Here is a 72,089-nt window from a genome sequence, read left to right on the forward strand (position 1 = left end):
ACTCGTTCGTCCGCTGTTAGAATATTGCTGCGCGATATGGGATCCTTACCAGGTGCGATTGACGGAGGACATCGAAAGGGTGCAAAAAAGGGCAGCTCGTTTTGTATTATCACGTAATAGAGGAGAGAGTGTGGCAGATATGATACGCGAGCTGGGATGGAAGTCATTAAAGCAATGAGATCTATTTACGAAATTTCAGTCACCAACTTTCTCTTCCGAATGCGAAAATATTTTGTTGAGCCCAACCTACATAGGTAGGAATGATCATCAAAATAAAATAAGAGAAATCAGAGCTCGAACAGAAAGGTCTCGGTGTTCGTTTTTCCCGCTCGCTGTTCGGGAGTTGAATGGTAGAAAGATGGTATGATTGTGGTTCGATGAACCCTCCGCCAAGCACTTAAATGTGAATTGCAGAGTAATCATGTAGATGTAGATGTAGTCTGGTGATTCCACCCAGTTGTGCTGCCATTCATGAGTAGCATTCCAGGAGATGTTTTCCAACAGGTTAACGCTGGCCCGCGTACCGCTTTTGATATCCAACATACTCTACCGTGTGTCGAAATGTTGCTTTGGCCTGCTCCATCACCAGATCTGTCTCCAATCGAGCACACAAGGGACATCATCGGACGACACCTCCAGCCTCATCCACAAACAGCATTATTCTTCCCTGCTTTGACCGACCAAGTGCAACAGACGTGGAACTCCATCCCACAAACTGACATCCGACACCTGTACAACACAATGCTTGCACGTTTGCATGCGTGCATCCGGCAGTTGGCGGTTATTAATGTACCAGCATTTCACATTTACAATGGCTTATGTCGCGCTTACATTAACCTGTGATGTAGCAATGTTAATCACTTAAATATATTACCTAGATAAATGTATTCCTGGAATTTCATTCCTCTGCATTAATTATTTTTTGGTGTTGCGAATTTTTTTTCCATCAGGGTAGTTTCCCAGAAACAACATTATCTGGGGTGGCGAAACGAAATCATATTTTTTTTCAGTTTCAAAGTTTTATTGAAACAGTACCAGTATCTAAGCTTTTTAGTATTTCATTAATGTTTATTAAGAAATCTGTCACTGTTGCAGTACATATATTTGGCGACTAATTTCGAACGAACTGGTTCATTCAGAAGCCTGATCTACAGAATCTACAAAAAAATAGTATAATTTTCTTAGTGATCAATGAATAACAATGTAGAAATACAACATATACAGATCAAATGTAACAGAAATTAATTCTTTGAAGTCTAACATTCCGGAACTGAAAGTGACCGATCGTAATAGCAAACATTAAAATGGCAGTACATATTTTATTAAGTGATCTCAGGTGTCTGTTACAATCAACATGTTCCTACTTAGCAAGCCAGGATCAAGCTGGAAGTCAACACAGCCAACAGTCCCAGAAAAGGATGGCGCTTGTGACATATCTCATGCACAAAAGTACGTCCGCAGCCCACGGACATGCTACTTTTTAAATGCGGATGCGTCGAAGCACGTTTGTTGAGCTTTTCATGAATGCATTAAATGACAGTGACGAATGTTGTGGTGTCACCGCCAGACACCACACTTGCTAGGTGGTAGCCTTTAAATCGGTCGCGGTCCGGTAGTATACGTCGGACCCGCGTGTCGCCACTATCAGTGATTGCAGATCGAGCGCCGCCACACGGCAGGTCTAGAGAGACTCCCTAGCACTCGCCCCAGTTGTACAGCTGACTTTGCTAGCGATGGTTCACTGCCTACATACGCTCTCATTTGCCGAGACGACAGTTTAACATAGCCTTCAGCTACGTCATTTGCTACGACCTAGCAAGGCGCCATATTCAGTTACTATTCTGAACAGATATTATTGTGAATCATGTACCGTCAAGAGCGACGTTCATCATTAATCGATTAAAGTTAAGTATCAAACTAATTATGTCCGCTTTCTGAACTCTCATTCCTTGTCATGTGCCAGACCTCACGTCAGTACAGTTCTTCCCTACAAGCGCAAGCCTGCGTGAGCTAAAACGCGTGCATTTCGGCCTCCCCTGGTAACACGATGCTGGCTCTTCTGCCAACACAACAAATGTACAAGTATTACACAAATGCAAATCATTGTATCATGCGTACTCGTTCCATCGTTTACATATTTGAACATAAGACAAGCGATTCATGTTCAGGTGCGCGTCCACGGCCAATTGGAGCATCGAATTAAATAAGAGAACGAAGAAAGATTGCCTTATTGTGTACCAAGCACTTCGAAAGCCTTTCACATCTACGCTTCCCATCCAAGAACAAGTAATATACTCCCAGCGACATTCTGTATCAGTATACATTAAATACAACAAAAAAACTCAATTGTTGCTCGATTACAAATGTTGCGTCATTTAAAAGTTTACAAACGTAAACGTTTACATAATGAAACATTTAAAAACAATACTTAGAGTGTTTAGCCAAAAGCAGTTACAAAGTCCTAATATAACAGTGTCTCATGGCACAGAACCATTAATACATGACGTTATACGCAACCATATTGAAATCTCCTTATCCCACCATATAGTCATAGCGCGAATCCATTCGTGTGAATCCTATTGCGTTAAACTACGGAGGGCGAGTACTGGAAGCTTTTTACATAATTTTAAACAATAAAATATTAAATTTGTTGTTATTTACATTAGTTGCTGGAAAAACAGTAAACAACTGAAGTAAGCGGCAACAAATGTAATATATGCGTGAACAGCCGTCTGAATATTAGCTTGCAAGTTCGAAACCAGTTACAAGACTATTTTTGTAAATAAATAGAATTACTGACAGCATCTGGGTGCTCTTTTCTTCTTTCCAAGAATCAGGTTGCTAGTACTTTCTTATTGTCACTTAGAACCAGTCAGTTTCCTGGTATGACATTAAGAACGCTCCTTATAAAGTATTTATTTTCCAACTTGTCTTATTTTGTTGAGGTGACGCGATAAGAAGTATAGTTCTGTACTACTGGAATTCCTTCTAGGTTCCTTGAATACAAATCAGTTTCACTGAAATAAGGACTATTTTCTTCATTCTCCTGACAAATGTCAAATCTGGCACTTAGAACGTTCCCCATTTCCAGTCTTCGATTTAGATAGTTGAATTCTAATCTGTGCCTACAATTCACTGACATTGTTTGATGCTGGGGACAGTCGGGCACACCTCAGTCAGTAGCGTCTGTTATGTTTCCATTATGATTGAGGTCAGATTGCATAAGGAGTCAGAGATGATGGCAGATATTTAGGGGCACCATTTGTTCCCACTTTACATTCGCCCAGCCGAGGAAACTTCCACCATGTTCACGTATGGTGCTGGCTACTCCTATGCTTTTCGATGTATGATCAACCTGACATCGATGAGTAACAATGTATAACACAACTCATCAGTTAGAGGATCCACTTTCGATGACTCGAGCCTCAATAGTGGTATTCTCGCTGTCATGTTAATAGTGTGCTCTGTTATATGCTGTAGGCTGAGTTGCATGTATGAGAAAGAGACTGCGGTATTGCACAAAGAGCAAATGTTTCTGGATGCTACCACTGCTCATGAATTGTTGTCCATCATTAAAAGAAATGTAAATGTCGTCTGACTAGAGCCTCCCGTCGGGTAGACCGTTCGCCGGGTGCAAGTCTTTCGATTTGACGCCACTTCGGCGACTTGCGCGTCGATGGGAATGAAATGATGATGATTAGGACAACACAACACCCAGTCCCTGAGCGGAGAAAATCTCCGACGCAGCGGAATCGAACCCAGGCCCTGAGGATTGACATTATCTCGCGCTCACCACTTTCCTTTTATCTAATTTTGTTCTTTATTGTTCGTTAAATTTGTTCTGGGAGGAAGTCTGATGACAACCATTTAGGTTCTCTGTTGACCCATTCACTCAGTTTTTTGTTACAGAGGGTAGCTAACCCTCTGACCGAACACTCTGAGCTACCGTGCCGGTGACCGCTGAGCTACCGGGGACGGACTGTCCATCATTGAGTTTGCGAGTGATTAGCTGAGTTCAGATCCGTCTACTCGTTGTTGAAATACATGATACTGACTGACAAGAAAAGTGAAGCACACAGACATTTTCAGATGTCAAAGTAATTTCGTGCACATGCACAGTACGTAAATTATTAGAGGTGTAGCTCTCTGCGACCAGTAGGACGGTTTCAGAGAGCGTTAGAGTCGTTTGTGTTTAGTGTTGTTGACAGGCCTGGCAAGGCATATAAGGGGCGTGAACAGTGTCAGAAGTTGGGAAGGACACAGAGATGCCACGTACGTCTGTGAGACAGCGTTATTAGTATCTGACACATTTGGAAGGGGCCTCATAGCGGCTGCCCATTTGTCCACTTGGTCGATTCAGATTTTTGGCGGCGTTCGGCCATAAGAGTGACCCGATGTTGGACTACATGAGATCACGGGGACAGGCATACTCGTTGTCATGGTGCACCGCGTCTGACAACCACAAAGAAAGATTGCCTTATTGTGTACCAAGCACATCGAAAACCCTTCACGTCTACGCTTGCCATCCAAGAACAAGTAATGGACTGCCAGCGACATTCTGTATCATCCGCACTTCCGATAGGAGAAAGGCAGTAGTGGGGCTAGGGATTTACCACCCTTGCGTACTATCGTTAACAACACAATACAAACAGCTACGTTTAGAGTGACGCCGTGACCAGGAGATATGGGCTGCTGATGAATGACGCCTCATGTGCTCAACGACGAATCGCTTTTCTGCACTGCCCGAAGTGACCATCGTCGGTGAGTATAGCGACATCCCGGGTTTTGTATCCCGCCTGGGAGGCGGCGCGTGGGTAGGAAGGGGAAAAGGTAATACAAGTCGATACTGCAAGAAAATGGTTTACTGGTCCAAAAACAAGGCGATAAGCCATTACATAACTTTGTACGTAGGTGCGATGCTGAAGCGAAGTGTCCTGGCTGGCTGCACCTGATCAAATGGGCTGAAGCGGTCGCGGAGCTGGTAGACCTCGACAGCACCGGCTAGAGGGCGCTGTCGTTGGTGTCTCTCGTACATCTACATGTACACTCTGCAAGCCACCCAACGATGTATGGCGGAGGGCACTTTACCTGCCACTGTCATTACCTCCCTTTCCTGTTCCAGTTGGGTATGGTTCGCGGGAAGAAAGACTGCCGGAAAGCCTCCGTGCCCGCTCCGATCTCTCTAATTTTACATTCGTGATCTCCTCTGGAGGTATAAGTAGGGGGAAGCAATATATTCGATACCTCATCCAGAAACGCACCCTCCGAAACCTGGACAGCAAGCTACACCGCGATGCAGGGCGCCTCTCTTGCAAAGTCTGCCACTTGAGTTTGCTTAACATCTCCGTAACGCTATCACGGTTACCAAATAACCCTGTGGCGAAACGCGCCGGCCTTTTTTGGATCTTTTCTTCTCCTCTGTCAACCTGACCTGGTACGGATCCCACACTGATGAGTAATATTCAAGTATAGGTCGAAAGAGTGCTTTGTAAGCCACCTCCTTTGTTGATGGGCTACATTTTTTAAGGACTCTCCCAATGAATCTCAACCTGGCACCCGCCTTACCAACAATTAATTTTATATGATCATTCCACTTCAAATCGCATGCTCCCAGATATTTTACAGAAGTAACTGCTACCAGTGTTTGTTCCGCTATCATATAATCATATAATAACGGATCCTTCTTTCTATGTATTCGCATTACATTACATTTGTCTATGTTAAGGGTCAGTTGCCACTCCCTGCACCAAGTGCCTATCCGCTGCAGATCTTCCTGCATTTCGCCTCAATTTTCTAATGCTGCAACTTCTCTGTATACTACAGCATCATCCGCGAAAAGCCGCATGGAACTTCCGACACTATCTACTAGGTCAGGTCTCGTAGTGCCAACCTAGCAGAGCGGACCTATGTTGTGGCATCGTTGCTATCGATACCACACTGGAAAAAGGTCAGATTCTTCCAATGTTTTGGAGGGGGACAGAGATGTTGCTCCTGGCTTCATGGTTTGGAGAGACATCGGGTATGACTTCAGGTCACGGTTGGTAGTGACTAACGGAATTATGAAGGTACAATGGTACGTCACAGACATCCTGCGTTCTCGTAAATTAGCTCTCGCGTGACACTGTCATGGTACCACTTTTCAGCAGGAGAATGACGGGCCACACATGGCATCTGACTCAGTGAATTATCTTTGTATGCTCCTGTGCCCAGTAACGTCCCTAGGTCGGTTCCCAATAGAACACGTGTGGGACCAGCTCGAACGTCAACTACGTTCCCGAGCCGGTATCCGGAATATCAGGGACATGTTGCAACAGTTGTGGACCAGCTTGACTAATGACGGGATACAACGGTTTTATGATATCTTTCGTAACCCAGTCAGTGCATGCATCCGGACTAGACAGGGTGCAACGTTATACTGACAAGTAAGTTCCTACTACCAAGTTCTTTGTAAATTTGTTTCGACTTTGTACCCACTGAAATAACATCAGATAAGCTCTCAATACGTGGAGTGCCCTTTCGTTTCCTCCTCCCCTTAGGGGTGCTTCACTTTTTTTGATTAGGCAATGTATTCGACGGCAACCCTTGCACAAAGTTGACTCTAGTGGCTGCTGTTATCTGCGATTCGAGATATTCACGGAACACCTTCATGCGATGGCATGTGAAGAGCCCTATGCACACATAACCATGGAGATGGGGTGTCCCATGTGTAGGGCAACGATCTAGTCGCCATAAAATTTGCTGACAGTAAGCGTCCCGCATTTAACTGTTACGCCGACGGCCTCTGCACAGACTGATTATATTTTTTTTTTAAATTTGTGGTAAGGTCTTATGGGACCAAACTGCTGAGGTCTTCGGGCCCTAAGCTTACACATTACTTAATCTGACTTAAACTAACTTCCGCTAAGGACCACACACACACCCATGGCTGAGGGAGGGCTCGAACCTCCGACGGTGGGAGCCGCGAGACAGTCTGATTACATACGAGGGTAAGTCAATAATTAACCGTAAAGTACTTATAAAATTTTATTGTAAACAAATAGGAAACTTACAAAAATGATTTTTCGACATAGTACCCTTGCGTTTCAACGCACTTGGTCCATCGTTGTACAAGCTTCCTGGTGCCCTCATAAAAGAAGGTTCTCGGTTGAGATGCGAGCTAGGAATGCACCGCTTATTTCACTGCTTCGTTCGAGGCAAATCGACGGCCACTTGGTGCGTGTTTGAATGGACCAAACAAGTGATAGTCAGAAGGGGCAAGATCGGGACTATATGGAGGATGATCCACTACTTCAGATTTGAGTTTCTGGAGCGTTTCAGTTGTGTGGGCAGCAGTATGCGGACGGGCATTGTCGTGCAACAACACAACACCTTTTGACAGCAATCCTCGGCGTTTGCTTCGAATTGCAGGCTTTAGCGTGGCAGTAAGCATCTCACTGTAACGTACACTGTTTATTGTTGTGCCTCTTTCCCCATAATGTTCCAGTACTGGACCTTGTGCGTCCCAAAAACCCGTAAGCATCAGTTTTCCTGGGGACGGTTGGGTCGTGAACTTTTTCTTGCACAGCGAATTTGGATGTTTCCATTCCATACTCTGCCGTTTACTCTCCGGCTTGTAACGATGGCTCCATGTTTCGTCACCAGTAATGATCCTGTCTAAGAAGTTGTCCCCTTCGTTATCATAGCGATCCTAATTTTTTTTTTTCGGATGTCCAAGCGCGTTTGTTTATGCAGCTGTGTGTTTTGGGACCCATCTTACACAAACTTTATGAACCCAAGTCTATCGTGGATTATTTTTTAGGCAGAACCTTGACTAATTTGCAGACGATGTGCCACTTCGTCTGTCTAAGAGAATCATTTCACGTGAACGCTCAATGGTTTCTTCATTTTGACAGTAAACGGTCGTTGGCTCCTTCATCGTTCGTAATACTTGTGCGACCATTTCGGAATTTTTCAATCCATTCGTAGACACTCCGCTGTGGCAAAACACTGTTCCCGTACTGTACCGAAAGTCTTCGATGAATTTCGGCCCCTGATACGCCTTCCGACCACAAAAAACGGATAACTGAACGTTGCTCTTCTTTGGTGCAAATAGACAGCGAAGCAGCCATGATTAACAGTACAGCAGTATATAAAAACACTACACTGTGTCTATGTATTATTCTCACTGCTGTCATAAGTAAGGGGAACAATTTAACAAATTTTCAGATAAATCTGATCATCGGTTTTCAGCACCAAGGGAGGCAATTTTTACGAAATGGTATGCTTATGTAACGTCCCGGTGCCTGTGAAGTGGAACTGTATCGTGAGTAACGTAAGTCAACCATTCTGAATAAACGTCAAACAAAGTACCATTGAAAACAGAGTTTACCGACATTGTGGATTGTGCACGCAGAACAACACACATGCAATAAAAAAAAGTTCAAGTGGATAGAAGCCATTAAAGCAGAAATAGGCACATGATATCTTTCGTCGAACCCAAACAGTGTATGGGGAAGAGTACTGGGAACATAGCACTGTGTTGCAAGTTGTGAGTTGTAGAGTTTTCAGGGGTATGAAGGTTCATTTCGTAGGGTGTCGATCAGTTCACTTACTTTCTGAACGACGTGAAGTACACTCATTTTGGGATTTTCAAGTCGTATGCTTTCAGTTCGTTCATTTGTATTTTCTAGAAGCAAGGTTTATGTGACCTATTAATGTGTGTCTTTCTGTAGCATCTAAGACATTTTTCGGTAATATCCATTATATATTTCCGTGATATTGTAAACTTTCTAAGACAAAAAGAAATATTTTAAATATTTAATAAAATAATTAATAATAACATTAACAATCTTTATATCAAAATCCAAAATGCTTTTATAAGTCTATTATGTGAAAGATGATACGTAATTATTTATTATATCTATGGTTTTCACACCATGTTTGGTGGTCACACGTCTTTTGTGCAGTGTAAGTAGTGTAGTAAATTTGGACACGGCCGGTGGGAAGATGGAGGTGTGACTGGAGAAATTTTGTTGTGAAGCACAGAAATAAATGTTGTATTTGCTGAGACTTTAATCATAAACTGTGATTACTATTTAAATCTGAAATATTTACTAAGGTTAACGTGTATGAAACTGGGAAAGAACCCAGAATACCTGCGGAAGGTGTTCAACGGCTGGCTAGAATCAACTGTCATTATCAAGGTAAACCAGAAAATTTAAAATTTATTTGAACTGCTCTTTCTCAACCATTCTTTATAATATAAATAATATTCTTCATACAGGAATTAAATGCACTAAGAATTGATAAATTTTGTATGGTTAGGTGAGAACGGGTAAAGTTACAGTGCCCAATTTAGGGAAAAGCCAGCGAAATAGGGCGCGCAACCCTGGCTCTAACTCCTGAACCCATAATCGATACCCAGCCATTGTGGTCGAGCGGTTCTAGGCACTTCAGTCTGGAACCGCGCGACTGCTACGGTTGCACATTCGAATCCAGTCTCGGGCATGGATGTATGTGATATCCTTAGGTTAGTTAGATTTAAGTAGTTCTAAGTTCTAGGGGACTGATGACCTCAGAAGTTAAGTCCCATAGTACTCAGAGCCATTTGAACCATAATCGATAACGAGTCAATTTCACCTGAAGACATCTTGGTGACGGAAACTGTCTGCTTACCTGAAAGTGCACTGTCATTTCCAGTGAACATAATTATGATATCCATGTAGTAGGTGCCATGCAAATACCTGAGACGACAGCTGTTGCCACTGTTTATAGAATCTTCGAAACGGCCAGTCGCGTTGTCACAAGGTGTGATTTTGCTTCAAAAAATGCAAGGTCGGACATTGATAATGCAACACAGGACACTCTACGTTATTTTTAGCGGCAGGTGTTGGATAACCTTATACGAATTCTGCTGTCTAAGGAGCTCTAAAGACGACGTAACGCGTCCAAGTCTTAATTCTAACAAGGATGCGTCACCAAATGACTAAAACTGAACTGCAGTGAAGCGTGGATGGACATGCACATATCGGGTGAAAAAGTTGGACAATGAACATTTTACAATCGTCTCTGTAAGGCCAACGTTATAGGAGCAGCTAAAGTCTGAGGAATATTTCCTGACATGATCTAGGACCATTCACAAAGGTTCTCTTGGTGAAGATGTTCTTGGCAGATGTGATCAGGCGTTCATCTTCGCAGATGTGGTCATTTGTACATAATTCTCCTGAATAGAAAAGAATCATACGGGAAGGGAACCCAAGTATGCGAATCTGTTTTATATAACATTTTCGAAGAACAGCGATCTTATTTTGATACAATTATTTAAAAGCAGTCTTGATCGCAGCCGACGTTAATTTCCTAAATGATATATATGGAAACAGAATCAAACAGAATAAATAGACTCTTTAGAAAATCTAGTTTAACCATTGTTTTTTCAACCCCTGAACATGCTTTTCTATAAACTCAGACACATTATTGCCAAATATGATAAACTATACTGTGGATCAGCAGTGTATAAGTTAACTTCTAACGATTGTGACAAAATATATACTGGCCAGACTGGTCGTAATTTTAAAACTCGCTTCAAAAGACACATATCAGGTACGTCACGTCACAAATCAGTCTTTGGGCTACACTTTACTAACAGCAAACATTCAGAAGGCCACATCATGAATAATCTTCAGGTTATGCACACCAGCCCCAAAGGTTTACTTTTAAATATGTCGGAGGAATTGGAAAATTTTGTTCACTATAGGAAAAGCTCGCTAGCCCTGTTAAGTGAACAGTTAGAGTTTCGTATAAAAGCCTTTTTTGAATTATTTGAAGACCGCTTTTGAAATGGAGGAAACTTGCTCCTCCAACTATCTATGGTGCTATTTGATTTTTAAGTCTGTACGTTACAGCCACTTTTACGATTTTTAGCATCAAATAGACAACAAATCTTAAAATTATACCTCATTATTCTAACAGTTGTGACTCTCTCTTGATATAAACTTGGAACAGTCGCAGAAGTATTAATACCAGTAACGTCAACGATTTTACAAATGACATGTATACGTAATTTCCACATATTTACTGCCCTTGTTAAAATACACTCCTGGAAATTGAAAAAAGAACACATTGACACCGGCGTGTCAGACCCACCATACTTGCTCCGGACACTGCGAGAGGGCTGTACAAGCAACGATCACACGCACGGCACAGCGGACACACCAGGAATCGCGGTGTTGGCCGTCGAATGGCGCTAGCTGCGCAGCATTTGTGCACCGCCGCCGTCAGTGTCAGCCAGTTTGCCATGGCATACGGAGCTCCATCGCAGTCTTTAACACTGGTAGCATGCCGCGACAGCGTGGACGTGAACCGTATGCGCAGTTGACGGACTTTGAGCGAGGGCGTATAGTGGGCATGCGGAAGGCCATGTGGACGTACCGCCGAATTGCTCAACACCTGGGGCGTCAGGTCTCCACAGTACATCGATGTTGTCGCCAGTGGTCGGCGGAAGGTGCACGTGCCCGTCGACCTGGGACCGGACCGCAGTGACGCACGGATGCACGCCAAGACCGTAGGATCCTACGCAGTGCCGTAGGGGACCACACCGCCACTTCCCAGCAAATTAGGGACACTGTTGCTCCTGGGGTATCGGCGAGGACCATTCGCAACCGTCTCCATGAAGCTGGGCTACGGTCCCGCACACCGTTAGGCCGTCTTCCGCTCACGCCCCAACATCGTGCAGCCCGCCTCCAGTGGTGTCGCGACAGGCGTGAATGGAGGGACGAATGGAGACGTGTCGTCTTCAGCGATGAGAGTCGCTTCTGACTTGGTGCCAATGATGGTCGTATGCGTGTTTGGCGCCGTGCAGGTGAGCGCCACAATCAGGACTGCATACGCCCGAGGCACACAGGGCCAACACCCGGCATCATGGTGTGGGGAGCGATCTCCTACACTGGCCATACACCTCTGGTGATCGTCGAGGGGACACTGAATAGTGCACGGTACATCCAAACCGTCATCGAACCCATCGTTCTACCATTCCTAGACCGGCAAGGGGACTTGCTGTTCCAACAGGACAATGCACGTCCGCATGTATCCCGTGCCACCCAACGTGCTCTAGTAGGTGTAAGTCAACTACCCTGGCCAGCAAGATCTCCGGATCTGTCCCCCATTGAGCATGTTTGGGACTGGATGAAGCGTCATCTCACGCGGTCTGCACGTCCAGCACGAACGCTGGTCCAACTGAGGCGCCAGGTGGAAATGGCATGGCAAGCCGTTCCACAGGGCTACATCCAGCATCTCTACGATCGTCTCCATGGGAGAATAGCAGCCTGCATTGCTGCGAAAGGTGCATATACACTGTACTAGTGCCGACATTGTGCATGCTCTGTTGCCTGTGTCTATGTGCCTGTGGTTCTGTCAGTGTGATCATGTGATGTATCTGACCCCAGGAATGTGTCAATAAAGTTTCCCCTTCCTGGGACAATGAATGAGCGGAAGACGGCCTAACGGTGTGTGGGACTGTAGCCCAACTTCATGGAGACGGTTGCGAATGGTCTTCGCCGATACCCCAGGAGCAACAGTGTCCCTAATTTGCTGGGAAGTGGCGGTGCGGTCCCTTACGGCACTGCGTAGGATCCTACGGTCTTGGCGTGCATCTGTGCGTCGCTGCGGTCCGGTCCCAGGTCGACGGGCACGTGCACCTTCCGCCGACCACTGGCGACAACATCGATGTACTGTGGAGACCTCACGCCCCACGTGTTGAGCAATTCGGCGGTACGTCCACCCGGCCTCCCGCATGCCCACTATACGCCCTCGCTCAAAGTCCGTCAACTGCACATACGGTTCACGTCCACGCTGTCGCGGCATGCTACCAGTGTTAAAGACTGCGATGGAGCTCCGTATGCCACGGCAAACTGGCTGACACTGACGGCGGCGGTGCACAAATGCTGCGCAGCTAGCGCCATTCGACGGCCAACACTGCGGTTCCTGGTGTGTCCGCTGTGCCGTGCGTGTGATCATTGCTTGTACAGCCCTCTCGCAGTGTCCGGAGCAAATATGGTGGGTCTGACACGCCGGTGTCAATGTGTTCTTTTTTCCATTTCCAGTAGTGTATCTTCATGGAAACGGCGTTCAGATACGTTATTACAAGCACCAAGAGGTGGCACACATATTCAACGATGCATTTATTTTTTTCTAGTGCTTTTTAAGACGTTAATTAACTGATTATTAATACAAATAAGTCAATATGTGTAATTTTCGTACTAATATGCCATAGTTTGGTTTCATACGAATAAATAGCCGTAACTATAGAAGTAACGATATTATAGTGCTAATTATTGCATCCAGACGACGCTCTGTAACTCAGTTAACGAATTAGACTAGGTTGTCATGCATTTTATGAGGCTGGCTGTAACATAAATTATGAACCATAAATGAATATAAACACGTTTCTTTATTAGCTAAATTTAAAAGATAAATATTTAAGAATGAAGACTCAAATGATGTATAAATAGTTCCCCATTGGCTGACGGCAATGCTTTAAGCTCTAGAGCGCCCTCTCTCTACCCTACATAACTCGTGGCTGCTTAATCATCAGCATCAGTTACAGTGACTGAGAGATCCATAGCGGGTCAGGCGCCATCGCCGTCGTCCAGATGGGTAATGATACATCGTTTTAGAGTATATTTTTACAACAATGGCTTCATTATGTAATACAGCACAGTTACATTTGTTGTTACAGTGCAAACTCTGATTATGGCCGGTAATTAAAAGGCCGAAACCGGTCAGAAGTTAACGTCGGCTGCGATCAAGACTGCTTTGAAGTAATTTTATGCGAATCTGGTCTGCAGCGCACGATAAATACTTAAAAGTACATCCCTGACACCTACACTCCCAGTTCTCCAGCTGTGGGAAGCACTACAAATAGCACACCGATCGATATCTGTGTCGAGGCAAAATCCATAGAGAACACCAGCACCTGAGTCACAACCAACGCATTTACATGCTGCGTGTGCGCCAGATGACGTTTCAAGTACGCCCGGTGGTTTAACGTCAGTATTTTTGAAAACATCGTATACGTTGACTTTTATGAAGTAGACGCCCATTACAATACTGACAATACTGGAACCTTGGTGCTACGGATCTATCGGTATAACAAACTCTAAGACAACGGTAAGAGTAACTCACAACGCCAACTACATGCACATTTTATTTTCGTACTAACCGAGTACCCAGCGCTGCCTGGGTATGTATGCTGAGGGAAAAAAATTGCAAAGCCAAAAAATAATTAATGTAGAGGAATGAAGTTTCTCGACTACGTTTGTCCACGTAAGATATTTAACTGATTAAAATTCCAAGATCACAGGTAAATGTAAGGGCGAGATAAACCACTGTAAATGTGTAACGCTGGCACATCAATAACCTATGTATCCACCCAATTGTTGAACGTAAGCGTACAAAAGTGCACGCATTGTGTTGTACGGATGACGGATGTACGTTTGTGGGGTGCGTTCCACGTCTGTTGCACTTGGTCGGTCAAAACAGGAACGGTTAATGCTGTTTGTGAGTGAGGCTGGAGTTATCGTCCGATGATGTCTCTTATGTGCTCGATTGGAGACAGATCTGGTGATTGAGCAGGCCAAAAAAACATGTTGATACTCTGTAGAGCACGTTCGATTACAATAGCGGTATGTGACAGAGCATTATCCTGTTTGAAAATAACCCATGGAGTGCTGTCCGTGAATGGCAGCACAACAGGTCGAATCACCAGACTGACGTACAAATTTGCAGTCACGGTGTGTGGGATAACCACGAGAAATCACACCCCAGACCATAACTTCAGGGGTAGGTTCATTGTGTCTAGCATTCAAGATGAGTTCCAAGCCCTCAACTTTCCCCCTACTAACCAACACAACACACGGTCATCACTGGTATCGAGGCAGAACCAGTCTTCAACAGAAAATATAATAGATCTCCACCCTGCTCTCCAATGAGCTCTCACTTGAGACCACTGAAGTCGCAAATGGGGGTGGTTTGGAGTCAGTGGAACTCACGCTACAGGGAGTCTGACTACGATGCTACTCAAATTGCTACTGCTGATGCAGTGCGATGATCCAGAACCAGCCGCCGAACATGATAGTCTTCCTTCACTGAACTTGGCCGTACGGAGCCCAGTCTTCTCACATCGTCGTCGCCACCGCACTGTGCTACTTCTCTTTCACCCTTACCACATTGTTTCCAACGCTAACTTCGCATAGAAGTTCCACATGAAGGGTAAAGTTTTCTATCATGTCTATAACGAGTCTCGCAACTGGGAATCCGGCGTTGCCACTCAGACGTCTGGCAGTGCTCGTTATACCATTCACGACTCATCGGGCACCCATCGATGACACCAAAACAGCTTTGTTTCTATGATTGTAGTAATTCTGCTGTAGATTCTCATTTTTCAGACACGCTGCCTGCATCGCGGCCTGCTGTCAGGGAGCAGCCCTGTTTATGTCTGATATCCGCTGCACGGATTTCTGACGACTCCATGGCGATCGACCCCTGCCCACCTACACAGCCGCCGCCGTTGCCGTACACACCGCACCCCTTGCCATTCGCAGCCATGGCAGTCACGAATACCTAGCCTGCGTCAGCTTTACAGCCTTCAGCGTTCTCAGCGACGCCAATGCTGCACCCTCTGTGTCCTTGGGTGGACGTCCTACCTTCTCTTTCTCAGCAGATTTTTCCGGTGGCTTTCAAGCCGAATATTGGGACGTGGGTTAGTTAGCGCCATTTGCAATCGTGCCACAGCCTACACCATCAGCAGCACCACGACACGGAGCTCGCCCTCGTCTCGGTCCGCCACTATGCGACGACAATGCGAAGGTTTCGGTGTGGGGGGATGGAATGCACAGCTCACAGCTACGCGAGAGACTGTAGATTTAAACTTCCTGCCAGTGCGCTACCAGGCGAGCTGTCTCTTCCATTGCTCGCTGTCTCTAGAAGGGGACGCCACGCATGCACACTACCAGAGTACGTGGAATTCACATGACTGCCTGCGATTGAGATTGGGGCGTATTTCAAGCAGCCACTCTCAGCACTTCACTTCAGATTCACTGTATCTACAGACTTATCAACATTAGTACTGAAAATGTGGCAAAGTAATTACTTTAACGTAGCACGAGGCTACTTAGCTTTACTAGTTACCAGTGACTTACCTGACTGTATCAGTATTCAACACTATTTGGTTCTATCAATAACATTCTTTTCATTGTATATACACTCCTGGAAATGGAAAAAAGAACACATTGACACCGGTGTGTCAGACCCACCATACTTGCTCCGTACACTGCGAGGGGGCTGTAAAAGCAATGATCACACGCACGGCACAGCGGACACACCAGGAACCGCGGTGTTGGCCGTCGAATGGCGCTAGCTGCGCAGCATTTGTGCACCGCCGCCGTCAGTGTCAGCCAGTTTGCCGCGACAGCGTGGACGTGAACCGTATGTGCAGTTGACGGACTTTGAGCGAAGGCGTATAGTGGGCATGCGGGAGGCCGAGTGGACGTACCGCCGAATTGCTCAACACGTGGGGCGTGAGGTCTCCACAGTACATCGATGTTGTCGCCAGGTCCACGTGCCCGTCGACCTGGGACCGGACCGCAGCGACGCACGGATGCACGCCAAGACCGTAGGATCCTACGCAGTGCCGTAGGGGACCGCACCGCCACTTCCCAGCAAATTATGGACACTGTCGCTCCTGGGGAATCGGCGAGGACCATTCGCAACCGTCTCCATGAAGCTGGGCTACGGTCCCGCACACCGTTAGGCCGTCTTCCGCTCATGCCCCAACATCGTGCAGCCCGCCTCCAGTGGTGTCGAGACAGGCGTGAATGGAGGGACGAATGGAGACGTGTCGTCTTCAGCGATGAGAGTCGCTTCTGCCTTGGTGCCAATGATGGTCGTATGCGTGTTTGGCGCCGTGCAGGTGAGCGCCACAATCAGGACTGCATACGACCGAGGCACACAGGGCCAACACCTGGCATCATGGTGTGGGGAGCGATCTCCTACACTGGCCATACACCTCTGGTGATCGTCGAGGGGACACTGAATAGTGCATGGTACATCCAAACCGTCATCGAACCCATCGTTCTACCATTCCTAGACCGGCAAGGGAACTTGCTGTTCCAACAGGACAATGCACGTCCGCATGTATCCCGTGCCACCCAACGTGCTCTAGAAGGTGTAAGTCAACTACCCTGGCCAGCAAGATCTCCGGATCTGTCCCCCATTGAGCATGTTTGGGACTGGATGAAGCGTCGTCTCACACGGTCTGCACGTCCAGCACGAACGCTGGTCCAACTGAGGCGCCAGGTGGAAATGGCATGGCAAGCCGTTCCACAGGACTACATCCAGCATCTCTACGATCGTCTCCATGGGAGAATAGCAGCCTGCATTGCTGCGAAAGGTGGATATACACTGTACTAGTGCCGACATTGTGCATGCTCTGTTGCCTGTGTCTATGTGCCTGCGGTTCTGTCAGTGTGATCATGTGATGTATCTGACCCCAGGAATGTGTCAATAAAGTTTCCCCTTCCTGGGACAATGAATTCACGGTGTTCTTATTTCAATTTCCAGGAGTGTAACTCATCACAACGAAGGGAACTAAAGTACTTCAAGGTTATTTGTATCTCAGTTATTAAGTGTACATTTTGTAAATTAACATTTTGTAGATGCCTGATTGTCTTTATTGGCCACCTCCATTACTGACACATCAGAAAGTACCTGAACACAACGACCAATAACGAACAAAATGGAAAAAAAAAATGGTTAGCGTGCCGGACTACCGTCCTAAGGGGCCGGGGTTCGATTCCCGACTAGGTCGGGGATTTCTCCGATCAGGGACTGGGTGTGGTGTTGTCTTCATCATCATTTTATCCCCATCCGGCGCGCAGGTCGCCCTGTGTGGCGTCGAATGTAATAAGTCCTGCACTAAGGCGGCTGGACCTGCCCCGTAAGGGGCCTCCCGGCCAATGGCGCAAACGGTCATTTCCATTTTCCTCCGTATGCTATAAATTCATACTACGAAAAATGTAGCTCTCGAGGCGGTGATTTCCCTTCTTTCTACAAGAAATTTTCGTTTATACTTACATTTCCTAAAATTAAAAACCTATTTCTTTTAGACGATGAACAAATGACTTTTCATAGCCTCATACTTTCGTGTTGAATTTTGTCACGGTCTTTATTGGCTCTAGATTAATCCCCATTACTGTAGTACAGTAGCACGGTCTTACAGACCACATTATTATGGAAATCGTCCATTTGTGTAAATTTTCTTCCCCGTTTACATCCCTTTCGTGGCCAGCTGAAGGCAGCATTCACACCTGCTAACACAATGCACTGTTCCTCCTCAGAGTCAATTCTGTGCTTGGGCAAAATTAATATTCCGTCTACCTTCTTCATAATGAGCAAGTTTGTTAAGAAACATTATGATATTCGAAATCACATATTTAGGTTGTTAACTAATGTCCATCGGAGCCGGTATACATCAAGAATATGTGGCCTAGTAATTACGCTATACATGATCACTCATAATTATTTGTAAATCAGAACGAGTTCCTATAACACAGCGACACCAAACACACCGGAGAAGCGGACTGAGACGGCTGACCAGCCGGTAGCTTACACGGCAAAATTACATAGCAATGGGCGTAGCAGAATGATACGTGCAACGTTGAGCCCCCATGTTTCGTGACAGCGGCTATAATGCAGCAAAACCAACATCTCCCTGAGATAAAAACAGACTTGGCAATCCTTTGTAGGAATAACAATAGAAAGAGCACACTGCCTCTACGATAAGAGTATTCTGTAGAGAAAGAAAAAAAATAAAGGACATATACCCAGAAATAAAAAAACATCAACTGAAGAACAATATTTCCGCTCATAAACACGTCACACATGAACATCACACGCAGTGTCTACTGCCACACCGTCCGCCATTCCTCGCCGTCCAGCACCTTCATTCCACGGCCACCTTCTGCACTACATAAATTTTCGTGGTGCTTCAGTTAATTGAGGAGCAAAGTCTAGTGCAGTGAATGACAGTGTAATGAAGTTCAGTACAGAGAAAATTACGATCCAAATAATTTTAAGTCCAAAAGTGTTCATAGACGAGCCAAAGGATATAAAGGATATAAAGGATATAAGTAAATGTTCAGCGAATAAACTTCACTTATAAATAATGTGGATACGACGTTAAGTAAAAATCCGGCAATGAGACACTACATATCTATCAAAATGGTTCAAATGGCTCTGAGCACTATGAGACTTAACATCTGAGATCATCAGTCCCCTAGAACTTAGATAGGACATCACATACATCCATGCCCGAGGCAGGATTCGAGCCTGCGACCGTAGCGCTCGCGGTTCCCCAGACTGAAGCGCCTAGAACCGCTCGGTCAACGCGGCCGGCTACATATCTATCCAAACAACTCAAAACAAATCATGTGTAGCTAAGCAAAGAATAGTTTCAATAGTCATTTTGCCTATTGACCACTAAAGATGCTTGAAACATAGTTGACTGGAAAGAAAAAGAACATTTAGTCCCAAAAGACAAATTGTAGTTTTTCTTATGTACAAGATAAAAAGCATTGAATTAGCACCTGAGGAAGAACAGCTAGATGTATTAACAATAGACATTCTGTAAAGTATTCGCCACGTAGAGTGCAGCATCAATATACACTCCTGGAAATTGAAATAAGAACACCGTGAATTCATTGTCCCAGGAAGGGGAAACTTTATTGACACATTCCTGGGGTCAGATACATCACATGATCACACTGACAGAACCACAGGCACATAGACACAGGCAACAGAGCATGCACAATGTCGGCACTAGTACAGTGTATATCCACCTTTCGCAGCAATGCAGGCTGCTATTCTCCCATGGAGACGATCGTAGAGATGCTGGATGTAGCCCTGTGGAACGGCTTGCCATGCCATTTCCACCTGGCGCCTCAGTTGGACCAGCGTTCGTGCTGGACGTGCAGACCGCGTGAGATGACGCTTCATCCAGTCCCAAACATGCTCAATGGGGGACAGATCCGGAGATCTTGCTGGCCAGGGTAATTGACTTCCACCTTCTAGAGCACGTTGGGTGGCACGGGATACATGCGGACGTGCATTGTCCTGTTGGAACAGCAAGTTCCCTTGCCGGTCTAGGAATGGTAGAACGATGGGTTCGATGACGGTTTGGATGTACCATGCACTATTCAGTGTCCCCTCGACGATCGCCAGAGGTGGACGGCCAGTGTAGGAAATCGCTCCCCACACCATGATGCCGGGTGTTGGCCCTGTGTGCCTCGGGCGTATGCAGTCCTGATTGTGGCGCTCACCTGCACGGCGCCAAACACGCATACGACCGTCATTGGCACCAAGTCAGAAGCGACTCTCATCGCTGAAGACGACACGTCTCCATTCGTCCCTCCATTCACGCCTGTCACGACACCACTGGAGGCGGGCTGCACGATGTTGGGGCGTGAGCGGAAAACGGCCTAACGGTGTGCGGGACCGTAGCCCAGCTTCATGGAGACGGTTGCGAATGGTCCTCGCCGATACCCCAGGAGCAACAGTGTCCCTAATTTGCTGGGAAATGGCGGTGCGGTCCCCTACGGCACTGCGTAGGATCCTACGGTCTTGGTGTGCATCCGTGCGTCGCTGCGGTCCGGTCCCAGGTCGACGGGCATGTGCACCTTCCGCCGACCACTGGCGACAACATCGATATACTGTGGAGACCTCACGCCCCACGTGTTGAGCAATTCGGCGGTACGTCCACCCGGCCTCCCGCATGCCCACTATAAGCCCTCGCTCAAAGTCCGTCAACTGCACATACGGTTCACGTCCACGCTGTCGCGGCATGCTACCAGTGTTAAAGACTGCGATGGAGCTCCGTATGCCACGGCAAACTGGCTGACACTGACGGCGGCGGTGCACAAATGCTGCGCAGCTAGCGCCATTCGACGGCCAACACCGCGGTTCCTGGTGTGTCCGCTGTGCCGTGCGTGTGATCATTGCTTGTACAGCCCTCTCGCAGTGTCCGGAGCAAGTATGGTGGGTCTGACACACCGGTGTCAATGTGTTCTTTTTTCCATTTCCAGGAGTGTATATTGTTGTTGTTGTTGTCTTCAGTCCTGAGACTGGTTTGATGCAGCTCTCCATGCTACACTATCCTGTACAAGCTTCTTCATCTCCCAGTACCTACTGCAACCTACATCCTTCTGAAACTGCTTAGTGTATTCATCTCTTGGTCTCCCTCTACGATTTTTACCCTCCACGCTGCCCTCCAATACTAAATTGGTGATCCCTTGATGCCTCAGAACATGTCCTACCAACCGATCCCTTTTTCTGGTCAAGTTGTGCCACAAACTTCTCTTCTCCCCAATCCTATTCAATACTTCCTCATTAGTTCTGTGATCTACCCATTTAATCTTCAGCATTCTTCTGTAGCACCTCATTTCGAAAGCTTCTTGTCCAAACTATTTATCGTCCATGTTTCACTTCCATACATGGCTACACTCCATACAAATACTTTCAGAAATGACTTCCTGACACTCAAATCTACACTCGATGTTAACAAATTTCTCTTCTTCAGAAACGCTTTCCTTGCCATTGCCAGTCTACATTTTATATCCTCTCTACTTCGATCATCATCAGTTATTTTGCTCCCCAAATAGCAAAACTCCTTTACGACTTTAAGGGTCTCATTTCCTAATCTAATTCCCTCAGCATCGCCCGACTTAATTTGACTACATTCCAGGATATATATATATAAATGTTTTAAAAACGATGCAAATGTCTTGATGTAAGTGACACAGAAGAATTCCTTCGCCCTTTTGTATTTATGACTACGTTGTTCAAGATTCTTATTAGCCTGGCCAAATGAAACACAAGATTTCTCCTTTTCTAATATTGGTTCTTGCTGAGGGTACTATTTTTCTAAGAAACATTTATCAAAGATGAAAACCGCTGACATTTTGTTGTCAACACTGTGTAAATGACATAAAACAGAGGTGTATAGTAATAATATATGTTTAAATGCTCCAGTCATCTGCCTTTATTTTTACTGTTAATATGTACACTATGTTACCGATTTCAGAGTTACGTAGTTCTCTCAGCAACATCCATGATACTGTCTAATCATTCGGCTATAATACAGTGAGCAGTTCCGTAGTCGATTGATTAGACAGTTATATGAATATTGGAAGATAGATTTACACTGGAGAGCCAAAGAAACCGGTACACCTACCTAATATCGTGTATGTCTCCAGCGAGCACGCAGAAGTGCCGCAACTTGACATGGCATGGGCTCGACTAATGTCTGAAGTAGTGCTGGAGGGAACTGACACCATGGATTCTGCAGGGCTGTCCATAAATCCGTAGGAGTACGAGGGGGTGAGGATCTCCATCGAACAGTAAATTACAAGGCTTCCCAAATTTACTCCATAATGTACACGTCTGGAGAGTTTAGTGACCAGCGGAAGTGTTTAAACTCACAAGATTGTTCGTGGAGCAACTCTGTAGCAATTATAGACGTGTGGGGTGTAGCATTGTCCTGCTGGAATTGCAAAAGTCCGTCACAATGCACAATGGACATGAATGGATGCAGGTGATCAAACAGGATTCCTACGTACGTGGCACATGTCAGAGTCGTATCTAGACGTATCAGGGGTACGATATCACTTCAACAGCACACGCCCCACACCATTACAGAGCTTCCATCAGCTTGATCAGTCTCCTGCTGATATGAGATTGTCTCCATAGCCGTACACGTCCATCCGCTCGCTACACTTTGAAACGAAACTCGTCCGACCAGGCAACATAATTCCAATCATCAACAGTCCAATGTCGGTGTTGAAGGGTCCAGGCGAGACGTAAAACTTTATGTCGTCCAGTCGTCAAGGCTACACGAGTGCGTCTTCGGCTCCGAGACCCCTATCGATGTGGCCTCGTTGAATGATCCGCACGCTGACAATTGTTGATGGCCAACCATTAAAATCTGTGCCAATTTGCTTAAGGACTTCAGTTCTGTCACGTTCAACGATTCTCTTCAGTCGTCGTTGGTTCCGTTCTCGCAGTTTTCTTTTTCCGTCCGCAGCGATGTCGGAGATCTGATGATTTTCCGGATTCCTGATACTCACGGTACACTCATGAAATGGTCGTACGCGAAAATTCCCAGTTCATCGCTACCTCGGAGATGCTGTGTCTCATCGCTCGTGCGCCGAATATACCACGTTCATATTCTCTTAAATCTTGATAACCTGCCATTGTAGCAGCAGCAACCGATCTAACAATTGCGCCAGTCTTGTTGTCTTATATAGGCGTTGCCGACGGCAGCGCCGTATTCTGCCTGTTTACATATCTGTGTACTTGAATACGCATGCTTGTACCAGCTTCTTAGGCGCTTCAGTGTATATTAAGCTGCACTAGATAATATATTGTACATGTACAGCAAAGATAGAAATAGCTGACTGGAAGATGATTAAAACATATTACTAGTAAATACAGCTGAACGCCCTAGAAATAAATTAGGGAAAATGTATTCAGGGCCTATTTAAGGTACAAGTGACACAAGCCGCCACTTGCTGTGCCGAACTAAGAGCAGCGCCAGAGGCGCCACAAATGTGAGATTTTTATAGAAGACGTAGCACAGTTAGTAACGGCCGCTTGGGCGGCAGGGCACACAAGTGCAAAATTTGTATACAGTGTGTATGTATCACAGTTAGTGTCGAAAACCGACACTGGTAGAAGTGTAGGGGGAGGAAAAGGGGGGAGGCTGAGGTACCAAACGATAAGTCGCTCGTGTGTAAGAATGCTCTGGAACTGGATAGCGTTCGAAGTTTATATCGATGCCAATAGTTCTTCAATGAAGATAATTTTGGAAAATGAAGTGCATTTCCTTTGTCCATCTGATGCTCGCAAAGAGACAATTTCGTTTTGAATGCCTGTAAACTATATCAGCAGACCCTTACACTAAAGTGTGGTGTTCATGTCTTTCAAATGGCTGATTGTATCAGCAAGGAATGCAAAGTCACTTTTCGATGAGGGCTGTTTCATTTCAGCAACACACACATTGCTCATTTCCACAAACATAAGTTTTTTATTTAAAAGACGCTAAAAATCTCGATATAATGACTTTCCCCGACTAAGTCAGCTCACCGTACTGTAATAAGGAAAACTGACTGGCTGTCGATGTCTTCAAGAAAGTTCCTGGCTATAGATGTCTTCAAGAAAGTTCTTAAATTGGCAGTATTGAAGCGCACGCTTCCGATACAACTAGTCATACGAAAAACGCCACTCATTATATTTTTCAAACAACAAATTCGAGGCTTACTGACAGTTATTCTTGGCACACATCGTTTACAAATGGAACAGAAAAAACGAGAAATCATAATGCTATCGCAAGTACCTTCCACCCCAAGCCGTGAGATGGCTTGTGCAATATCGATGTAGATGTGAATCAGGTTTCTATGAATAGATTTTGAAGACATCATATTAGAGTCCCTATCAGAAGTCATGAGGATCTATAGCTTTTTGTTAAGGTAATCCAATTATGTGTTCACCTGTCGTGCTGGAGTACAACAACGTTAAACTGGGAAGCAAAAATGAAGCTGGTGGCCAGCTAAGATACTACACTGATATCAGCGGAGTTCATACAGACGTCCGACTGTAATAACGAAGGTTCGGCGTTCGTTGTCTAAACTACACGAAGAGAATACTATGATTGTTCGTAGAAGCCCACGGTGTGTTTCCCCCACTTTTACTCCTCTCCATGTACCATGCTATTTCCTCTCTCCATCTCCCCACCTCACGTTACTATCAGTCATTGTCACCGAGCGACGTGCCGTAATGGTTGAGACACGGGACTCCTATTCGGAAGAATCGTTGTCCAAATGCTAGAGGCACCATCTTAATTTGCTTTAACGGGCTTTCGCTAAATCAGTTGAGAGGTGAATGGCGGTATGATCACTAAAGCATGCCGCTGCTGACTCCTTCCCACAGTTCATCGCCTCTAATGTCCTCGATGTTGACGAGACGTTAAATTATAGTACTGACAAGGGAACATCCCCATCGCAACCCCCTGAGATTTAGTTATAAGTTGGCACAGTGGATAGGCCTTGAAAAGCTGAACACAGATCAACCGTGAAAACAAGAAGAAGTTGTGTGGAACTATGAAAAAATAAGCAAAATATACAAACTGAATAGTTGATGAGAAAGATAGATAACATTATCGAGGCTATGAAGTCTGGAGCGCCGTGGTCCCGTGGTTAGCGTGAGCAACTGCGCAATGAGAGGTCCTTGGATCAAGCATTCCCTCGAGTGAGAAGTTTAAATTTTTTTTTGTTTTCAGTTTATGTGACAAACTCTTATGTTTTCATCACTTTTTGGGAGTGATTATCACATCCACAAGAAAACCCAAATCGGGCAAGGTAGAAGAATCTTTCTACCCATTCGCCAAGTGCACAAGTTAGGTGGGTCGACAACATAATCCTGTCATGTGATGCACATGCCGTCACTAGTGTCGTATAGAATATATCAGACGTGTTTTCCTGTGGAGGAATCGGTTGACCTATGACCTTGCGATCAAATGTTTTCGGTTCCCATTGGAGAGGCACGTCCTTTCGTCTACTAATCGCACGGTTTTGGGGTGCGGTCGCAAAACACAGACACTAAACTTATTACAGTGAACAGAGATGTCAATGAACGAACGGACAGATCATAACTTTGCGAAAAGAAAGAAATTAAAATTTTCACTCGACGGAAGACTTGAACCAAGAACCTCACGCTAACCACGCGACCACGGCGCTACTAAGCTTAGACTAGCTTTGATGTTGCCTATGTTGCGCATGAACTACTCAGTTTGCATATTTTGCTTATTTTTTTCATAGTTCCACACAACTTCTTCCTGTTTTCTCGATTGATCTGTGTTCCGTTTTTCAAGGCCTATCCACTGTACCATCTTATAACTAAATCTGAGGGGGGTGCGATGGGGAGGTTCCCTTGTGAGAAGTTTCTAATAGTTAGAAGCCTGCCCGCGTCTGCTGTTAACCATTACCAATTACAGCCCACGGAAGCGTGTAACTGCTACAGTAGTACATGCAACTGGAACTACGCTTGTGTCGTTAGTATTCCTTTACTGACTTGTATGTACTTATAGACGAAGGTTTATTCCTTTAGAGAATGCCGGCCGCGGTGGTCTCGCGGTTCTAGGCGCGCAGTCCGGAGCCGTGCGACTGCTACGGTCGCAGGTTCGAATCCTGCCTCGGGCATGGATGTGTGTGATGTCTTTAGGTTAGTTAGGTTTAAGTAGTTCAAAGTTCTAGGGGACTAATGACCACAGAAGTTGAGTCCCATAGTGCTCAGAGCCATTTGAACCTTTAGAGAATTAATCTATAACAGGAAGTTCTGGAATGAATATAATTAACCCAACGATGGGCGTATCGCCTAGTGTGCAAGGAACTACACCCCATGGGAGAGGTTTCCGTCTTACGGTTCATGTAATGCAAAGAAAGAAATGTTTAATTTTTGAGAACAACTCTCTTGGAGATCAGTGGCCTACCTAAAATGCTTTAAATTGGATTAAAAACAGTCCTGTCAGCGATAAAATATTTATTTGTTCGGTCGGAGTGTGACGATCTTCAGACGTTTTATACCGGAATATAAATACAGAATGGATTAAGAGGGAAGGCTAGTGATAATAGTAAACTATAAATTAGATGTCATATAACTAAAATTAAAAGAAGGAACTATACCCGTCATGGTAACTGGTGGCGGTGAATCGAGCATATGTTATAGTTCGATGAACGTGAACTGCTGAGGGGAGCAACGGAGTTGCTTAAATATAGGATTCTCTGCCGTGTATTGCGTTGTTACAATACTGTATACACAGAACAGTTACATCGAAACTAATAATGAACGAAGAAATGCGTATATTAAATTATATAAAGTAGCTGCTGTACATTTCGTCAATATGCGATAAAAATATATGTAGATGAGATAAGTAATAATAATCTGTCGTGAAAACATCGATAGCCATCTATGAGGACCCGCCGAAAACTCGTAGATCGTATGCCAGCAACGACTGTCGTTAAGTGACGCCAACGGTTCTCATTCAGATGGTGTTGACGTATCGATATACTTTTTTTTTTGTCGGAGCGAACGTCACATTGCATCCATCGAATTTCGTTGTAGATCCCTTCACTTTTTATTACAGACAGCAGACGCTGAGCTACCGTGACGGCATCAAGTGGTAAGTGGAAGACGATTTCAGAATTGCTACAGCTACTGGATATTAAAAATCGAACTGCCATACAGGTGGACATGCAGAAATGCATGTCAGATTTTTAGCCTGCTCCTAGATTACTGCGCCATTGAAAAGACTACTTGCGTGATGCCGTTGTTTACCGTAGAGGCGGCGTGGAAGTGTCGATTTGCACGTTTTAACGGAAGATGATTTCAAAGCTGTGACAGCGAATAGCTGTTACAGCATAGTGGTACGCAAGTAAGACAACAGCAGCGTCGTGTGTTGGATACCCCAGATGACTGGAAGCAAATGACCAACAAGATAACATGTAATATATGAGTACATTGTATCCGATTATGGAAACAGTTTACATAAAAGAACGCTACGATACAAAATTTCATGGATCCACCAAGGTAGTCAAAATAGAAAACAAAAAGTATAAGCAGTCAAACTGTAAAAGATGCCGTGGATATAGTTGTTTACAGTCATGAATACTGCATAAAACTCCGTAAAATAGGCGCACATAATGTCAGATTTGCTGAAATATAGGTAACATCAATGGAACATGACGATGCAAAACATCATGTATCCATTAAGGTAGTCACTATTCATTACAAGGAACACACGTCAGGTACATCTTGTAATAAATCGGTATTTGGCTAACACCTGACACATCAGAGCCACTTGTTAGGATCTAATACGAACAACATGTGTTATTCACAACGCACCTAAAGAATTCCTACTTAATACAATAGAGGAGATAGAAATTTATGCTCCTTACAGGAATAAAATATCGTCCATGCTCAACGAACAATTAGACTTCAGAGAAAAACGTTTATGTGATCTTTATGAAGACTCCCTGTAGAATGTTTTTGCTGTTTTGTTCCTTTATGACTGTAAACAACTATATTCACTATTTTTAAAATTCTTGGCTGATTATGTTTTTTTTGCATTTTTATTCATGATTGCATTAATAAGCCGAAGATGTTTGAAGATAATTGCCGTAACAATGCCTCCATTGATGTAATCTGACGATCTTGTTCTTGGCTTCTTATATAACACGTTTTCTCTTATGTTAGTTTTTATTCCTCTTTTTATTTTTCCAAATATTACTTATTTCATGTTTGTTGCTATTTTATGGAATTTTTCATGGCGTCAAACAACTATATCACAGTATCTTTTAAATTTTGACTGCTTATACTTCCTGTTTTATATTTTGAATACCTTGATGGGTCCATGATATTTTGTGTCGTAGCGTTCTTTTGATGCAAGCTATTTCCATACATTGGATACTATGTACTCATATTTTACATGTTATCTTCTTGGTCACTTGCTTCCAGTCATCTGAAGTATCTAACAACACAAAACGCTACCATTGTCTTACTTGCATACCAGTATTCTGTAACAGCTAGTCGCTGTCACAGCTTTGAAATAGTCTTCCGTTAAAACCTGCATATCAACGCTTCCACCCCGCCTCTATGGTAAACGGTGCCATCACTCAAGCAGTATTTTCAGTGGCACTATGATCTAGGAGCAGGCTAAAAATCTGACTTGCATCTCTACAAGCCTGCCTGCACAGCAATACTTTTTTAATATCAAGTAGCTGTTGCAACTCCGAAACCGTCTTCCACTTCATGGGGAATATCGACACTTCAACGCCATTTCCATGAGTCACTTATTTCCTGTCTTTGCTGGAATGCGATGTACGAGTTTTCGGGAGATCCTCATAGATGGCTATCGATGTTCACACAGCAGATTATTACACTCCTGGAAATTGAAATAAGAACACCGTGAATTCATTGTCCCAGGAAGGGGAAACTTTATTGACACATTCCTGGGGTCAGATACATCACATGATCACACTGACAGAACCGCAGGCACATAGACACAGGCAACAGAGCATGCACAATATCGGCACTAGTACAGTGTATATCCACCTTTCGCAGCAATGCAGGCTGCTATTCTCCCATGGAGACGATCGTAGAGATGCTGGATGTAGCCCTGTGGAACGGCTTGCCATGCCATTTCCACCTGGCGCCTCAGTTGGACCAGCGTTCGTGCTGGACGTGCAGACCGCGTGAGACGACGCTTCATCCAGTCCCAAACATGCTCAATGGGGGACAGATCCGGAGATCTTGCTGGCCAGGGTAGTTGACTTACACCTTCTAGAGCACGTTGGGTGGCACGGGATACATGCGGACGTACATTGTCCTGTTGGAACAGCAAGTTCCCTTGCCGGTCTAGGAATGGTACAACGATGGGTTGGATGACGGTTTGGATGTACCGTGCACTATTCAGTGTCCCCTCGACGATCACCAGAGGTGTACGGCCAGTGTAGGAGATCGCTCCCCACACCACGATGCCGGGTGTTGGCCCTGTGTGCCTCGGTCGTATGCAGTCCTGATTGTGGCGCTCACCTGCACGGCACCAAACACGCATACGACCATCATTGGCACCAAGGCAGAAGCGACTCTCATCGCTGAAGACGACACGTCTCCATTCGTCCCTCCATTCACGCCTGTCGCGACACCACTGGAGGCGGGCTGCACGATGTTGGGGCGTGAGCGGAAGACGGCCTAACGGTGTGCGGGACCGTAGCCCAGCTTCATGGAGACGGTTGCGAATGGTCCTCGCCGATACCCCAGGAGCAACAGTGTCCCTAATTTGCTGGGAAGTGGCGGTGCGGTCCCCTACGGCACTGCGTAGGATCCTACGGTCTTGGCGTGCATCCGTGCGTCGCTGTGGTCCGGTCCCATGTCGACGGGCATGTGCACCTTCCGCCGACCACTGGCGACAACATCGATGTACTGTGGAGACCTCACGCCCCACGTGTTGAGCAATTCGGCGGTACGTCCACCCGGCCTCCCGCATGCCCACTATACGCCCTCGCTCAAAGTCCGCCATTCGACGGCCAACACTGCGGTTCCTGGTGTGTCCGCTGTGCCGTGCGTGTGATCATTGCTTGTACAGCCCTCTCGCAGTGTCCAGAGCAAGTATGGTGGGTCTGACACACCGGTGTCAATGTGTTCTTTTTTCATTTCCAGGAGTGTATTACTTATCTCATCTATATATGTTTTTATCGCATTTTGACGAAATGCTGTCTACAGCAGTTACTTTGTATAAATTAATATACGTATTTATTCGTTCATTATTAATTTCGATATAACTGTTCTGTATATACGTTATTGTAATAACCATTTTACACCTTGTATGCCTAATTGTCTGTTGCTGACGTAATGTGATATGCGATGGGCAGAGCATCGCATATTTAAGCAACTCCATTGTTCCTCTCAGCAGTTCACTTTCGTCGGACCACACCACCTGCTCAGTTCACCGCCACCAATTACCATTATGGGTATGGTTCCTTCTTTTAATTTTAGTTATATATCATCTAATTTATATGTTACTACTATTATCAGCCTTCCCTCTTAATCCATTCTGTATTTATATTTCGGTATAAAACGTCTGAAGATGGTCACACTCTGACCGAAACTGGTTACAATTACAAATAAATATTTTGTTGCCGTCAAGACTGATTTTAATCCATTTTAAATAAATCTTTGTTCATATCCAAGCAAAAAGGTCTCACATTACTCCCGTGCATGCAGCGAACAACATTGGAATCTCCAGAGCGTGTTATATGGGTACCCTGTCCGCCGTACACGAACGGAATTCTGTCCCTCTGTATCGTGACTAGAAGATGGAAAGGAACAGAATGTTTCCACTTCTTTAGTTTAGGAAAAGTGTTGGAACGGAATCGTGGACTTACAAACAATGGCAGAGAACAGGAAAGCTACCGTGCATGAGCAGCTATTGGTACTTCAACGTCTTCACAAGAAATGGTGAAATCTATACACCACGTCGCCGTCGGTGCGTTAACAATCGAACACTTGGTCATTGAAGGCAGCAGGAGGAAATGCTGATTATTAAAAGCTCTCTTGGCAATCAAGAGTACTTTTCTCTTAATGGTAGTGTAAATACACACAGATGTGAAATGTTCTACACAGATCAATAAATAATTGACTGAAATGTAGCTCCTCCGGTCGTCGATATATGTGTAATTCTTACCAACTATTTTTTATTATTAGAGTGCAACCAAGCGATGTGGCACAGCGGTAACACGCTGGGCTCACATTTGGGAGGAATACGATTCAAATTTCCATTTGGCCATACAGATTTAGGATTTCCGTAGTTTTCCTAAATCACTTAAGGCAAATACTGGGCTTGTTCCTTTAATAAGGTCATGTCAGATTTCCTTCCACAGTTCGAAGGACGAAAGAAGGAAGTTAGAGGTCACTAGAAAAGGTGCACAAGCTCAGAACGGGGGAGGAAATCGGCCACACCCTTTCGAAGGAACCATATCGGCATTTCCCTTAAGCGCTTTAGTAAAATCGCGAAACAGCTAAATCTGGAGAGCCGGACGGGCATTCGAACCGTCGTCCTCCCGAATGAGAGTTCTGGCTTGGACCCACTGTTAGGTGCTACACTCTAATGACCTCGACGTTAAACCCGAATCTTTCCTCCTTCTACCCTTATCCTGTGCACTGCTGTAAAGACCAAGCCTCACTACTGACAGTATCCGCCGAATGATTACTTGACACTGTTCTATCATTTTAAGATCACTCGATTTGTGGTAGCGTCACATGTAAATAAAAATACGTTAATATTCCATCAACGTATCTTGTTCAATATTTAAAAAAGGTACACTGTTACATTCTGAGCATTTGTATGCTAAGGCTCGCAACATTTGGAATTCTTTCCGAATTACTGATATTCTTCGTTCTTATTTTTTTTGCCTCACCGGGTGTTGAACTGATAGCTGAACACTTTTGTGAACATGCTTTGGGAAATTTTTGATGATTTCCTTCAGAAGTGTTATGTTTGGTGTTATTACAGTAGTCCAATAAGACGAAAAAGTATGAACTAGTAGTATTAAAGATAACAACATATAACACCATATATATTTCAATAAATTTGATGCATTTCAGTAACAGATGATACGTCCAACCTCCATTAATCTACGGTTCATTTAGCAGATTTTTGTGTCTGATAGCCTGAAGAAGAATGTGACATTTCACAACAGAAGGCGACAACTGTCGTCAGTGCAGATCAACACACACAATGTCGACTGTGGCCACTGTAACAGCAACATAGTACTTACTTAGAGTGATTTGTAAGACTGCATGGAGTCAAAGCGCACTTGTGTGAAACTTGGGGCAGTGCACTTTAATCCTAAGTCATCTAGTTTAATTTCTACCGCTGCAAATCATTCCCTTTGCCAATATTTGTCCAGATAGGAGAGATTTTGGAGTGCAGATGTTAATCGGCCGACTGTGAGCATAATCGACCATGTTGAATACTGCTTTACGATGTGGCGACGTAAGTGATGCGCAGTTGGAGGAAAATGATGACAATGGCTACGTTCTGACATGTCACCCTTTCCCTCATTTAACTTCCACACTCATACCTAAAAACGCAAACTTCGCTGTACGAAATATGATTCATGCTGACAAAATAAGTAACTATTAGACGGATTAGCTTCTGCCTATACAGCGATTCCTTCAAGGTGCTAGGAAACATTTGAACAATTACGTCTGTATCCTTTATGACTCTAGAGTGGACAAATTAAACGTTAGGTAGTACAAGTAACCATGAGTCTGATAATAAAGTTTACAATTAAGTAGGGGCATGTTACCATTGTCCTGGGTAAAAACTCGCTGTAAACGATACAAACTGTACCTCATGGCGAAGAAAGTGAACATAAGAAAATCAGAGGTCCTGCAGAAAGTGTCATGACTTCTGTCTCTATGCTGTTCATTTTTGGAACACAACCTACGACCAGCTTAGAGACAGAAATGATGACACTTTGTGCAGGACCTGATCATCATTTTGCAGGACAATGCTCAAGCACGTACAGTGCAAGCTGTTACTGATTTGTTTGACTGATGGGACTGCTAAGTGCTATACCACCTACTGCACTCCCCTGACTTAAGCCCTCGTGAGTTCAACTCGATTTCTAAACTGAAGGAAAGACTTCAGGGCATTCGGATCAAAACTGCTACAAATTCGTCGGGCAACAGACCGCGCCGCTCGAACTGTCAAAATAACTGGCACTGCTAAGAGTATTCTACGACTTCCACATCGCTGGCAACGGATTATACACAATGCTGGTGACTACTTTGAAGGTCAGTAAAACTTTGAAACACGTATCTATTTTGTACCTGCTGTATATAAATAGTTGCCACTAAAGTTCCAACCCTCGTATTTATTTACAGGTTTATTCACAAGTACCTACAGGGTTTCAGAAGAAAACTGTGTGAAAACTATAAGACATACAGTGAATAGACACATGATAGTGGATAGACCATCTTTCCAAGTTTACAGCTCACATTACACGTGCTCAATATGGGCACCGCGGTAAATGTCAATATGTGCGCATGGCGGGCGTGTGTGCGCTGCGACAGCAGCCCACACTGGCAATCTGCTCACTGAGTTTCCCATCTGAAGAGGCGAAGTAATTCGATGAGGCTATAGCTGTAAATCTACCGTAGACTACCACACGTAAGCGATGGCTACGGTAGTTTTCCTAGTAGCTTTGAAAGGTCGTACCCGCCTTACCTGTACGTTAGGTGTATTGTATACCTACGAGCATTACCTCATAACGATCGCTTCCTTTACGTATGCGATCAGTGTCTTATTCGATTCCCCTTAAAACCGGAAGCAGTGAACCGTGTAGGAACAGAGTGAGGGTATCTAAAAGTCCAGGACTGAACAGTTTTTTTCTACATGGTGATCATCCTCTTTGCTACTTAAGAATAAACATTATTTATGGAAAAACTGATTTGTCAATGTTTAATTAAAGTTTTATTCGAAAATTGTCGATTTGGAACGCGAAACAGAGGGATGCAATAGTAAAAATTAAAGAAAAAGAATTAACATACAGCGCTAAAAAACGCAATTTTCTCAACAAAAAGGAAAAATAAAGAAACCGCAAAACAAAACAAAAATATCAAACATCACTTCAATACTGTTTCTGTTATTCATAAAGAACTTTCACATTTATTAATAATAACAGGAATTTCTTACCTATGATCATCATGAAGAACGTTCTATTGAGTACAAAATAACGACAATCATATGTATGTTTTTATGTTTGTGAACGTAAACTCTACTTGAATCGATAGCAATTGCTCTGATTGCATAAAAAGACAACAGTTATGCGATCAACTAATTTTTTTTACTTATAAAATGCAGTTTATATTCTGTAAGCATGTAAAATACACTAACAATGAATGAAGCGAGGTTCTAATTATGTGCAAAAGAAACGAAAAAACAATGAGAAATTATCAGCTCCCATTTTCTCTCTTACACATTCATTTATGTTTCTTTCCCTACTAATTCTACCGATACTACCGGTGATCCTACCTCATTCATGTGGTGTACCACAACTACCGAATCGCAGTTTTGGTAGAGCGCAACTCTAGACGTGACAGAACGAATTTCTTGTTCTCTCCCTAGAAGTGCAAGTTCGCCACGACGCTTACTACGAATAAAAACCTGAGGAGATCTTTTATCCACTGATATCTAACATTTTTCTGTACGTCCTGTAGTTCCACGCAGTCCCCTTCTGAAACCCTGGAGGTACTTTCGAATAACCTTGTGTAGAGGCCAATGGGTGTAGGAATTCAAAGTGATAATAAGATCAGAACAGGATAGGGGACGTGGAATAGGGCGAAATTTTCCAGGTAACCATAGGTCGGTAATGCACCACTGAGTAGCTACGGCCATAAAATGAGAGCCATTAGCCGATGAGCGTACAGAATTGTCTGCGGTAAGTGACCGTGTTTGGGTATGTATAGCAGTGCGTTTTCGTTCAGGAATTTTCGAGAGAATGTGCCAATTATTTTTCCAGCGATGCCAATTTCGTGGCGACGGTGGAGGCAGGATTTTCGTGTATGTGTAGTAAAAAAATTTGATTAAGCAAAACGAGTGATTAAAATTTCTTTCTTGTTTCTTTTTCAGCACTGTCTGAGTTCACATATACGGATGTCCTGTATTTCTTTAGAATTAAATTTCGTTAATGATGTCTGTACATTAGCAGAAATTAAAACATGTTGCCCTTAAATTTCATTATTATTAACATTACAAGTATTGCGACATTTGGACTGTATTATTTCAGTGATGCTAGTGGAGCACAGCTTATTATCATAATAAATAAATGGCGTCACGGTACTTTTAGTGTAGTTACTCTACACTGCCTGAAAAAGGCAGAAGTGGAAGAGGAAACGAAATGAATTTTCGCAGGCTGAGAGGGTACATTGTATTATTTCGACGTGTACAAAATAGAGTCAAATTTCCAAAGACGTTGGCGGTATAAGCCCTCTTATCAGCATGACGTTGCACCCACACTGGCCTAGATACACACACTGATTCGTTTGGAAAGAGTGTCATAAAGCTGTTGTATTATTTCTTGAGGCAAGCTGGCCAACAACTGTTCAAGTGGTTCAAATGGCTCTAAGTACTATGGGACTTAACAACTGAGGTCATCAGTCCCCTAGACTTAGGGCTACTTAAAGCTAACTAACCTAAGGACATCACACACATCCATGCCCGCGGCAGGATTCGAACCTGCGATCGTAGCAGCAGCGCGGTTATGAACTGAAGCGCCTAGAACCGCTCGGTCACAACGGCCAGCCAACAACTGTACTAACTGGTCCATGATATCCTGAATCCTGGCACTGGGATGGAGTAGACATCAAAGCTGCCCCATGCATGTTCTATGAGGAACAGATCTATGGATTCTGCTAGACATGGGAGTACCTCAACATAATACATAAGGGACCACGAGACTGTCGCATGAGCGGTAGCACATGATGACGCAGCATGTTCGTTACGTACCTCTGTGTCCTTCGAGTTCTGTCAGTCACTATTGGCCGTGTCCTGAAGTCCTGCCCCGTGGCTTCCCTCACCATGACGGCCGGAGCAACACCGTCGTGCCTCTCCAAACCGTTGGAAGAAGGAGAACTATATCCCTGGTCGCCGCCATACTCGCCGGCGATGGCCTTCCGGGGTTGTGCAGAACAGCGCTTTATCGCTGAACACAATACGACGCCATTCATCAGCAGTCCATGCTTTCTGGTGACGGCTTCACCCCGAATGGTAGCAGATTTGAAGGGTTTACGATGTGCTTGGTGCACAACACGGCGATCCTCGCTTGTGGTCGAGCGGAACACTCACGACGAGTAGGCCAGTACGTGCCCTCTCGTTCCGATGCAGCCCAAAAGTTGACCACTGTCATATCTGAATGCCTTAAAAATCTGAATATTGCACCATTCGACCAGCCATCCACATCGAGACAAACAATGGGACCAGTTTTAAATTCTGTCAAGTGCTGATAACGCTGTCTCTTTCTAGTACGCAGCATCCCCGTGGCCTTTACTGTGATCGCTCGACCTCTGACGCTGTTCACGCCTCTTTTATACCCTATCAGGCATGCTAACAAAACTAAACATGGACTACAGTAGTGCACTCTGCTGGTCGTTCTACTTGTCACCGAAAGTGGCAACTCTAGTCAGTTAGATACCCGCAGACCGTGTATACGTGTACGAAATTACGTTGACATCCGATCACATCTTCTTCGTACTTGTGACGCAGGGTAATAGTCACGACTCACCCAGTTATCACCACAGAAATTTCACATCTAAAGTAACTAACCACTGATGGGAATTTAAAATTTACCTAACTTCCACTGTTCAGTAGAAACCATTATCTAAGGCAAATTTCGTTAGTAACGGTGCTGTTTAGCTTAACAGGTACTAGCTTGAGCAAACTACTTCAAATGCGCACACTTTCGCGCTCTCGTCGTTGAATTCCTGCCATTTCATGGCCTTAGCTCCACTATGGTGCAATTTCGGCCTGTGATTGTCTGGAAAATTATCTCGATTCCACATCCTCTACGCTGTTGTGGCACTATTATCAGGTCGTTTTTGTCTGTCACGTATACAGAATGGCACAGGTAAGCTGTTAACTTATAACACTTTCGAAACAGTTTAATATATGGTAATTCTGTTCTCACGCTGATGAGTCATGCGAACGTCGTCACTAAACTACGTGCAGTCTCTTTTCATAGTTACAATAATTACAGAGATTTCGGTAACAAGTTCGCATTCTCGATTGAAACTGTGGTATTTTCTGCTGCTAGTATCGTAGTTCTGAAAGAGATGAATTCAACGCAATTTCGGTTTTCAAAGTCAGATTACTACTGGGTGGTTGTAATTAAATTGCACTTACTCACAGAGGTGTGTGTGTGCAGTTATCTTGTGGTGGCTGTAATTATTGTATGACAGAGAAACGTGGTAGATATTCTAAAGCGTTAATGCGGAACTGATTTACGCTGGAGAAAAATAGTTTCAATTTCGGCCACTAGGTGCGTATCTGGTACTGCAAACGCAAGAAAGACACAGAGAAATGTTTCCATATGCTACGGACAAGGAACGGGTCGTGCACAGAAAAGGTAACAAGTGAGAAAGGCAATAACCGCCTCTTTCACAGTTTTGCGCAATACGTGCAGCTGAGACGTCGACGAGATGCTGTACTCCGCCAGATTTGCACCTGGTGGTCAAAAATGGAACTAATTTTTTGCCTGCATAAATCGGTTCTGTATTAACGCATTAAAATAATTACCCAGTTTCGCTGCCATACGAAAATTAAAGTCCACACTGGACCTCCGTAAGTAGCCGCATTTTATTTGTAACCACCCGGTAGTACCGGGCTAAATACAGTATTTATAACTTATGTTCAAATGGCACTAAGCACTATGTTACTTAATATCTGAGGTCATCAGTACCCTAGACTTAGAACTACTTAAACCTAACTAACCTAAGGACATCACACATATCCATGCCCAAGGCAGGATTCGAACCTGCGACCGCAGCAGCAGCGCGGTTTCGGACTGAAGCACCTAGAACCGCTCGTCCACAGCGGCCGGCTATAACTTAGGATTTATCTGATTCGTCTTATGCCAAAGTTTGTGATTTCATACCCATGTAATGAATTACGCAACGTCGTACTAGGTGAAAACACAGTGTTGCACCAACGCAATGCCGGTATAAAAGGGCACGAGGAAAAATAGCTTACATTCTGCCTACGCGAAGCATGTTTGTCGAATGCTGGTTAGTTAGAAAAAAAACAGTCTTTCTCAAACCAAGAGAGACTTAGATAGGCTGCTTCTTTACGGAGAAATCGGAAGGTGCTCAAAGTGAACAGGTCAGTTGTACACACAAAGGTATCTCGACAGATGGTGTCTACTAAGAATGACAATTCGGCGAATTTGCAAATAATTGTTATTGGAAGCATACCAGAATGCTAAGCGAAGGGTACGGAGCAAGCCTGTAACAGCGGAGGCAACGAAGTAGATGTTCTGCCGGTTGTTCCTCATCACCCACATGTTGACTCCAGAGAAACTGCAACTGCCTCTGGAATAATTCATTCCAGCGTTGTTTTTGCGTTTTGTGCGCAAACAGCTTCCATCAGTAACATGTGTCATTTTACCAGCGGAATAACCAGCGGGATTCGAGAAGACATATGGAATTTTGACAATTAACTTTGACACGACATCAGGCCAGTGGTTCTTTCTTCGAAGAATTCTCTTTATCGATGAAACTACCTTTAGAAATCACGGAAAGTTTAATATGGGAAATATGAATTATGGGATCGCTGAAAATGCGAGTAGGCTGAGGCAGGCTGAACATCAGACGCAGGGGATGTGAGCTTTGATTGCATAGTTATTGGAGACTACGTGACAGGTCCATAATTCATTGAAGAATAGGATAAAAGATGAAACGTCCCCTTAGAAAAATTAATGAATTACTGTGCTGATAAACCCCTTACGTTAATTGATTTTCAAACAGCTGAGCAAAACTGAACGTACTCACACATTTCTCTCTTTACTTATTCTGATCATCACTAAACTGACACACAATATTTTCAGCGTAACACAATCTGACTTTCAATAATCCCTACAAAAGAACGGCCCTGACTAACAATAACCTTTCATGAATCACTTACCTCACAAAAATCTTCATTACTCGAACTACTGCAATACAGCGAGCGCCAATACTTCCCTGCTAAATAAAAGATTCTAACTACTGAAGTCACTAACTACTGATAGGCATAGTTAGCAAATGAAAGATTTTGATAAAGAACAAACAATGTGCCGGCCACTGGTGGCCGAGCGGTTCTATTCGCTTCAGTCTGGAACCGCGCGACCACTACGGTCGCAGGTTCGAATCCTGCCTCGGGCATGGATATCCTTAGGTTCGTTAGGTTTAAGTTGTTCTAAGTTCTAGGGGACTGATGACCTCAGATGTTAAGTCCCATAGTGCTCAGAGCCATTTGAACAAACAATGTATTTACCTTAATAGTGTTCAAAAGTCATTATATAAGTCTTACAAATTTACTGTCTCTGATGGACACACGTCCAGATCATCCGCTCTCAAAACTCCGCCATCTCTCTCTCCACATCCACCACAGCTGGCGGCTCACCTGCAACTGCGCAGCGCTACGCGCTGTTCACATCCAACTGCCCAACACTACAATAGTAAATATTCCAACAATGCAAACCAGCCACAGACTGCACACAGCACAGTCAATGATTTTCAAACAGAGCGCTAGGCGACGTTACCGACATAAAAACCTAAACAGCTTATTTACAAAGATACGCACAATTTCTTACCGAAGAGGTCTCATAGAGGAAGTACCATTACAAATACGTAGGCGTATGTGGTGCCAGCACAATGGGTATTCGGCTCAATACTAACTTATGGCTAGCTTAGCGCTCATCCATCTCTCTCCTGTTCGCTGGATATACGTGAAGACGTTATAAGTTGGCCTGCTCTTCCACCTGAGTTTTTTCTCTGAGGTTAACTCAAAGATGAAGTGTAGGTACAAGTTCCGACGACCCAAGCGATTTTTAACAAATCGCGCTTTTGTGGCATGTGCACTGATACCGAAAGAATCTCTTCAGTCTTTCCGGAAGTCGATGCATCTGTGATGACAGGTGAAATTCAGTACACAATGCGTATTTCGAACATTTGGAGACATAATCGAAATTTTAAGGAAGCGTTTTTGAGCACAGTCTTATATGATTTTGTTTTTGTTGCTGTTTCTGATGTAATTTTAATATCCGACAGCGATTCGGATTTCCCGCTCAACCCGAGTATCGATATGGGAAACAGGTCAGAGATACTCTGCCTACATACCATAGCTGCGGCGTACTTCCGCGCTAGGCGCATTGCAATGTCGCATGAGTGCCTGTAAACACTAGGGCACCACACTTGCTAGTCATTTTCGTTAGTTCAGTGAAGACTTAGATATGTGCCATTGATTAGTAGCGTGTTTGGTCTTGCCTCTATTATGTTTTTGAGTCGAATTTCTCCCTCGTCTGTTTGCGTACGCTTACTACGACTTTACTACGTTCTGGATTGGTTTCTGGTAAAAGGGTTATCACACTCTGGACATCGTGAACATTGCCGTCAATGACCTCAGGAAACATATGGTTTGTTCCACAGGTCTCTGCGTTACCGTCAGAGTGGGTGATCATAAACAGTGTTCTGCCTACGCAGAGTAGGATAGAATAGTAATTTTGCAATGTAACTGTGTATCTTGACACTAAACTCATGACACGAAGTTATTGTTTAACAGTCTATACGCCTCAATTTTGTGTTCTAGAAATCAATTCATTGCTTCATTTGCACCCTTCTTTCAATGTTCTGGCAGAAACAAGAGTAGAACTGTCACTGAACTAGGGAATCATACTTAAATTCTATATCAGTTGCCTCCCAGTTGATGTGTAGGGCCAACCATGTTTAGCTATGTGTAATTAGTGGCAGTATTAAATCAAATTGTTCTCCACTATTTTGCTTTTGTAAGTGGATCATCTTAGCTTCGTCAAGCAGGAACGTTCCATCACCCTGATGCGATATGTTTCGTATGAGAAAACGAAATTCCTCATAAAAATTGGATTTCATGTTCAAAAGAAAAAAATCCTAACTTCTAAGTATTGTAACTCCTCCACAACTACTAAACCGATTTGGGAGACTGAAACTCCTTTGAATTCGTCTCCCTTAGAACTACGATACTAGCAGCAGAAATTATTACAGTTTCATTTGGAAAAGCGCAGTTGATACCGGTATTTCAGTATGAAGCTGTCCATCATTGAGTGAAGACTCATTTACAACTCATTTGGGTGCACGGTAGCTTATGCCGAGAAATAATTCTCCAAAAAATTAGATATATTGTGCTGTTTTTGATTCGGTTAGCATTGGAGTTAGCCAATGAGGTCGCTGTGTACGCAAATTCAAGCAGCCAGCCAGAGACGGTGTTGCAAAACCTCTTCTTCGTTCGATTTCCTCAACCCGAATAAGAGAGAGATACAATTAGTGTCAGTTGTTCTCATAGCGTAGATAGCAGCGCACGAGAGTGCTGCTGCCCAGTGTGTAATGTCTGTATAGCTCTCTTCGTCGGTTTGAGAAAACCAAATGAAGAACACGTTTAGCACCGCCGTCTCTAGCAGGATGCTTGAATTTGCACACACAACGACCTGATGGGCTAATTTCATTGCTAATAAAATCGGAAACCGCGCAAAGTATCGATTTTTATTAATTATTTCTTAGCACAACCTGTCCTGTAACACCCTAACAAACTTTTCAGTGTACTGTGTTCAACGTGGGTTTCCACAGCAGACAAGCCCTACGACTTCCCATGCTGACGTAGCCAGTTATGACTGCTTTGGGTATAAATCGTCGAAACTGGACCGTGAATCAATGGAACCGTTTATTTTCCGTTACACGCTGCAGTGTAGTATAATTCAGCAACTGACATATTTATAAGGTGTGTCAAGACTCGCTGCTGTGTGACAATTTTTATTTCCTTTCTTTCACTACAAATCTGTTTCGGATAATTTTTCATTCTCGAGTGACCTGCGGTACAAAGTGGTTGACATTATTTCCATTATATATTATAATCTTATAGTAGAACACTGATTGCTACTTACTTATGTACTATCTAGATGGATTGACATACATATAACATGGTTGGCGCCTGTATTTTGACTATCGAGCCAAAGAAACTGGTACACTTGCCTAATATTGTGTACGGCCCACGGGAGCATTCAAAAGTGCTGCAACACGACGTGGCATGGGCTTGAATAATGTCTGAAATAGTGCTAGAGGGAACTGACACCATGAATCCTGCAGGGCTGTCCATAAATCGGCAAGAGTACGAGGGGATGAAGACCACCACTGAACAGCACGTTGCAAGGCATCCGAGATATGCACAACAACGTTCATGTCTCGGGAGACTGGTAGCCAGCGGGAGTGTCTAAACTCAGAAGAGTGTTCCTGGAACCACACTGTAGCAATTCTACACGTGTGGGGTGTCGCAATGTTCTGCTGGAATTGCCCAAGTCCGTCGGAATACACAGTGGACATGAATGGATGCAGGTGATCAGACAGGATGCTTACGTACGTGTCACCTTTCAGAGCCGTACCTAGGAGTGTTAGCTGTCCCATATCACTCCAACTGCACAAGCTCCACACCATTACAGAGCCTTCACGAGCTTCAGATTGACTCCATACGCTCGATACAATTTGAAACGAGACTCGTCTGACCAGGTAACAGGATCCAATTATCAACAGTCCAATGTCGCTGTTGACGGGCCCAGACGAGGCGATGTTCAAAGGTGTGTGAATTCTTAAGGGACCAAACTGCTGAGGTCATCGGTTCCTAGATTGCACACTACTTAAACTAACATATGCTAAGAACAACGCACACACCCTTGTCTGAGAGAGAACTCGAACCTCCGGCGGGAGCGGTCGCGCAGTCCGTGACATGGTGCCTCAAACCGAGCGGCCACTCCGCGCAGCCAAGATGAGGTCTAAGGATGTGTGTTATGCAGTCATCAAGGGTACACGAGTGGGCCTTCGGCTCCGAAAGCCCATATCGATGATGTTTCGTTGAATGATTCGCACACTGACACTTGGTGGCCCAGTATTGAAATCTGCAGCAATTTGCGAAAGCGTTGCACTTCTGTCACCTTGAACGATTCTCTTCAGCTGTCGTTGTTCCTGTTTTTACAGGAGCTTTTTCCAGCCGCAGCAATGTTATATATCTGATGTTTTACCAGATTCCTGATAAAAAATGAAATGATCGTGTGGCATTGTTGGCCGGGAAGCCTCATTTGGGGGAGTTCGGCCGCCGTATTGCAAGTCCTTTTGAGTTGACGCCACTTCGACACAAAACACACAGTCCCCTGCCGGGAATCGAACCCGGACCCCCAGCGTAGTAAACTGTAATGCTACCGCTACGCTACGGGGGCGAACGGATTCTTGATATTCACGGTACACTCGTGAAGTGGTAGTACGGGAAAAAGTCCCCACTTCATCGTTACCTCGGAGATGCTGTGTCCCATCGCGAGTGCGCGAATAAAACACCACGTTCGAACTCCCTCAAACCTTGATAACCTGCCATTGAAGCTGCAGTAACCGATGTAACAACTGCGCCAGACACTTGTCTTGTATAGGTGTTGCCGTCCGCAGCGCCGTTTTCTGCATGTTTACGTATCTCTGAATTTGAATACGCATGGGTATACCAGTTTCTTTGGCGCTTCAGTATATATTTGCTGAATGAAGGTAATAATTAATTTGTTACAATGATAAAGTGACAATTTCGTAGCTATATATATCATATGTTTATAAGGTATAAGTCCTGTTGTACAGATGTTATATACATTATTTGATTGCACGTGTATCTCTGCCTGCTTTATGTTCGTAGCAGTCTATGTTTGTAACGATTGTAGGTGCTATTAATTTATAGATGTTTATTGGGTAAGCGTTTTTTTATTTGACGTGTACGCCTTCGTTAACTTTTATTTCGATAATTTTTGGTAAATTATAACATTCTTGTACTTACTGTATTGACTTACTGACATATGTTTCCACAGTGTGTATATGAGTACGTTAAGGTTTCATTTTGGCGTATGTCATCTTTGGCTGTGCACTCGGCTTTGAATTTTTCCATTTTCTTTTTCGAGTATAGAACGTTTATGGCTGGACCCCTCGGAATTTTATGAAGTACCTGCAATGCATGCTCAATTGTTCGTACCGTGTGTTGACAGTCTTTTAGATGAACAAAAAATTTCATTTGCTATTATCGCTATACCCTTTAAACCACGTGAGAAAGTTTCTTCCAGTCTGACCTATGCAGAAATTATTACAGCTATTACATGCGATTTCATATATACCAGGGTTTTATGTTACCTGATCTTAATTTCATAGTTGTGTGGCTATGAACCTATGTACATTAGGCTACGTGCAAATTACCTAGTAAGAAAAAAGCTCAACATAGTACTGAAATAATTATTTCTATATACTACATAATATACAATGAAAAACTCAAGCAATTTAGCAAAATAGATGAAAGACACCCAGATCTCACCCAATGCTAAGCTCTTGTCTTTTGATGTCACCAGTTTATACACGAATGTGCCAGTACAAGAAACAATACAAATCATTTAACATAACTTAATGAATTTCAGAAAAACATCAATCGTTGCTGCACATTAATTTGTTTAACTTTTAGAAGTAGCATTATCTCAAACTTATTCCTAATTTGACGATAAAATCTATCTTCAGGCTGATAGGGTGGGCATGGGTAATAGCATAGCAGGTACAATCATGGACATATTTCTCAACAACCGCGAACAAATTCTAGTTGGCCAAAACTGAAGGAAAAAACATTCTATAGGTCTAAGATATGCGGGCGACACCATTATCCTAATTAATGGGACGCACACAGATATTTAAGAAGTACACAGGCCTAAAACAATCTACATTCAAATATCAGATTCACGATGGAAATAGAGACAAACATTGCTACAAATTATTTGGCTCTCAAGATCAGCAGAAAGGTTGGCTACCACAAGTTCGACATTTACATACAGCTACCTCCGCGTACTGCATTAGAAATATAAACTCTTGTCACCCAGTGTCACATAAACTTTCACTTTTTCGCAGTGTGTTTTAAGGCTAAATATACGCTATGCTTACGATGTAAAATTGAGTCAACAGTTAGGAACATTGTCTCGTGTGTTTTCGGGACTATACTCTCGATTTTTTTTTTCACAGGACATGTATACACGTTCTGCTTTACTACTAAATTACTGATTTTGGAAAAAGAAAGTTAAGATTTTGACATTTTATTTTTTCTAAATGTTAAAAAAGTCACACGTTGTAACAAGTACTTTAAAATACAGATCCCTTAATAAAAAATAACTTTATTATTCTTCTAAATCAAATATATTATAAACTCTTAAGGAAATACTCTCGAAAATTTTATCTTTCTGCTGTAAATAAACTCAGAGAAAATGTACCGTACATACAAAACAATTAAAGTTATGGGAAACGAGCTTCAAAGTATTTATTTCGACGCATGCCTGCTCCATAGCTATCATCAGAATTATCCAACAGCATCCTCTTGATGTCTCTCCTAAGCTGTGTAAGCATATCTGAAATGATTTTTACTACATTATCTGAACAGCTGAGGCATTCCTCGTATAAGCAAAGCATAGCTGCTGCAGTTCACGATCCTACACAGAGCCCTATCATCAGAAGAATTCTGCCATTGTTGTATTTCCTTTATTGATTGATGAAACAGCATCATAAACGCCAAAATGAAGAGTGTTTGTACCCATAAACACAGTTTCATGTAGTCTTTTCAATATCAAATGGTTCACACACTCATTTGGATTCTGAGTCCGACCCGAAGACATTTCTTTAGTAGACTAATAACTGCAAGGTCACGGAATTTTGGTTTTAGGGCCAGCCGGTGTGGCCGTGCGGTTCTAGCCGCTTCAGTCTGGAACCGCGCCACCGCTACGGTCGCAGGTTCGAATCCTGCCTCGCGCATGGATGTGTGTGATGTCCTTAGGTTAGTTAGGTTTAAGTAGTTCTATGTTCTGGACTGATGACCCCATATGTTTAAGTCCCATAGTGCTCAGAGCCATTTGAACCATTTTGGTTTTATTTGGTCCACTACGGCTGGCGGAAAATGATGAGGGCGACAGTTCTGTTGTTTAGTTACCTTTCCTTCATTGTACTTCCACTTACTATCTTCTCCTTTTGGACATAGCCCACGTTGAGGTTTCTCACTGCTTGAAGCTTTTTAAAAAAACAGACTGTTCATCTCATTAATTCTGCATTTGCTGTATTCTGTCTAATTGCTAGACCCATAGCACTTCTGAATATCCTCTAAAGCAGGATCTGTCGTCTGTTTTTCCCATCTAAAATTTTTCAATCCCTCAATTTCCTGCCTTTTCATACTACACTTGAGTCGTCGAATTCTTGATCCCGTCTTTTTCTCAAAGTGGCCAGCACACTCTAGTTTGTAAGTGTTTACATTTTTCCCATACGGTCCCAGTTCCTCAATTTCTTTGATTGGCTTTGGGCCACAATCGCCAAGATAATTTACGTGTCTGACGTTGTACCATTTTAGTGAGCGCTGATAAATACTTCTTACTCCAGCAACTTCCACTCCACAACCTGAACCATAAATATTTGCTATGCTCTCTTCTTCATGTTTATTTTTTAGTTTATCCTAGTATCTGCAATGTTTGTACGTTACTGCCAGTTCAACTACCTAGCCAGTGTCCACACTTGTAGCTGTTACAATAACATTCAAAGATGTGTGGCCTCTCTTCTGCCACCTCCCGTCAAAAGCTATGAACAAGTCCCTCTTATTATTATTCCCAACTACAGCTTCCTCAACTGCATCTTTCATATCTTTGATTTTTTCCTGTGTTACAGCTTCAACAGCAGGACCTGTTTCAGTGATGTGTTTGTCAGATTTTGAGAGTGGAGCAGGTAGGTTATTCACACCACATAACATGGCACCCGCAGTCCTATCCTTATTTGTATACTGTAATCCGTAAATCAGTCTAACGCATACATCATATAGTTTACTTGTATCTGCAGTAACATGTGAGGAACTGAAAAAATAGCTTTGCGTTTACAATAATTGCACATCAACTCTAATTCGCAAGTAAGTCCTATATGTTCTCCATTTCACTAAACGTCATTTTTACACATTGTTTGTGGCACACATTGTTCTCCAGGACATCTGACATAAAGACACATTAATTGTCTCATATTTTATAGTCCCCATATTAAGTTTCTTAAACTGATCTTGAGCTCCAGCTACTTTTCTTTTTGAAATACTTTCAGATGTAATGGCAGCAGCATCACTCAATATATCACAACCATTGTAGAGGTTAGACGCTACTGGGACCTTAAATACTGATGTAGACGATGAACGAGACGAATTCAAGTAACCATTACTTTTTTGCGCCAATGTACACCCTTTTTTAATACCTTCATACTGTGTCTTGGCATGCTGAGGGGACAAAAACTCAATGGATTAACCAAATATTACTTTCAAAACAAGCACGCGGATTTATTATCAAAGGAAACAATAACAATAGCGCAAAATCGATTGTCAACTGCTTTGGAATGTAGCCAACAGAAAAAATAACTCCCTTGTGCTCAGTTATTTTCCTGGCAAGGTGGGCTATATCAGGCATATTTCATGTCTCATAAACATGCTGCAGAATATTGTGTGCTGCAGTTTTTAAAGAAACGTTTTAAAACACTTCCATGAACATCGTCACAATATTTTGTACACTGTGTTAAAATGGAGGCTCTAAATAATTCGAAATACATTTTCACACAAAAATCGATTTTCTCATCGGAAATTTCATTCCATATGCTCTTAACAGACTATAAAATCCTCAGTAGAAGCACACATAATTCAAAAAGAGATAGACGCAATCCCATATAAAGCACATAAAAACAATTCCGATCGTAACATCGTCACTAAGATACGCAAAAAATACGTGTCACCCAAGACGAATACAGTACACGGCGAAATACGACTAATGAAAGAAACAACATCTAGAAAGAAAATCAAATACATATCAACTGCTTATATGGCCCCACTCTCGTACAAAATTAACACATTATTCAGACCTACGAATATACATCTAACTTTACATACCACTAACAGCCTCAAACTGAAGTTACAATCAAGTAACACAAAACTACCAATCTGTGCTAGTCCCGGTCTATACAAAATAACATGTAACAGCTGTAATAATTTCTACATAAGCCAGACTGGAAGAAACTTTCCACATAATTTAAAGAACACATTCGCAATAGCGATATCAACCAATCAATTTATATACACATATAAAACCAACGATAAAACATATGGAACGAACGGACAGATCTTAAACATCAGTACTACTTTTTTAAAAAAATAATATTGAATTACTCGAAAAAGAAAATGGAAAAAATCAAAGCGCAGTGTATAGCCAAAGATGACACACACCAAAATGGAACCTTAACTTTGTTACGCATGTACACACTGTGGAAACATATGTCAGAGTGTCAATACAATACATATAAGAATGTTATAGTTTACGAATAATTATCTAAAGTAGAAGTTAACTAAAGAGTATACGTCAAGTAAAAAACGCCTACCCAATAAACACCTACAAATTAGTAGCACCTACAATGGTATGAACATAGACTGCTACGAACATAAAGCAACCATAGAGATAAGCGCAATCAAATAATGTATATACTATCAGTATGACAGATTTTATGCTTTGTAAACACATGATATCGTATTTGTAAAACTCTCAAGTTACTGTCATAACAAATTAATTATTATCTTTATTCAGCATATTTAGAACGACAGTCAAAATACAGGTACCAACGGTGTCATATATATGTCAATCCATCTAGACAAGATATAAATAGCACTCAATGCTCAATGTTATACCATGACATAAAAATTAATAATGAAAGTAATGTCACGGACATTGCACCACAAGCCACTCGACAATGTCGGTTCAGCCGGAACAGATCTGTGGCGAAAGAAAAAGAACTAAAAATTAAAATCACACAGCAGCGAGTCTGGGCACTTCCTATAAAAACAATGGAAACTTATCGCCTGGTCAGTTGAATTCTTGCTTCACCAGGTCGATGTTCGTGCCTGGATACAGCATCATCCAGGTGAATGACTACTGGAAACGTGCACCATGTTACGTGCACAGGGCTGTGGGTGCAGTATTATGCAATAGCGGGCATTCAAATGGGCACACCTGGATGTGTGATTTAATATACTGGCAAAAATGAGTTGACGGAACAGTAATAGGGTCAGTAAGATTAACCTTGATTGACCCAAAACCCTAAATAAAATTGCATGAATATTTCCCTAAACTTACTGAAATCAAAACAGGGGTATGATTGGGAGATGGGCTCTCACCTCCCTTGTTCAACTGTGTTAGAAAATATAATACAAGGATCGCGCAAGGGATTTATATCTTGGAGCATTTTTAAACATTTCAGGATTTGGACTAATAAGAATGGTGTGGACATAGACTGTATAGCTTTTTTTTCAGATGAAATAGTCACAATTACAGAAGATTCTGAAACAACAACAGGACAAATTAATGTACTGAATGAACAAGCAGTATAAGTGGTTAGCAGATAAGAGCTAGATAAAGAAATCTTGAAAGAAACTGAAACAGCTTCCCAAACCACACGAAATAAATAGCAAAATCCATTGTTAGATCTCCAGCAAATAGCAGCTGTAACTACAGTGAGCGGGGAGGGGGGGGGGGTTGAGAGGAGGGTTGAGGGGGGGGGGGGGGAAATAAAAGTGGCCCAGACGAGTGGATATGGTTGGACGTGCATCTAACAATACCCCGTGACGCGCACACCAAGTATACGCCCACCACGTGATCCACAGCGGTTCGGAGCGTAGTGCGGGCTGTCTCAGTGTGAGTGGAGTTGTTAGCAGAGGTCAGTCTGGTCGCGGCCCTGTTTGCCCACCCACGTCACCTGATGTGTCAGTGTGCGATTACTTTGTGTGGGGAGCCCTCAAATCTAAGGTGTATCGCAACAACCCTCATCGTCTTCAATAACAGCTACAGAATATTTGGGATGAGGCTGCAGCAATTCCAGCAGTCCAGCTTACATCCGCCTTCAGCAACTTGCTGACCAGAGCCCAAAAGTGGTCACATTCATCACTTGCTATAGTCGAGTTAGTACTACATTTCCTTTCCCCTGCTGTCTTTCTTTGTACCCTGGAACTCTGATCTCCGAGCCACTATTATTTGCCCCATCCTGTAAGCGTCTTTTCTTCTGTGAGAGATGTTTACTAGCGGAATTAAATGGAAAAGAGAGAATATAATTACACTATATACTAAATAAAATTTATAAAAATGCATTAAGGAAAAAATTGAAAAGTTAAATACATTTTAAGACAGAAAAAGATTACAGACAAAATGCGCAAAGGAAGTGTTCGGTTTTGTGGTCGTATACGAAGACCGAGTGATTCCAAGTAGACGAAACGCATCTGCAATATACAAACGAATGCTCATGATACATGAACGTCAAGATAGCTGTACAAGAAATAGGCCCAGAGAGAAAAAAAAAACCTGAAATTTCTTCAGAACAGCTATAACAATATTTAAGATTTTGAGACTTTGCGAGACGAGATTCGCACGACTGGGACGAAACGATCGGATGAACGCCGTGCTTGATAAAGTAAGGTGATGAAAAACATCTGGCTTAACTTAAAAATAATAAATGAGGACAACTATCTTATAGGTTGTAAGTTTATATGGTCAACCAAAATAGATAAAGAAATATATTGATAGAATTATATCACCAAAAATGAAAAATATCTCGAACAAAGCTAGTTTTTATTGAATAAATCAATTAGGATAATTATGGAAACAGAAATGAAAATCTTCGATTAACAGCAGTTTCTAAGAAATTGTCATCACCTTCATAGCACAGTACATCGAATGCTGTTCATATCGGGTGCACGTAAGTGTCTACACAGCAACTGTAATGCAGAGTAAGCTATTATACACTGAAGCGCCAAAGAAACTGTTATAGCCATGTGTATTCAAATACAGAGACACGTAAACAGACAGAATACGGCGGTGCGGTCGGCAACGCCTATATAAGACAACAAGTGTCTGACGCAGTTTTTAGATCGGTTACTACTGCTACAATGGCAGGTTATCAAGATTTAAGTAAGTTAACAAAGCACGAGCGGTGGGACACAGTATCTCCGAGGTAGCGATGAAGTGAGGATTTCCCCTTACGACCATTTCACGAGTGTATCGTGAATACCTCAGGAATCCATGGACGCTGCATATCAGTAGGGAACTGTTCAAGCTGGTGGATGCTCTGTAATTGTGTGGGGTGTGCAGTTGGAGTGATACAAGACCGCTGACACGTCTAGATACGCCTCAGACAGGTGACACGTACGTAAGCATCCTGCCCGATCACCTGAATCCATTCATGTCCATTGTGCATTTCGAGAGACTTGGGAAATTCCAGCAGGACAACGCGACACCCCATACTTCCAGGGACACTCTTCTGAGTTTGAACTCTAACGCTGGCCTCCAAACTCCCCAGATACGAACATTACTGAGCATATCTGGGATGTCTTGCAACGTGTTTTTCAGAAGAGGTCTCCCCCCTGTCGTATTCTTATGGATTTATGGACAGCCCTGCGGGATTCATGGTGTCATTTCCCTCCAGCTCTACTTCAGACAACGCGACACCCCATACTTCCAGGGACACTCTTCTGAGTTTGAACTCTAACGCTGGCCACCAAACTCCCCAGATACGAACATTACTGAGCATATCTGGGATGTCTTGCAACGTGTTTTTCAGAAGAGGTCTCCCCCCTGTCGTATTCTTATGGATTTATGGACAGCCCTGCGGGATTCATGGTGTCATTTCCCTCCAGCTCTACTTCAGACATTAGTCGAGTCCACGCCACGTCGTGTTGTGGCACTTCTGCGTGCTCGGGAGGGGGGGGGGGGGGGGGGGGGGGGAAGAGTTGCACGACATTAGGCAGGCGTACCAGTTTCTTTCTCTCTTCAGTGTACGTGGAAGGGAAAGATTGCTGTAATATGAGATACGTTGCAATAATATTTGGCTTCCATGAACATTAAACCATATCTGAATGGTTCTTGGGCCTGTGAGACGACAGTGCCAAGACAAGAGATTAGCCTACACATCAATCATTTGAGCCTAGAACTCATAACGTTATCAGTTGACTACTTGCAGAATTAAGCAAAGATCAGCTCCCTGCTCTTCATGTAAAAACTAGACATTCTGGATTTTCTTTTTTTGTAAATGCTGTGAATAAGAATGATAAAACATTTTTGCTTGTGCATAATAAATTACTACCTCCCACTTACGACAAAATAAAGGAAGCGCTTATGTCAGTCCGTTCATTCACATACAGACCGAAACTGAACATCCCAATAACATTTTCACAAGAGAGCAGAAATGTTTCAAGTATTCATAAAGTTTGCTGGAAGAAGAAAATTATGTTTTGTAGGTGACAAGGAGGGGGAAAGGAGAAACACTTCAACCAAATACTTTCGATGGTGGGAGGAAGGTACTAGGGAAAGAGTGTGACTCGATGTTAGTTGATTACTAGATTATATTCATCACAAAATCATTAGGATTAGCTTAAATACGACAAACGGAGCCATTGAGTCTTCAAGGATATTGCTCTGAGGAAAGATAAGGAAGTAAACAAATCTCTACGTCTATAATGTTAATTTTAAAAATTATGAAAGGGGCAATCAAATAGTTTTCATTCGAAGAGCGTTAAGTCCAATATCAGTATACCATTCCGTAAAAATCGCTGAAATCATTGAGTCAATGATTCCACCAAGGCACCAGGTTAAAGAAACCCGTTTGGTAGAACGCCGTGTTCTGCTGCGTGAAGAAGCCTGTTGCACATCCTCGTCCGACAAGAATCGTCGACACTTCAGAGCCTCTTTTAAAGTACCGAAGGCGTGATAATCGCATAGGGAGAGGACACGTTTACAGGATGGCTGGTCGACTGTCTCCCACTTGTGTTGGTGTAACCTCTGCGTTACGACATTTGCGATATGGGGACGTGCGTTATCGTGAATTTGGTGCATAATTCCACAACTGTGGTTTTCGAGAGACAAGCTGACCCATACACATTCTACATTCTCCGATGGATGTGTACCGGTGTTTGTCCTTCGGTGAGCAAGAAAAGAATAACATTACGTTGGTCCTGTTTGGACAGATATGATAAAGACGCCGCCATAGTTGACGTTTCCACATTCATTCGTACATCGGAAAGACGCCAACGCCACACTAATCCATTGCCTACATGTCGGTGCTTATATACCCGCATCGTAGCTGCGCTATGTTGCATACACCTGTAGCAACGCCCTCAAACGGAAATTTTTTGATCACCCCTAATACAAAAACACTTAAGTCATAATTCGTAATGATAATGTGATATTCACCGCGTTCTAAACCACAAAGATAAACTGCTTTGATTAAAATCACAGAGAAAAAATTCGTTTTTGTAGATCAGTGTTGTTAACAACTTGATGAATAACAGAATCCATGCTCAGATCCCAAAGAAACAAATAAAAATTTACTTTACGTGCAAAATGTTCACGGCAATATTTGTTTACACTATACCAAAAAACAATTAATGAGAAATAACGGGAACCATATTTCAAAAGGTAATTTCCCAGTTTGGAAACATGTAATTCCAGTATAGTTCGCAGAAGACCATGCAGTTTTGGGGTCTGGTGTTCAACTGATCTAATATACTCTCTCACAGTGCTGCATCACATTCATTGAGATCTTACTTTGTTGGTTACAAGGTAACTAACTGTCTGGAGTATTTGCAGGCTTTCAGTAGGGTGCAGTTGACGAAAGATTCAGAGGCTGAGTGGCTAGCTGAAAACGCCCAAGGATGGAAACAGAAGACAGCAAACAACAAGAAAGCCTGGTTCTGCGGGCTGGTGGGTGGAGAACCGCATTAAGCGACGGTGAGACAGGAAATGAGCCTCCAGCAGGCTCTTACGTCCTCTCCGCCAGAAACTTCAATTTGTAGCCCTAGCCTGCTACACGCTCCTGTTACCGCCTATTCCAATAGTCACACATTTCTATTTCGCACGCCTTACACAGTACGTAAATGAAGTATTACTTTCAGGGTGTCGTTACCACACTAGTATTTTGGAGGCTACATAAATAATAATTGTATATCACTTCTTTCATCTCTTGTTGCAAATGTAGGTATTGTTTGACATTATGTGGAATGATTTAGTTAAACTCTAAAAGACACTGCTGCTCTTTGAAGTGGTTTATTCTGTATAAAGTATCATTAAGAAGCGAATTCTCTCTCTCTTTTAAAACATTTGCATCGCATATTGTACACACACTTAAATTTAGGAGATTTATCTGCAAGAATCTTGTTTAGTGCACCAACATTATTTGCCACTTTCAGCTAAATAGGCAATTTTCAAGTAATAAAAATTAATCTAGTAAAAACGAGCGCCAAAATACTTTCATAACACTGGATGGTTACACGAAGTATCACGATGCATTCGAACTCAGTAAAGATAGTCACACATGATAATGAAATGTTGCTGCGCAGTTTGTGTGTACACGTTCCTACGGATATACAAGCAGTAGATGCTCTATATTTTTTAATATATTTTTTAATCCTTTACTTTTCTGTGCACCCTCACCATGGTGAACGCATTGTGTGCACAATAGCTTATATTATTATGTGTGACGGTCATGACGCATTGTGACACTCTGTTAAACTATTCACCATGATAGCTTCAGAGCTAACATTTTAAAATTATATTTCACCTCCATACTTAGTTACATGTTTGTTAGAACTAGAAAGTAGTTATTGCGACGTTAGTGTTGATATGATTACTTTTAAGGAGAGGAGAGTGCTAAGAATAATCTTTACTTAATTCAAGCCTGTAATGTACAAAATATTTAAGTGCTGACATACTGAAAAGTGATGTATCCTACTTTAGTATTTACATTACACTTTCCTTTCTAAGTATTCAGAAAGAAAATATAATTTTTGTTACTGATTTAACAAATAATCATAAGGGTTTTCATTTTTCTCTTATCTCTGTTTTCTTGCGTTGTTTTATAGCTAAATTTTTGTGCCACAATAGCACACAACAAGCTGTAGCACATTTTCGTAAATAAAATTTCTGGAGTACTTCACATATTATTTTCTAAACAACTGAAACATAAAGAGGTTAGTTAAAGATAGTAATAGATTTTCCTGTTGTGTAATTGATAGCTGAGTGTATAACTTTACGTGGCATGGCATATTTCAAGAAGGTCGCCGACACGGCTCAAAACCTATTACCGGAGAAAACCTCTTGGAGCCATTTTCGCTTGATAGCAGATCAATAGGTACTTCAAACTTCTTTATAAGTTTTGAAGTTTGCCAGAAATCACCGCCGTTACCTCAAAATTGCGCTGCGCACCGACACTCTAACCTGTTGGTTGCCGTGATAATGTGTATGCAAGACGTTATGAAAACTTTTTATGTTTTAGTGGCGTCCTTCAATAACTTTTGCAGTGTGAATTGCCCCGTACATGACTTACGACGTTCAATGTTTGTTTCTAAAGTGGCTACGAATTTGGCACTGTCATAATTATTACGAGTTATGCAATATATAATTTGGAGTAGTTGATTTCCTGAAAAAACAATTTACTGATCTAAGCATTTGTTCTACTTGCCAATATTAATCCTTAATGTTGTGTTCCTATCCAGTGGATTTTCTTACAGTGTTAGCAAACAAAATACAACTGCAAATAATAATCGATCTTCACAGTTAGCCGGCCGGAGTGGCCGTGAGGTTCTAGGCGCTATAGTCTGGAGCCGAGCGACCGCTACGGTCGCAGGTTCGAATCCTGCCTCGGGCATGGCTGTGTGTGATGTCCTTAGGTTAGTTAGTTTTAATTAGTTCTAAGTTATAAGCAACTGATGACCTCAGAAGTTAAGTTGCATAGTGCCAAGAGCCATTTGAACCAAGGCTTCACAGTTACAAGTACAGAATCAATAATTATAACAACAATAATATTAAATTACTACACAGTCATTGACACGAAAAATTTTCATGCAGCAAAATTTCTCATAAATGACGGGCAAGTTTGTCAGAACAATAAAATAAAATATGACCAAGACCGTAGAATTCTCAAATGTATTGGTTGATACATATTATTAATGGTTTTTATTAAAATAGATACTGTAATCACGTAGTTATTATTGTTATTACATCAGTCCTTATCAACATTTTTATAAGTGTGTTACTGATTACACAATGTTCTGGTCAAATGGGTGTTATAACATACCAACAGGAAGGCATGATGGCATTACCAAGAGAGTCAAATCTGGAGTAGAAGTTAAGTAGTATGTTCAGGACTGACGAACAATAGATAAACGTTACCAAGAGAGAAAATGAGGAAAAACATCAGGGCATATTTTATAAAAAAAATTGGAAAAGAAGATAGTGGAGACGAAAGCTGAGGTGCTGTTGGCAACGGGACTTGTTTTTTTCTGGGCACGAAGAAGACAGCTTGGATACATCGAATGCGAAGATACGTCAATGAAAACAGGAAGTGCTCTACTCTTCCCCGTAATGATTAGAGTTTTGGATCTCGTGAAGATTGGTGAGTAGATTGTTCAGCAGGTGTATGGTTGTCATAGAAGCGTAGAGTACAGTTACGCTTGGATATAGCCAAGGCGCTGGGCGTTTCAGATCTTATCCATACGCTATACAATGATTATAGGTGAAATGCAAGAACAGGTGTACTAGAGTGCAGTGAATAAGAAATCAGTGCAGCACCCAGAGCATGTAAACCATGATTATTGAGCACACTGACATAATAAAACAACCGAATGTTACACACAGACATACAGGGTGTTTCAAAAATGACCTCTATATTTGAAACGGCAATAAAAACTAAACGAACAGCGATAGAAATACACCGTTTGTTGCAATATGCTTGGTACAACAGTACATTTTCAGGCGGACAAACTTTCGAAATTACAGTACTTACAATTTTCAACAACAGATGGCTCTGCAAGTGATGTGAAAGATATAGAAGACAACGCAGTCTGTGCGTGCGCCATTCTGTACGTCGTCTTTCTGCTGTAAGCGTGTGCTGTTCACAACCTGCAATTGTGCTGTGGACAACATGGTTTATTCCTTAGAACAGAGGATTTTTCTGGTGTTGGAATTCCGCCGCCTAGAACACAGTGTTGTTGCAACAAGACGAAGTTTTCAATGGAGGTTTAATGTAACCAAAGGACCGAAAAGCGATACAATAAAGGATCTGTTTGAAAAATTTCAATGGACGGATGAACGTGCTGGAAAGGTAGGGCGACCGCGTACGGCAACCACAGAGGGCAACGCGCAGCTAGTGCAGCAGGTGATCCAACAGCGGCCTCGGGTTTCCGTTCGCCGTGTTGCAGCTGCGGTCCAAATGACGCCAACGTCCACGTATCGTCTCATGTGCCAGAGTTTACACCTCTATCCATACAAAATTCAAACGCGGCAACCCCTCAGCGCCGCTACCATTGCTGCACAGGATTGATGACGGCGATATGCATTTGGGCAGCATTTGGTTTACTGACGAAGCTTATTTTTACCTGGACGGCTTCGTCAATAAACAGAACTGGCGCATATGGGGAACCGAAAAGCCCCATGTTGCAGTCCCATCGTCCCTGCATCCTCAAAAAGTATTGGTCTGGGCCGCCATTTCTTCCAAAGGAATCATTGGCCCATTTTTCAGATCCGAAACGATTACTGCATCACGTTATCTGGACATTCTTCCTGAATTTGTGGCGGTACAAACTGCCTTAGACGACACTGCGAACACCTCGTGGTTTATGCAAGATGGTGCCTGGACACATCGCACGGCCGACGTCTTTAATTTCCTGAATGAATATTTCGATGATCGTGTGATTGGTTTGGGCAATGTGAAACATACAGGAGGGGCGTGGATTGGCCTCCCTATTCGCCAGACATGAACCCCTGTGACTTCTTTCTGTGGGGACACGTGAAAGACCAGGTGTACCGCCAGAATCCAGAAACAATTGAACAGCTGAAGCAGTACATCTCACCTGCATGTGAAGCCATTCCGCCAGACACGTTGTCAAAGGTTTCGGGTAATTTCATTCAGAGACTACGCCATATTATTGCTACGCATGGTGGATATGTGGAAAATATCGTACTATAGTGTTTCCCAGACCGCAGCGCCATCTGTTGTTGAAAATTGTAACTACTGTAATTTCGAAAGTTTGTCTGCCTGAAAATGTACTGTTGTCTCAAGCATATTGCAACAAACGGTGTATTTCTATCGCTGCTCGTTTAGTTTGTATTGCCGTTTCAAATATACCGGTCATTTTTGAAACACTCTGTAGATGCGTACGTACATAGATACATATACGGTGAGTCTGGAAGAAAGGTACATGCTTTGACGGGTGATGGTATTAACGATTCTAAACAAAACATTTCCTATAGGCAGATGCCCTGTTCCGAATGGTTTTCGAGATAGAATACATTTAATGTTACTTTTGCACGTTTTTCTTCAATAACTGGAAAAGCGCACCCTCCAGCGAAGACGTGTGGCAGTAGAAAATTAAATTACATTAAATATCCTACAAAAAGAGCGTATTCATATTTTTTCTAGGACTAATAGTTGACGCAAAGAGAGCCCGAGAATATTGAAAATCTCGTGCCACGCACGTGCGCTGTAGCTTAGGTAGTTTTTGTATGCTAATTTCAGGTAGTTTTCCGACTACAAGTGATCTGTATCAAACTGTTCGTTTCAACTTCATCTACACTACTGTAGTACGTTGTAAATAATGCAATGTCTGAATAATATATAAATTAAATAACAATGTACGTTAAATCTGTTCTCTCTCGGAAACCATTCTGAATAGGACATATTTCCATACGAAGTTTTTTGTTCAGAATCACAAATATTATCACTGTTCAAGGCAGGTACCTTTCGTCCTGACTCACGCTGTACATACATATTACGCAAGCATTAATTGTCAGTTCCAGTCGTGTGGAGTTTACGCTAAGCATGCCGTGTTGATCTTCACCACAGTGGTAGAGATTCGACAGACATAATGAATGAACCAGTTCTTCCATCAAATGAGGTAGAAGTATTTCCTTAAATTTTTGTTGCATACTAGCTAGAGAGAGATCTCATGTTTTGTGTGACTGTTCTGTGCAATTTAGGTGCTCATGCAGAATTACACCCGTCAACATTATTACAGTGTTTTGAAAGGGCAATGAGGACAACCAAGATCTATCGGAGGCAAATTATTCTGGAAAGTGCTCACTAATTAACTACCTTCCTCTAAAAATAACATAAATGCTGTGAGTTCCGGAACTTCTACCGATGATCAGAAAACTTAAAAAGCTATCTTCCTGGACAAAATACAGTATTTTTTTATATTCTGCATAAATTTTTCATCGCTGTTCACACTGATATTTCTGCAGCAGACTTCATATCGACCATTACGAGGTATCAGAGAAAGCTGCAGCTATGATCAACACATGTTAGTCTTTAGAACTCAGATTAAATTAGGTAATCTATAATCAAATTCAATTTATCTGAGATACAAATACGGCATATAAATCGTGTCAACTAACAGTAGATATAAGTTATAGATACCGGTTCTCCTTAGGGAACTCTAGTAATGTAAATGAAAAATCGAAAGAAATTTACCATAATTAGGTAAAATGAACATTTTGTGGGTGAATAAAGTCAGAACCAAGAGCCGAGATTTTAAGTAGGCGTGTATCAGATGAGAAGAATGACTTATTATTAGAGGACATTGAGAAGATTGGGGTTCAATATCTCGAATACAAGGCCATTAGAGAATTCAGATTGGAGAAATAAATCGGTGACGTTCTGTTGAAGGGAAATATACTTGAACTTGCTATTTGGGGAAACAACGTAATACCCAAATCTGGGTGGACGCACTGAGGTTTGACATTCTTTCCTCTCATATATGAGCTCAGAGCCCTACTACCGTGTCACCTCACGTAATTTGGATTTAGCGGCTCGTTGACGATACTATCATTAGAGGCAGAGCACATTCTCGGATTGAAAAGAATGAGGAAAGAAGTCGCTCTTGATCTTTCAACGAAACCGTCCGGTGATTCACATTAAGCGAATTGGGGAAGTCATGGAAAACCCAAGTCTGTCTGACTGAACTGGAATTTGAATTTTAATCCTTCCAAAAGCGATTCGTCAGTGTGTTTTAGGGACACTACCCAGAAACTAAATCTCAATTGCTGGACGGGAATTGCACCTGCCATCATTTCGAATGCGAGTAGTGGTGTGATAACCACTGTAACGCCTAACTAGACTGATGAGTTTAAGCAAGTATTAGGTGGCAATATCAGTGATTGCGTGACTTAGAAATGCACTAAACCGTGCGACTGCTACGGTCGCAGGTTCGAATCCTGCCTCGGGCATGGATGTGTGTGATGTCCTTAGGTTAGTTAGGTTTAAGTAGTTCTAAGTTCTAGGGGACTGATGACCACAGCAGTTGAGTCCCATAGTGCTCAGAGCCATTTGAACCATTTTTTTGAAATGCACTAAGATATCCTAATGGATGCGACATGTGTTTCTGATAAGCAGGAATTCGGTGTTCGGATCTCGCTCGGGCACAAATTTTCATTTGTCACGACATATTCATTACAATGGAACCCGACGAAATGGTTTCAGAACCACCAGTCCTTTCGACATAAAACCTGGATGAATGATAGACGTAGATGTGCGCAAATTCCTGGCAGCGGGCAAGCGCCGAGACAAAACCTGTAGTGTCCGTGACAGTCACGCAAACAAGATGGCGGTCATCCCATGATATCGTCACATTATGCGGCATAGCACCAAGTCACTGCTGAATGACAGTCTTTTAGTAATTCCTTCCACATCCACTTCACAATCGTAGCAGCATGTCCTGTACACAGCAAAACGCTACGGTACGACAGACCTATTATCGTTAGCATAACAAAGCGTACAAACACTTGCACTCACGTTGTCACTTTGTTCGATAGGTTTTCACTTGCTGAGCTTGGCCCAACAGTTACCTGTCCAGTGGCTTCTCGACCTAAGCGTACAGGTGTTTGTTTTAACTTGAGACCACTAAATATCTCGAGAACGACGCATCGTACGAAAAAAAATGTCCTACGTGAGAAGTTAATAATAGTAAATGTTAAGTGTGTATGAGCTACAACTAGCCACCGCCTGACCTCCCATGTTTCTTGCATATTCGCTGTAATCGACAAATAACAAGTATATAATGAAATAATAAGCAACCAACTGCATAAAAAAACTAATGTCTTTACTGGTTTGGGCACTTAGTACCTTTTTTCGGTAGGTTATTCCTGAAGAAGGACACTAAGTGCCCGAAACCGCCAAAGGAATTAAGTTTCTTGTATGCAGCTAGTTGCTTATTATTTCATTATATACGACAACAGTTGCTGAAGACGAATAAAATACTAAATTACAAATATACGTGATTTCACGATTAAGAACCGACGCACGTGATTCTACGTTTCATTTACTGTTCTAACCGTTGATATTAATGTGGAAACATTACTTGAGTCTTGCAAATGTGATTGTACAGTACGAATAACATGGGTAGACATCGACATATCTGGTAAATAAGCTACTTGTATGCTAACATTGTTTTCTGTTCTCTGTGGTGGTGATTGTGGTGAGTCCACAAACCATCGGATTGCTTGATTTCGGTGGCCGCCCTCGAACCCCGCCATCAGGGTGACTAACGGTGTGTGTTTCCATCCAACCGTCGTAACTCTCGCGCTGGTCGCTACGCGGCTACCGGCTGAATACAAATCACAACCATTCTAATAAGGTGAAAAGTCCATGAAGCGGTAGTGGCAGGCGCACCTGCCATGGGTACTCACCGAAATCAAGCACACCAGAGGTGAGAGCCAAAAAGAGTTCACTGCTATACATATATCAAGCATTCCGACTGGAACAGAAAACTATTACATCCACATTGTTGTTTCCAGCTGACGCTACACTTAGTTTCTAATCAGACACTGAAACAGTTGACCATATCGTACAATCAAATTTGCAACGCCAAAATAAATTTAAAATAAATATCAACTGCTAAACACAAAGGTCTACATTTAGGTCTACATTTACATCGTAAGTCAAATATAGAATTAAATTTGTCCGTTCTTAATTGCAAAAACTGGCATAGTTGGTATTTGTAGATTACGGTGGTATCTACTACGAATGGAAAATGATGATTTGAGTAAACTGTAGATATTTAAGGACGTAGAATCCGAATATGCAATAAAATGGGAAGTTCCCATTTGAAAATAGAAAGTTGACCTCACCCACGCAGGAGGGGTGGTTAGGAGGTGGCTAGTTGTAGCACAGACATATGTTCACTTTACTAAAATTAAATTTATGGATGTCCCTCCCACTACATGGACGAGGGACTTCAGCTGATGATATATATGAGAAAAAGTGCCACCACAGCTGTATCATGGAAATGTCTTTATTCTTCACACGACTAGTTTCGGCGGCACATTACCGCCATCCTCAGGCCCCGCCATTGCTAAATGAGTATTTGATTTCCTTGGCGCATTTACTGTGGGAGCCTTGTTACTAGCACACGTGGGTTAGCTCTCTTTAGCTACCGCAAGTGTACTAGTAACAAGGCTCCCACAGTAAATGCGCCAAGGAAATCAAACGCCCTTTTTGGCAGTGGTGGGGTTTAGGATGGTGATAATGTGCCGCCGAAATCATTCGTGTGAAGAATAAAGACGTTCTCAAAATACAGCAGTGGTGCTATTTTTATCACCAATATTAACTTTTCACTTACAACATTGTATACAACGTCTATAGAATCTGAAATTTGTACTTCTGATCTACTGCTCTACATAATCTCCGAGTATTGGTTCATTCGGGAACGGAAGCTGTTCATAAATTAACCTCCGATCGGCTATTAAATCCAAACCAATGTCCGGCCGTTATGGCCTAGCGGTTCTAGGCGCTTCAGTCTGGAACTGCGCGACCGGTACAGTCGCAGGTTCGAGTCCTGCCTCAGGCAAGGATGTGTGTGATGTCCTTAGGTTGGTTAGGTTTAAGTAGTTCTAAGTTATAGGGGACTGATGACCTCAGATGTTAAGTCCCATAGTGCTCAAAGCCATTTGAACCATTTTTGAACCAAACCAATGTTTATAGCTTTACAGCATTTGCATGGTTGGAAAAGGAGACTTTGAAGGTCACGTTGCGCTAGTAAGCTGTTTGCTTCGTACGACAGTATGGTAGGAACGGATTGAAATGAATGGTTATTGCATCTACCGCTAGCTGTATGGTGCGCTCTGCCGTTTGTTTCATGTAAGCTGGATTCAGTACTGCCAAAGTTCATCGTCGATTGTACCGTACGTATGAGGATGATATTTTAACATCCTCACTATAGTTCGGACGTGGAACCAAGCGACTTTCGTGTCTTCCTCATGATGAAGGCGTGACTGGCTACACGACTGACGATGAGCTCAAGGGTGCTGTCAACAACTGGCTGAAGCACCAGATGAAAAGAGAAAAAAGCTGGTGTCACGCTATGACAAATATTTGAATTTAGGTAGTGACTATATGGAACAGTAATGTCGCAATGTAACTAAGGATTGTATGTACAAATAAGTTACGTGTTTGTTCCCTTTTTTAATAGCCAATGCCTTCGCAATTTTTTTGGGTGTTGCAATCTTCAGAAATATTAGCGTAACTGCTAGGCAGTCGTCTTTGGAGACGATTTCGTCACAAAATCAGTAAAATGAAAGACAGCTAAATACTGACTGATATAAATCAAGCGTCAACAATATGGAAAATGCAAAAGCTTTCTACGAAGGTAATGAAGACAAAGAAAATATATCAACAATGTCTTTAGTGTGTAGTAACAAAAGAGACGAATGCAGGAAGGATATCTTTAGAACCAGATGGCACATCTACATCTACGTTGACATGGCTGCTATGCAATTCACACTTAAGTGCCTGGCAGAGGGCTCATACAACTACCTTCAGAATATTTGTGTACCGTCCACTTCCCGTCCGCCACCGCTAGCTGAGTGGTCAGCGCGACGGACTGTCAGTCCGTGGGCCCGGGTTCGATTCCCGGCTGGATCAGAGTTTTTCTTAGGCCAGGGACTCGGTGTTGTGTTGTCCTAATCATCATCATTTCATCCCCGTCGACACGCAAGTCACCGAAGAGGCGTCAAAGCGAAAGACTTGCACCAGGCGAGCGATCTACCCGACGGGAGGCACTCGTCTCTCGCCATTATTATTATTCCACTTCCTAACAGAGCTCGAAACATTTTCGCTTACCCGTAGGGCCCCCCATTTTTGTTATTTTATTATGATGAGCTTTTCTCCCTATTAAGTTGCCGAAAATAAGATGTTAGCGCATTCAGAGGAGCAAGTTGGTGATTGACATTTCGTGAAAAGATCTTGCCGCAATGAAAAACGTCATTTTCTTTTTACCGCCGCCGCCTCCGCCTCTCTCTCTCTTTCTTCCCTATTTCCCGAAACCAATGGTGTCCTTAGGACTCTGGTGCGCAGAACATATGATACTCCCGACGCTGACGGTTTATCCCAGGAACTTGCTCATTTGATGGCTGTTTTTTAGGAGAATTGACACTGTGAGAAGCAAATTCGTCGGGCTATAGAATTCGGATTTTTGTGGTAAGATCTTATGGGACCAAACTACTTAGGCCATCGGTCCCTAAGCTTACGCACTACTTAATCTATCTTAAACTAACTTACGCTAAAGACGACACACACACCCATGCCCGAGGGAGAACTCGAACGTCCGACGGGGGGAGCCGTGACAAGACGCCTAAGGCCGCACGGCTATGGAGTTTAGACCATCACCGTAGGTGCATGAAGAGAAGCATAGATCGGTAGCCTTCATTCCGTATGCTGGGGGTATATCTTTTAAGGCTGGAATAATGTTAGGGAGTTTTAACGTTAAGAGTGTGTTCCGTACACCTTCCAAAATTAGGGCACTACTCAGCTCTGTCAAAGGTGATTTGAGGCTTAGGAAGTCTGGTGAATACAAAACACCGCGTCAATGTGAGAAGGCTTCCATCGGCCGTTCGATTCGCAGAGTTCATGACCTTTGCGTGGAACATTGCCATCATATGAGGCTACAACAGCCGGAAAAATCCGCGGTAGCCGAACATTGCTTAAACGCAATGAAAAACGCCTTTTTTTACCGCCTCCGCCTCCGCCTCTCTCTCTCTCTCTTTCTTCCCTATTTCCCGAAACCAATGGTGCCCTTAGGACTCTGGTGCGCAGAACATATGCCATTCCCGACGCGGACGGTAACATACATGAAATTTGACGAAACTCACATTATCGAAATTTGAGATCAGATCTCGTTTTTCGGCACTGTTGATTCTGATTTCGGTTTTAATGTACGAGATACATGCTCTGTACGTGTCGCTGTTGTGGCCTTCAGTCCGAAGACTGACTGGATGTAGCTCTCCGTGATACTCTATTATGTGCAAGCCTCTTCATCTCCGAGTAACTACTGCAACCTACACCTTTCTGAATCTGCTTACTGTATTCACCTCTTGGTCTGCTTCTAAGACTTTTACCCATCACGCTTCCCTCGTGTACTAAATTAGATATCCCTGGATGCCTCAGAATTTGTCCTACTACCGATCTCTTCTTCTAGTCAGGTTGCGCCACAAATTTTGCTTCTCCCCAACTCTATTCAGTACCTCCTCATAAGTAACGTGATCTACTCATTTAATCTTCAGCATTCTTCTGTAGCACTACATTTCGAAAGCTTCTATTTCCTTCTTGTCTAAACTGTTTATCGTCCATGTTTCACTTCCATACATGGCTACGCTCCACACAAATACTTTCAGAAAAGACTTCCTGGCAATTAAATCTATACTCGACGTTAACAAATTTCTCTTCTTCAGAAATGCTTTTCTTTCCATAGCCAGTCTATATTTTATAACCTCTCTTCTTCGACCATCATCAGTTATTTTGCTGCTCAAATAGCAAAACTCATCTACTACTTTAAATCTCTCATTTACTAATCTAATTCCCTCATTATCACCTGTTTTAATTCGACTACATTCCATTATCCTCGTTTTGCTTTTGTTGAATTTCGTCTTATACCCTCCTTTCAAGTCATTGTCCATTCCGTCCAGCTGCTCTTCCAAGTACTTTGCTGTCTCTGACAAAATTATAGTATCATTAGCAAAGCTCGAAGTTTTTATTTCTTCTCCCTGGACTTTAATTCCTAATCTAGAGTTTTCTTTTGTTTCCTTTATTGTTTGGTTAATATACAGATAGAATAACATCGGGGACAGGCTACAGCACTGTCTCACTCCCTTCTCAACCACTGCTTCCCTTTCGTGCCCCTGGACTCTTATAACTCCCATCTGGTTTCTGTACAAATTGTAAATAACCTTTCGCTCCCTGTATTTTACCTCTGCCATCTTCAAAATTTCAAAGGGAGTATTCCACTCAACATTGTCAAAAGCCTTCTTTAAGTCCACGAATGCTATAAACGTAAGTTTGCCTTTCCTTAACCTATTTGCTGTGATAAGTGGTAGGGTCAGTATTCCCTCTCGTGTCCCTACATTTCTCTATAATAAACTGGTATTCCCCGAGGTCGGCTTCTACCAGTTTTGTCATTCTTCCGTAAAAAATTCGTGTTATTATTTTGCAACTGTGACTTATTGAACTGATAGTTCAGTACCTTTTTACACCTGTCATCACCTGCTTTCTTTGAAATTGGAATTATTGTATTCTTCTTGAAGTCTGAGGGTATTTCCCCTGTCAAGTACATCTTGCTCACCAGATGTAGGAGTTTTGTCATGGTTGGCTCACCCAAGGTTATCAGTAGCTCTAACGGAATGTTGTCTACTCCCGGGGTCTTGTTTCAGCTTAGGTCTCTCAGTGCTCTGTAAAATTCTTTCTGTACAAATTCTTTTTGCCCTCAAGTACATCTCCCTTGTATAAACTCTGTGTATACTCATTCCAACTTTCTGCTTTTCCTTCTTTGCTTAGGGCTGCTTTTCTATCTGAACTCTTCATACTCATACATGTGGCTCTCTTTTCTCCAAAGATCCGCTTAATATCCCTGCAGGTAGCATATATGTTAACCCTCGTGATACATGCTTCTACATCCTTACATTTGTCTTCTAGCAGTTCCTGCATAACCATACTACAATTCCCGTCAATCTCATTTTTTAGACGTTTGTGTTCCCTCCTGCCTGCTTCATTTACTTCATTTTTATATTTTCTCCTCTCATCAATTAAATTCAATATCTCTTATGTTACCCAAGGATTTCTACTAGCTCTCATCTTTTTACCTAATTGGTCCTCCGCTGCCTTCACTATTTCATGTCTCAAAGCTACCCATTGTTCCGTCCGCCCCTCGTAGCTGAGTGGTCAGCGCGAGGGAATGTCATACCTGACAGCCCGGGTTCGATTCCTGGCTGGGTCGGAGATTTTCCCCGCTCAGGGACTGGGTGTTATGTTGTCCTTATCATCATCATTTCATCCCCATCGACACGCAAGTCGCCGAAGTGGCGTCAACTTGAAAGACTTGCACCACGCGAACGGTCTGCCCGACGGGAGGCCCTAGCCCCACGGCATTTCCATTCTTCTTCTATTGTATTCCTTTCCCTGTTCTTGCCTATCGCTGCCTAATGCTCCCTCTGAAACTCTCTACAGCCTCTAGTTCTTTCAGTTTATCTAAATCCCATCTCCTTAAATTTCTACGTTTTTGCAGTTTCTTCAGTTTTAATCTGAAGTTCATAACCAATAAATTGTGGTCAGAGTCCACATCTGCCCCTGGAGGTGTCTTAAAATTTTAAACCTGGTTCCGAAATCTCTGCCTTACCATTATATAATCAATCTGAAACCTTCCGATATCTTCAGGTCTCTTCCACGTATACAACATTCTATCATGATTCCCAAACCAAGTGTTACCTATGATTAAGGTATGCTGAGTGCAAAATTCTACCAGGCGGCTTCCTCTTTCATTCCTTTCCTCTAGTCCATATTCACTTTATACTTTCCCTTCTCTTCCTTTTCGTACTATCGAATTCCAGTCCCCCATGACTATTAACTTTCGTCTCGCTTAACTATGTGAATAATTTCTTTCATCTCATCATACGTTTCTTCAACCGCCTCATTATCTGCGGAGCTAGCTGCCATATAAACTTGTACTAATGTGGTAGGTGTAGACTTCGTGTATACCTATGCTGTTCACAGTAGCTTATCCGTGTGCCTATATTTTTTTCTTTATTAAAACTACTCCTGCATTACCCTTATTTGATTTTGTATTTATAACTCTGTATTCACCTCACCAGGAGCCCTGTTCCTTCTGCCACCAAGCTTCACTAGCTTCACTAATTCCCACTATATCTAACTTGAGCTTACCAATTGGCCTCTTTAAATTTTTTAACCCACCTGCCCGATTAAGGGATCTGACGTTCCACGCTCCAATCCTTAGAATGCCAGCTTTGTTTCTCCTGCTAACGGCGTTCTCCTGAGTAGTCCCCGCCCGGAGATCCGATTTGGGGGACAATTTTACCTCCAAATATTTTACCCAAGAGGACGCCATCATCATTTAACCTTACAGTAGAGCTGCATGCCCTCGGGAAAAATTACGGCTGTAGTTTCTCCTTGCTTTCAGTCGTTTGCAGTAGCAGCATAGCAAGGCCGTTTGGTTAATGATACAAGGTCGTATCAGTCAATCATCCAGACTGTTGCCCCTGCAACTACTGAAAAGGCTGCTGCCCTCTTCAGGAACCACACGTTTGTCTGGCCTCTCAACAGATACCCCTCCGTTGTGGTTGCACCTACGGTAAGGCTATCTGTATCGCTGAGGCACGCAAGCCTCCCCACCAACAGCAAGGTCCATGGTTCGTGGGAAGAGGACCTGAAATTTCTTAGGTACATGAGACCCTCTCGAGGGCAGAATATCTTCATCTATACCGCAGGGAAGGACTATGAAAGGATAATTAAAATAAACAGTGAGTCCCTACTGTGGGAAGCCGCGCAGGGTAGCCGTGCTGTCTGAGGCGTCTTGTTCAGATGATTCAAATGGCTCTGAGCACAATGCGACTTCACTTCTAAGGTCATCAGTCGCCTAGAACTTGGAATTAATTAAACCCAACTAACCTAAGGACATCCCACACATCCATGCCCGAGGCAGGATTCGAACCTGCAACCGTAGCGGTCTCTCGGCTCCAGACTATAGCGCCTAGAACCGCACGGCCACTTCGGCCGGCGAGGCGTCTTGTCACAGTTCGTGCGACTCCCCCCGTCGAAGGTTCGAGTCCTCCCTCTGGTATGAATATGTGTGTGTTGTCCTTAGCTTAAGTTAGTTTAAGTTAACTTTATTTTGTATCCCGCCTGGAAGGCGGCGCGTGGGTCTGCTCCTGAAAACTGAAGGGTAGGCCGAATATAGGAAGCTAGGAGGAGCAGGTGAGGTAGAACACTCGGTACTGCAATTAAAGTAAAAGTGGTTTTACTATATCACAACAAAATAATAACGTGAATACACAACTTTGTACTGAGGAGCACGTAGGTGCGAAGCCGGATGTATCAAAGCTCACAGAAGTTACACAGGGAAAATCTGTTGTGGCTCGCCCACTATGAAAATGAAACAATGTTGGTTGGTCGTCTGCTCTTGGTCAAGTGGGCTGAATCTGGATCGGCGGTCGTAGAGCTGCACAGCGCCGGCTAGAGTGCGCTGTGGTCGGCGAAGAGCTTCCGCTGTCGTAGTGCCAACCTTAGAACCTACGCCGTGGCATTGCAGCTATCGATACCACAAATTTAATTAGTGTACAAGCCTAGGGACCGATGACCTCAGCAGTTTCGTCCCATAATCCTTACCATAAATTTCCTACTGTGGAAGAAAAATAAAAGACGCAAGCATCGTTTTCCCTGCTAAAGATCTTCTGATTCGTTCTTAACCTATTGTTTTTCTGATTCTGAAGTCGCCTTATACCTCTTGTCGACGTTGTACGGGGTATGATAGACACGGATATTCTTCTTTGGATAATATGATGTGGAAGTAAGTGCGAAAGTAAGTCTTATACTAAAGTCGGGTGTGGTTTGTTAAATGAATGATGTTGCACCGAGAAGCATTCAGGAAAATCAACAACGTCAGAGTGCGCGGTTTTCGGCGAATAATGGGCGAAAGGAATGACGACGCACTTCAAGTCGGCTACCCAGGAGAGTTTGCTCAAAATAAAGAGTGTTTGACTTGGGTAATGGGCAGATTACGACGGAAGGCTGTAATTAGTAATTTCGTCGTTTGCCTTAAGGTGTTCGGAGAGCGGAGCCGGGGTATCGTCGGAGGTCGCACGTGTTCTCTGCGGGCCGGAAAGAATGGCGAAGGGAAGCGGGAAGCGGCCCTGTAGCGGGAGACGCGGCCGCTGATTGCGTTACGGGATCCGCCGCGGGCGCGGCACGCGCAATTGAAACTGATTTAAAGCAAACAGCTCGGCCCGCGAATTAGTTTCAAGTAACCCAATAAGGGCGGCTGCCTGCCGCACCGCGGGCGACCAACACAAACACACGGCAATCCGAGCCTGCGCACATTACCCGCTCCCTAACACAATAATGCGGGCGCGACACCGCCCGCGGCCACGGATAAAGCTCTATTGGGTTACACCGGCCGCGGAAACAATATCAACAAAAAGTCGGGAACACGTGTTGATTAGAGTCGGAACTTGTCGACCCTCGGCAGGCGCACACGTGCCCGCCAGCGGAATGACCCAGTTCGCCAGCCGCCCTCCCCCTAATACCGGCTGAGTCCAGAATACAGGGTTTCTCTCATCGTCCTCTGTTTCGCCGTTGCTGAACGATTCGTAGATATGTACTACTAGTGCTGCGTTCTACCAGAACTACGAGTAGGTAGTTTTGGTACAGTACATAAATGAATGTGTGAGAGAGAATCTGGGAGCTGACAAATTCTTTTTGTTTTTGTTTGTGTGTTTTGCACATCGTTCATTGGTAGTCCATTGCGTATGTTACCCAACTCGCTTTATTTCCTCATGAGACCCAGAAAATATTAGATATAGGCTCCCAAGTAGATGGCATGTTCTTTGACTTCCTGAAGACGTTCGATACAGTTCCGAACTGTCGCCTGATAAACAAAGTAAGAGCCTACGGAATATCAGACCAGCTGTGTGGCTGGATTGAAGAGTTTTTAGCAAACAGAACACAGAAGGTTGTTCTCAATGGAGAGACGTCTACAGACGTTAAAGTAACCTCTAGTGTGCCGCAGGGGAGTGTTATGGGACCATTGCTTTTTACAATATATATAAATGACCTAATCGATAGTGTCGGAATTTCCATGCGGCTTTTCGCGGATGATGCTGTAGTATACAGAGAAGTTGCAGCATTAGAAAATTGTAGCGAAATGCAGGAATATCTGCAGCGGATAGGCACTTGGTGCAGGGAGTGGGAACTGACCCTTAACATAGACAAATTTAATGTATTGCGAATACATAGAAAGACGCATCCTTTATTGTATGATTATATGATAGTGGAACAAATAGTGGTAGCAGTTACTTCTGTAAAATATCTGCTAGTATACGTACGGAACGATTTGAAGTGGAATGATCATATAAAATTGACTGTTGGTAGGGCGGGTGTCAGGTTGAGATTCATTGGGAGAAACCTTAGAAAATGTAGTCCATCAACAAAGGAGGTGGCTTACAAAACACTCGTTCGACCTATACTTGACTATTGCTCATCAGTGTGGGATCCGTACCAGGTCGGGTTGACGGAGGAGATAGAGAAGATCCAAAGAAGAG

Source organism: Schistocerca gregaria, chromosome X (assembly GCF_023897955.1).
Source record: "Schistocerca gregaria isolate iqSchGreg1 chromosome X, iqSchGreg1.2, whole genome shotgun sequence".
Classification (NCBI taxonomy): domain Eukaryota; kingdom Metazoa; phylum Arthropoda; class Insecta; order Orthoptera; family Acrididae; genus Schistocerca; species Schistocerca gregaria.